This window comes from Tenrec ecaudatus, chromosome 5, assembly GCF_050624435.1.
Source record: "Tenrec ecaudatus isolate mTenEca1 chromosome 5, mTenEca1.hap1, whole genome shotgun sequence".
Lineage (NCBI taxonomy): Eukaryota > Metazoa > Chordata > Mammalia > Afrosoricida > Tenrecidae > Tenrec > Tenrec ecaudatus.
In genome coordinates, this window is record NC_134534.1 from 55,270,139 (window position 1) to 55,342,227 (window position 72,089).

A 72,089-nucleotide genomic window follows, 5' to 3' on the forward strand; every position below is an offset into this window, starting at 1 on the left:
TACCCATGCATGATGAATGATGGCAGTTTGATGGCACCGCCCTTGGTACTTACCTCCATCAACCTGGCTTTGACATCTGGGTATGAAAAGAGCCACTCTGAGGGCGACTCAGAGCTGCATCATAGCCTGTGGTCCCAGCCTGCCCTTGGTCCTGCCTGAGCAACTGCCCAGGGGCACTCTTCCACACACAGTTCTTTTGTTAGCAACAATCACAAAAATAGGTGTACACAATTTTGTTGTTGTTGAACCTTTCATCTTTAATCTTTCTGTGACCTTTAATCTTCATCTTTAATCTTTCAGAAATTTCCTCATGTGATTGTTCTCCTTCCTGCTATATTATGAACTCAAACACATGTTGCACTTCCTGTTTCAAGTATGGTTTACCTTTGCGTCTATTTAGCCTGTCTCTCTGAAAGACAATTTTATCATGGAAAGGCACAAAATATTTTGAATGGCAAGCCCTCCCTAGGTTTTCTGGACGGGTTTGATGTCACCTAACAACAGGTGTTCCATACAGATTTTTAAATAACGATTTGTAAAATGGTTATAAACACATATTTTTGATAACCCAACAGGGAGCATATGTATAGATATTTCTCAAGTATACAGCTTTTAATTGTAATGCAATAAGAATTAGAATGGAAGGGTTTAATAGTATTCTTCAAAATGCTTCATGGGCACATTGCCAAAATACTTAAGCAAATGGCTTTTTTGTATCCTTTTGTACTGAGTCAATATTAGTAATTTCATAAAAGCATCTTACACAGTCAAGAGAATCATGAGAGCATTTTTTAAAACCACGAACAGAGTGAGCTTATGTGGAATATTGATGTTTCATGTCAAACACAGCTGCAGTATTTCACCAGTGATTCCAAATCTGGCCTACAGAGTAGCCTCACTCTGTTTCCCATACCAACTCAATTATAATAAAATTAGTTATTAGGTACCTTGGTAGGATGCTACCCACAGGTGGGGTTCACACAAAACCATGTGGATGGGAGATGGAGTGAATGATGTTACTCATCTTCAGAGATATCTTTTGGAGAAGAAATCAAAACTGCCTTCCTATCTCAATGTTTTGCTGTGAACAATAATCTGCTTCCAAAGAGCTAGGTCATTGTTTCTTTCCAAGGGTCCCATTGCAAATGACTGTAGAACTAGAGCACACCATTTCTCTGTGATGGGATTAGGCATCTGTTGCAAACAGATGGGCTACCTTAAGTAACTCATAACAGGTAATAGCAAAACAGAACTGATATTCCCCAATTCTCAGGGTTGATTTAGTCAGATGCTCCTTGAATGAATATATTGCTTAATTCTGTGAAATTTTATTGCATTTTAGAGAGTCGTCATACTTTATAGGACTATTTAATGATTTTTAATGTTTTGGAGTATGTCAGCATTTGATTTCTAGAAGTTATCTTATTTCCTGTTTTCATTTGTGGTTACTTGTAATCATTAATTAACTCTAATTTTACAGTTTTATATTCATGAACCACTTACCTCTTTCTTTAGATTGTATAAGCTTATCTTTCCTTTGAGCCAAAGAAATTACACAAGTGAGACACTTTTGCTATATTTTCAGGAATTTTCTGGGCCTGACCTGAATAATTGTATAATTGCTTCTCTTTATAATTAAAATCTTAACACCATACTCTCCATTAAACAATACTAAATTGCTTGCCAAATTGAGTTCCAATAGGTATTTATAAATAGCCTCACTATGAACACAACAGGGATTTGAGAATTATGTTGTTTTTCTGTGTTAATAAATGTAGAACTGTGTTAATAAAAGCAGAAATATATGAATGGCCCTCTTTATGTACTCAGAAAAATATTTCCTAAACATTTTACAGTGTATGAATTTGTGGTGGGGGTTCAGATATGCACTTTTTTCTGCTTTCAACGTTTGGAGTAATTGGTAAAACATAGCATTGTGGCTATCAATAGATTTTCCCAATTACTTCCATATTAACCTGTTTTATTTTTACTAAATAGTCACCACATTTTAGAACTATGCAAACATCTTTAAATGAGGAAGCACAGTCACTGGGCAGCATTTTCTTTTGGTCCCAGAATCTAAATTTCTAACAATTCACATTTCATGAGGTAGAAGTACAAAAATATTCACAGTCATCTCACTTTATTAAAAATCAAGGTACTATTTTGTCCGCAAACCCATAGCTATTTAGTCAATTAACTTAAAATATGTATAGTTTTCATTTCATTTGATACAGTAAAAGCAACACTAAATCGATCTAAATATATTTTGCATTATAAAATCATAAATCATTGTGACATAACATAACTATGGAGAAACTTTCATATTTCATTGACTTTTGCAACCTAATACTTTGGACTTGGCTAACACCTAAATCACAGATTGTACTAGATTCATTTAGTAAAGGATTTGTAATAGGAAATGAAAGTCTGTGTTTTCAAATTAAATATATCAATAGGTTTATTAGATAGATAACATGATTTAAATGTCAGATATGAAAGGGGGCTGCTATTATAGTGTGTTTCACACTGGGATACTAGCTAAAGGCTGGGGAAAAAGATGAGACTCATGTACAGTCTCAGAAATCTTGTGAGTCAGTTCTATACTACCATGTAGGAATGCTCTGGCAATCTGTGGGTATTTAGATTTGACTATAAATAACATCTGAAGAATAGGTAAAAAGGTACCAAATAAAAATAAAAATTTATGATTTTAAAACATTAGGAATCCATGTAGCAAAGTCGATAACAAGAACAGCTGCAAATAGACAGTTGTTGGGATCTACCAGTTGGAAGGAAGATGTAACAATCCATTTCTAGAAACATACGCAACCTTGGAAAACCTATGGGACTGTGATAATCTATTTAAATTGGTTGCTATGAGTTGAAATAGACTTGATAGCAATGAGTTTGATTTTAGACTGATTTAATATGATTTTAGTCTGATTTAATATGGCATTTCTTATATGACAGTGCTCTATAAACTATGCCATGCATGAACTGAGTTTGCCTTCACAGTAATCCTGTGAGTTAGGTAGAAAAGAGAGAGAACATTGTGACTAGTTATGGATTATCCCTTTCCACCTTACCCAGTTTCAATTTTATTGAATATTTACCACATTTTATAACCATGTATAGAGCCATTATGACTCGTAACTGACAATTTCAGGGAGTTTGAGTTTTAAGAATTTTCAAGTGAGGAAAGAACAAAAAAGAACAGCCACTAGAGTACATTATATGTTGATACCTTTTATGGTCATCTCATTTTACAACTGAGAAATTAAAGATGGAAAGAGACATCTAGTCACTGTACCTAGAAGAACTAGTTGGTGTTTGAGTGTATCATATGTGTAAGAAGCAATGTGCTGAAGGAACAAATTCACACGATTCAAAAAGCATTAGCCAGAAACAAAGCTCCAGGAATTGAAGTATTGATTGAAATGTTCAATAAGCTGAAGAAGCACCAGACACACTTTTTCATCTTTGCCAGGAAATTTGGAAGACAACTACATGGCCAATTGACTTTAAGGGATCAATGTTTGTACCCAATTCCAAAGAAAGAAGACAAAACAAAATGCTCAAATATAGAACAATATCACTGTTTTAGTTTGGGTTGACTAGAGAAACAAACCCAGAGACACTAATATGTGTACAGGAAAGAGCTTTATATACAAGAGCAATTGAATATTGAGAAAATGTCCAGTCCAGTCCAGATCAAGTCCATAATTCTGATATTAGCCCATTATGTCCGATACCAATCTATAAATTCCACATGCAATGATGCTGAATGCAGGAAGATCATAGTCCAGTGGGTGGAAATTCTTGTGATACCGAGGCAGTAGAAGGATCTCAGCGCTGGTATTGGTCTCCATGTGGCTCCTCTAGTTCCAGGCTGCATCAGCCTAGCTCCAATAGGCTCGGCATCAGTAATGTCTCCCAGGGAGTGTATCTGTCCTGCCTCCAGTGAGCTATTTATCTCTACATTGCCCCCAAATGAGGTCATCAAGCAGTGACCTGAATGACAGGCTAAACTCCACCCTTTTACTCTCAATACTCTCAAATTGTCACCAGATAAGTAATTACCATAATCACTTATGTCGCATGCCAGTAAAAATTTCCTGAAGATCATCCAAGAATGATTCTCTCAGTACATTGACAGGGCCTGCCAGAGGTTCAGGCCAGACTTAGAAGAGAACATGAAAGAAGGGATATTATTGTTGAGGTCACTTGTATCTTGGCTGAAAGCACAGAATACCAGAACGATGTTTACTTTAGTTTCATTGACTATACAAAGGCATTCAACTGTGGGGATCCTAACAAATTATGGATAGTCTTCAGAAGAATTGGATTTCTAGAACAATTCATTATGCTCATGTGGAACCTACACATCATTCAACAATGGAATTTATACCTGGGTAAAGGCAGTTGTGGAAATAGAACAAGGGAGTGCTGTATTATTTAAAGTTAAAAATGGTGGGCTCAGGGTTTTATTCTCTCACCATATATTGCTTTTACTCATGTATAAGCTGAATTTTTCAGCACATTTTTATGCATTTTTGTGGTAAAATTAGGTGCCTTGGCTGATATGTAGGTCGGTTTATACTCAAGCATATATGGTAATCTGAGAAGCTGGATTATACAAAAATTATTATATAAGGAAGAAAGCAGCATGCGGGTTAGAGGAAGCCTTGTTGACAACTTGTAACGAGCAGATGACACAACTTTGCTTGCTGAAGGTGAGGAGGACACTTGCTGATGAAAATCAAGAACCACCAGAAGAAGAAAAATGTTTTGAAACAGATTGTGGTAGCAATTGTAACTGCTTGATGTTATTGACCTATGGAATGTTATGGTATCTCTAAGAGGTCCCAATACAATGATTAATTTAAAAAGTAAAACAAAACAAGCAAACAAGAATGAATCATTGCCTTCAGTATGGATTAAAACACAATGTAAAGGAAATCCTCACAACCTTCTGCTTGAAGCATTTAAGGACTTCATTTTGCTTGGATCCACTATCAGTGCTCAGTAAGCAGTGGTTAAGAGATCAAAGGATGCATTGAATTGTGTAAATCTGCTGCACAAGACCTCTTTGAAGTGTTGCAAAACCTGGCTATTACTTTGAGGACTAAGGAGCACCTGACATAAGTTATTATTTTCAATAGCCTCATATACGTATGAAATTTTGATATTGAATAAGGTATTCGAATGTGGAAGAAGAGTAGATGCACTTGAACTATTGTGCTGGCAAAGAATATTGAAAGTACCATAGACAGACTATAGAAAAAACAAATCTTTCTTGGAAGAAGTCCAGCCAGAAAGCTCATTAGACACAATATGGCAATACTTTGCCTCGCGTACTTTGGACAATTTGTCAGGAGAAACCAGTCCCTGAAAGTCATCATGCTCAGTAAAGTAGGGGGGCAGTAAAAAGAGAAAGGTCCTTGACAAGAGGAATTGACACCATTAACTTCCACAGTGGCCTCAAACATGAGAACACTTGTGATTCTGCTGTTAGTAGGGTCAGCATGTCCTGGAGGTGACTTCACGACACTTAACAAAAATAATAGTTGTTTGATTAGGCAGTTGTTTTCTAAATTTCTTGGTCTAGTTGAGTTGATGCCTCTACTGATGTATGTTTTGTTGCTGTTGAAATATTTTAATTAGTATTCTGTGGGTTTCTTTTGCCTTCTTTTTGACTATGCCTTAGAAGAGTTTGACTTTCTTCTTTCAGTACCATCAGCTCTTGGTCAGACACTACTTCCTGAAATGATTATGAATCCACCAATTATTTTTTGTTCAGTGACTGTATTCTTTCCACCTCCTTTTGATGCTTTCTGAATCATTCCATATTTTGCCTATACAATCCTTCAAACTTGCAACAAAAAGCTTGGATTTTGTCTTCATTTCATTCTGCATATGAATTGCCAAGTATATTCTTCCCATTTTATTTATCCCTCAAGTTTTTGGTCTATAAAGGTTCAAAGAAGAAGAGTGAATTGCTCAAAAATCTTTAAGCTGATCAATGGTATATCTTATCAACACCAAGTTTCAGTTGTAATTTTGAAATGTTAATAATTTGTGTATTAAAAAATAATTGATCATACTAAATCTTTATAAATTCTCATAAAATATGTTTGTGTTTGTTTTTATATATTTGCATATATATAGTTATCCTTACAGGTTTATCTATATCCATATATATTTCATTTTAAATTTGAGATTTTCAGCATGTGGAAAGTATCAATGTCTTTTCCTGTACAGGTTAGCTATTAAATTCATCTTCTGAAAAATAAAATGAACTATTTTATATATATATATAAATAAGATATTCCAGTTGCTAACAAATATATGAGCATGCTTACTACCAGTTTTCATCAGAAATATGAAAAATAGAGATTATATGATTCAGGCCAGCGTCACATGAGAGGAATATCCAATATACATTCCAATTAACGGAATACTGGGTGACTAGGAGTGAAACCACATGAAGATATAGCGTTAGCTTGACCCCTCAGAACCGCTCCCAGCAAGGTAGTACATAGAATCACTCATACAAATCCCCCAAGAGAGAGCCCAGGGCTCTTCGACTCAGGAAAATGGCACCAGGCTCCTCTAAAACAACATGTAAACAGCAACCAGTACTAACAGTTTCAGAAAAAGGCAGGAAAAACAGAAGACAATGCCGGAAGAAATCATGAACCTAATGAGGGCATAGAAGAAACCGATATTGACCTGCAACAAAAAGAAATTTTCAGAATGCTGCTTGTGGTCATAAAGGATATGAGGGAAGCAATTCATTGAAAAGATGAAATGATAGAGGAGTTAAAAGCAACACACCAAAGGAAAATACAAGAGTTAAGAGAGGAAATAAAATCCAGTGACAAATTGACAGACCTTGCCAATAGAGGAGACAGAGAATCACACCAGTGACCCAGAGGATAACAAAGCTGACCTCAGCAAAGAGGAAAAGCAACCAAATAAGACAATAGAATAAGCTGTAGAAAACGTGAGAGTCATGTTTGATGCTATGAAAAGAAATAATATTAGAATAATTGGACTACTGGAACAAGACACAACAAATTAGTCAACAGCGAAAATAGCAAGAAATTCTTAGAGGAAAACTTCCCCAGCTTAATAAATGAAAATCAGGCAACCATTCAATAGGCTGAAAGAACACCAGCAAGTCTGAATCCCAAGAAGAAGTCACCAAGACACGTAATTGTCAAATTATCCAACTATGAGGAAAAAGAGAAGATCATAAAAGCAGTCATGTATAAAGGTACCCAGATAAGAGTTTGTTCAGATCTATCAGTGGAAATGATGATGAAGAAGAGGGAATGGAGTAACATATTCCAAAAATTGAAGGAAAACAACACAAACCCAAGAATACTTTACCCAGCCAAATTATCTATTAAGATAGATGGAGAAGTAAGAGTCTTCCCAGACAGGGAAAACCTCAAAGATTACATAGAAAGAAACCCAGTCCTACAAAAGATCCTTGCCGATCTAGTATGGGCAGAAGATCAACAATCACCGAGGGCAAATAAGAGACCATCACATAGGACAACTCCACCCATAGGGCAACAAAGAGGAAACACTCCTCAGGATAGCATCAGCTCAATAGTGGAATGAAGGCAAACATAAACCACACACACAACATAAGCAAATAAGACAGGTAGATTGGAAAATATCCAATGCAAAAGGTACAAGATGACATCACAGAGTTCACAGATGGATATAATAACACTAAATATCAATGACCTGAAATCAGGTATTAAAAGGCAGAGTCTAACAGACTGGCTCAGGAAACATAACCCATCGATCTTCTGCCTCTAGGAGACTGATCTCAAACTTGCAGACACAAACAGGTTCAGAATTAATGGCTAGAGAAAAATATACCAAGCAAATGGTATGCAAATAATTCAGGGGTAGTGATCTTAATATCTACCAAATTGACCTCAAGATATATGCCATAACAAGAGACAAGGAGGGGCACTGTATAATGCTCAAGGGAACAATAGACAGAAAACCAGTGAGCATAATAAACATATATGCACCTAATGAGAGACCTGTGAAATTTGTAAATCAAACACTCCAAACGGTGAAAAAAGAGATCACAGGCTCAGCAATTATAGTTGATGACTTTAATACACCACTCTTTGAAACATACAGATAATTGGCAAAGATACTTAACAAGGAGGTTAAAGATCTAAATAGCACAATAAGACGACTTGCCTTGATAGATATTTCAGAACTTTTCACCCACATGCAAATAAAACTCACATTCTTTTCAAGCCCACATGGCACATATTCAAAAATAGACCACATGCTGGGATTCAAGTCGAACTTAAGTAAATTCAAGCACTTAAAGACTATACAGATCCCTCTCTGATCATTGTGCCGTAAAGCTGGAAATTAACAGAAGGACAGTGAAGAAAACAAAGTCAAACAATTGGAGGACGAACAATTTCCTATTGCAAAAGAAGTGGGTATTGACCCAGATCAGAAATATAATCAGGAGGTTTCTAGAATTCAATGAGAATGATAATATGACGTACCAAACCTGTGGAATACAGGAAAGGCATTTATCAAAGGAAGGCTGACAGTGAAAAATGCACACATTGTAAAAGAGACTCGTGGGTGATATGTTGGCACAAAACTTACACAAATTATAGCAGAGTCAACAGAACAGCACTACTAATAGCAAGAGGATAGATAGAATAAAAATCAGAGCCGAGATACTGGAGAGAGAAAACAAGAAAATTACGGAAAAAATTAATGCCGCTAAAAGTTAGTTCTTTGAAAGAATTAACAGAATTTATACACCACTGGCAAACCTGGCCAAAGAAAGGAAGGAACGAATGACATTTGCAAGGATGAGGGAAGAAAGATGGGGACATTAAAACAAACCCCAATGAAATCAAAACATAATCAGACAGTACTATGAAGGTCTATGCTTTAACGGATTCAGCAATTTGGAAGACATGGACAAATATTTGGAAACATAATCCCTCCCTAGGCTATCCTAAATGGATGTCAAGAACCTCAACAGACCCATAGCAATGGAAGAAATAGACAAGGTAATCAAGGGATTATCAACAAAAAATCCTCCAGACCAGATGGCTTCACAGGAGAATTCAAGCAAGCATTCAGGAAAGAACTGACACCAATCCTATACAGACTCTTTCAGAACATAGAAAAAGATGGAAAACTCCCAAACTCTTTCTATGAAGCTAGTATAACTCTGATACCTAAAGCAGACTAAGATATCACAAGAATTGAAAACTACAGACCAATATCCATAATGAGCATTGATGCAAAAATCCTTTAAAAAACTGGCCAATAGAATACAAAAGCATATTTAAAAAATAATTCACCATGACAAAGTGGGATTCATAGCAGGGATGTAGGGATGGTTCAATACATGAAAGACCATCAGCATTATTTGCCACATTGGCAGGAAAAATGATAAGAACCACATGATAATATCGATAAATGCGAAAAAGCATTCGACATCATCCAACATGCATTCCTGTGTAAGACACTGAAGAAGATAGGAATAGAAGGAACATTATTCAATATCTTACAAGCCATATATGAAAAACCAATAGCCAACGTGGTAGGAATGGAGATAAGACAAAAACAATTCTACTGAAAAAGGGGACCTGACAAGGATGTCCCTCGTCCCCACTTCTATTTAACATCATACTGGAGGTCCTAGCTAACATTATAAGACAAAGGAAAGATATTAAAGGAATCTATCTGGGGAAGGAAGAGGCAAAATTATCATTATTCACAGACAATATGATTCTATATATAAAAGATTCCTTAAACTCCACAAGCAGAGTGTTGGAAGCAATAGAGGAATATGGCAGAGTGGCAAGATACAAAATCAACAAACAAAAGTCTATTGGAGTGCTCTACACATCAGACAAGATCACAGAAGAGACGATTAAAAAGGTACTACCCTTTACAATAGCCAAGCACAAAATGAAATACCCAGGGATACACCTGACTAAAAAAATGAAAGATTTATATGAGAAAAACTATAAAACACTACTACAAGAAATATAGAGTGACCTCAACAAATGGAAGAATATCCCATGCTCATAGATTGGCAGACTCAATATAGTAAAGATGTCAGTTCTGCCCAAGGCACTATATAAGTTCAATGCTATCCTGATATGAATACCACCATCTTTCTTCAAAGAATTGGAAAAACAGATTACCAACTTCATTCTGAGGGGGAAGAAGCCCAGAATTAGCAGAGAACTCCTCAAGAAGGAGGACAAGTGGGAAGGCTTGCTCTATCTGACTTTAGCTCATGCTCTACGGCCACAGTACTCAAAGCAGTGTGGTACTGGTATAATGATAGATATTCAGACTAATGAAAAAGAGCTGAAGACCCAGAAATAAAAACATCCACACACAGACACTTATCTTTGATAATGGTCCAAAAATATTAAATGAGAAGCAGATGCCATTTTCAATAGATGGTGCTGGAAAAAATGAAGCAAGACCCTTACCTCATTCCATGCACAAGAATATCTCAACGTGGATCACAAATCTTGAGATAAAATCCCAAACAATTAGGGCCATTAATGAGGGGATTGGGAAAAACCTGAGAATCTTGGCACAGTGAATACATAGACTGTCAGGGATAGGGAAGGATACAAATACAGAGGAGTCACAAATAGAAGAGTGGAATACAGTGAAGATAAGACACCTGTGTACATCGAAAGAATTTACCAGAGAGTAATGGGAGTTCACAGACTGGGAAAACATCTTTAGCAATGACTCATCAGAGAAAGGCCTTATTTCTAAAATCTACAATACTTTGCAAGCTTACAAAAAGAGAAAAAATAATTGCCCATTGAGGAGGTGGGCAAAGGACCTGAACAGAAGTTTCAGAGTCTGAAATCTGAATGGCCAATAAACATATGAGAAAATGTTTCCGATCATTAGCCATAATAGAAATGCAAGTCAAAACCACTATGAGATACCACCTAACACCCTCAAAGATAGCTCAATTAAAAAAAATCAGAAAGCAACAAGTGTTGGAGGGGCTGTGGTGAGATAGGAACTCTCATCCACTGCTGGTGGACTTGTAGGTATGTACTGCCACTATGGAAATAGATTTGGTGATTTCTAAAACAGATGGAAATTGAGCTATCCCCTACTGGGCATATACCCAGAAGAAGCAAGAAACAAAACACGGCCAGACATGTGTCCTCCAATATTCATTGCAGCATAGTTCATAATTACAAGGAGTTGGAAACAACCCAAATTTCCATCAACAGATGAATGAATTAAAAAACTGTGGTACATAAATACAATGGAGTACTATGCATGGCTAAAAAGCATTCATGAACACATGCAGAATATCACTGCATGGGAAGAACTGTAGGAAATTATGCTAAGTAAAGTAAGCCAAGCACTAAGGAACAAGTATAACATGAGTCTGCTGATGTAAGTTTATAGATATAAAAACAAGAAAGAACAGAAAAGTAAATGCAAAGGGGGCACAGGGAAAAAGCTACTGTATACAAACTCTTCAGAGGTGAGGTCCAGGTAGTATGGCAGGGATCAAACCAAATCCAGGGCTACAGACTAAAAAGGGGTCCAGGAGGGAGGAAAAGGGAAAGTAAAAAAAAAGATGTGTAGCAGGGAAATAGGGCACTGATCCACCCAAAGGGAGGGTGTTTTTGTGTCTCCACAGCGAAAGAGGGACCAGACTTAAAGTCAGTGACAGATGAATGGAGCATGCCAGCAAGCAGTGGGGAGCCAGTGGAGGGGCCTGAGAACTTGGCCTCCATACTAGCTACTTGAATAATTGCCCCTCCCCCAGAAGAATTTTCTTTAGAGGATGGCACTGAAGCAGAAGTTAGGGGAGAGGGGCTTGTCTGATCAGAGCACATAGGAGCAAATGAAGGGGGAGGAAGAGAGAGTGGAGCACACCTTAGACCACCAGGCTTGGAGGATGATATTTCTGCTCTGAATAGCCAATGCACAGAGTGGACCATATGACTGATCCCACTAGGAGACATGCCGTCCCTTGCTGCCCCAGGGCCTTAAGGGGGACAACACTGAAGACTCAGGGTCAGGAGTGGCTCAGACTGACCCCGTGACACCGAGGGAAACCACTAAAGGAGGGTGGCAAAGCAACCGTGGAAGCAGAGTAGGGAGCCCCTGAAGGAATACAGAGGACAGACTCTGGGGCCAGAGCATGGCACCCTATCAGACCTGTCTTAAGAACTTGTCTAGAGATCAAAAATCAGACCTTGATCTATTTACAGGTTTATCTCTCTTAAAATTTTTTTCTATTAATTAATTTATTCTTCTATGGGTCACCGATTTTCTTTTTCATTGTCATTGTTGTGTTCTCATTCATCTCCTATTTTGCTATGGCTTGATTTTTGGTGCATACTATTATCTCTACAGATCTATCTAGATAAGAGAGGCTAGATGAATAGTCTGGAGGAGAAAACAACAGGACTAATGGTTCTGGGGGCACATGAGAGAGGGGGAGGCGGTGGTAAGGAGGTGATGCTGACCAACATAGGAACAGGGAAGCAACAAGTGATCCAAAATCAGTGGAAAGAAGGGTGTGAGCGACCTGGTAGGGATTTAGTAAGGGCAAGGTAACCGATAGATTATTGAAACCCAAATGAAGGCTGGGAATGATAGTGGGACAAGAGGAAAGTAAAAGGAAATAGAGGGAAGAACTAGGTGACAAAGGGTATTTATAGAACTCTAAACACTGACATGTACATATGTAAGTACATTTATATAGGAGGGTGGGGAAATAGATCTATGTGCATATATTTATAGGTTTAGTATTAAGGCAGCAGATGGACATTGGACCTCCACTCAAGAACTTTGAGTACAATGCAAGAACACATTGTTCTATTAAATTGGCATTCCATGGTGCACACCTTCCTGACATGATTGCTGAAGAAAAATGTGTGCATAAGCAAATGTAGTGAAGAAAGCTGTTGGTGTCCAGCTATCAAAAGATATAGCATCTGGGGTCTTAAAGGGTTGAAGATAAACAAACGGCCATGTAGTTGAGAAGCATCAGTCTACATGGAAGAAGCACACAAGCCTGTCGGACAACAAGGTATAGAAGGGACCAGTTATCAGATATCAAAGAACTAAAAGTCATATCAGTGGGTGCCCAACTTCCTGGTACGATCACTGAAGACAAATGTGTGCATAAACAAATGTGGTGAAGAAAGCTGATGGTGCCTGGCTATCAAACGATATCGTGTCTGGGGTCTTAAAAGCTTGAAGATAAACAAGTGGCCATCTATCTCAAAAGCAACAAAACCCACATGGAAGAAGCACACCAGCCTTTGTGACCAAGAGCTGTCGAAAGGATCAGGTATCAAGCATTAAAGGACAAAAATAATATTGTAATTGTGGGTGAGTGCAGAGCAAAGCCCATTGGTAGGAAACTGGACACCCCCTTATTGAAGGGTTGTGGGGAGGAGATGAGCCAGTCATGGTGCAGGGTAGCAACGATGAAATATATAACTTTCCTCTAGTTCTTAAATGCTTCCTCCTCCCCACTATCATGATCCCAATTCTACCTTACAAATCTGTCTAGAACAGAGGATGTACATTGGTACAGTTAGCAACTGGAAACACAGGGAATACAGGACAGATGGCCCCTTTGGGACCAGTGGTGAGAGTGGCAATGCCTGGAGGGTGGAGAGAATGTGGGATGGAAAGGGGGAACTGATTCCAAGAATCTACATATGGCCTCCTCCATGGGGGGTGGACAGCAGAGAAGAGGGTAGGGTGAAACATCAGACAGTGTAGCATATTTAAATAATAATATATGAATTATGAAGGGTTTATGAGGGAGTGGGGAGGGAGGGGGAAAATGAGCAGCTGATATTAAGGGCTCCAGTAGAAGGCAAATGTTTGGGAATGATGATGGCAACAAATGTACTTATGTACTTGACACAATGGATGTATGTATGGATTGTGATAAAAATTGTATTAGCCACCAATAAAATGATTTTTTAAAGGAAGATGAAAAATAAAAGTGCATTTAAAAATATTTCAAAATATTTGATTGGTTAAGATGAAAATATCTGTCAATACTAAACTATGACAATGATTTCAAACAACTAGTATGTTTATACATAGCTATTGGGAACATAAAATCTTAAAACCTGGAGGATTTTTGGTGATTTCTTAAAAAATAAAAATTGAACCCGTGTCTAACCATTCCAATTCTAGATATTTTTGCAAGAGAAATATATGGTGTCTGAGGAGCAGAAGACAGCTGTACCAAGAGCAGTATATAATTGGTTGGTGGAAAAATATGGTCTTGGTCCATCAATGCCCTGCATGCTGAATTAACATACATACCCAGTTTCCCCAAAAGTAAGACATCCCCCCAAAATAAGTTCTACCAACAGTTTTGCCTCTCACTGCAATATAAGGCATTCCCCCCGAAAATAAGACCTCCCCCAAAATAAGGACCTTCAAAGCTACTGTAACTCTGGACTCTGGACCATAGCCATGGGCACTGCTGTGCAGCTCACTGTTGGCCACAGTGCAGCCAGAGGAGACAGGAAGTGCCAGGTATCTTTTAATAAAACAAAACAATAAGCAATGAATGTGTACTGTATTCTTCTTCATGGAAAAATAAGACATCCTCTGAAAATAAGACCTAGCTCATCTTTGGGAGCAAAAATTAATATAAGACTGTCTTATTTTCAGGGAAACAGTATTATTCCAGCAACCCTGTGATGGTCTTCTCTTTTATTTTGCTTCTGCTCATTCATAACTCGGAGGTGTGTCACCATTGGGAGTCATCCTCTTCAAGCTGTGGTATTTTTCTGTTTTCCGGTAAATGAAGCCCAAGGACCTTTAGCTTATAGAGAAGCAAATATAACAAGGGTTTTTTGGGGGAGAAGGGGGAGATAAGAGGGAGATGATGTCAAGAAGTCCAGGAAGAGAAAGCGTTTTTGAAGACTCATTATGGAAGCAGCTGTACATTTCTGTTTGATATGATTGAACTATGGAATTATATAACATATGTATTAACTCCCAAGTTACAGCAAGTAATAATAATAAAAAAGGAAGCAAGCATAGATCCAGGAATGGGTTTGTGGCTTGAACTAAATCTTAGCTCCAACTTAAGAATAATTAGTTATTACATTATGTCCCACCTCCATACCCACCGTCAGGAAAGGAACACAGAACGAAGGGTGCTATAGAATTGAGATGGTGCCCATCTATCAGATAAAATAACACCTGGGGTCTGAAAGGCTTTTCTCCAAACAAACAGCCATCTAACTGAGAGGTCGACTAAATCAACATGGAAGAAGCACACCATCATCAGTCCCTTGAAGATTGGAATCGTATTATCTGAAGTCCAGAGGAGGGATCAGTATCAGAGTGTAAATTCTAAGATTGCAGGGTGCAGAAGGCGATGCATGATAGTGGGAATCCAAGGTTCATTTGTTGAACTCCTTAGAAGATAAGCGTCTGGAGAACTTCCCTTAAAATTGAAGGCAGTGAGGGAGGAAAGTGGTCACTCAACAGAGTGCTTGGGAGAGAAGAGTGTAGAAGATCAAAGGCATAAATGTAACCTGAACAGTTAACATTTTGTCAGTAGACCCCTGCTATGATGTGGACGGAACCTGGTCTGGTTTACAACATGTTCTGGTTTAGGTTTACAGTGTTTTCTTTGGTTTTCGATTGTTATATTAGAGTGTATCTCAGAGGCGTTCTGTCAATGAAGATCACTCTCTTGAAGCTGTGTTATATGCTTTTCTAAAGTCTGAGATATGAAACCTAGAACTGATGAACCTGAAGGGAAAGCAAGTAGAATAAGGGGTCCAGGGGAGGGAAATACAGGGGTGGAGGTGGGGTAAAAGGGAGACGATGTCAAGGAGTCCATGTAGAAAGAGAATGTTGGGAAATTGATTGTGGTAATAATTGTACAATCTACTTGTATTGATTGAAATTTGGAATAATATATATTAAATTCCATCTAATAATAGAATTAAAATATATACCACAAGAATATATATGTAGTAGTCTTATTCATACTAATCTAAAAATGACTAAAAAATCACCAGCAGGAAATTGGATAAACATATATTTGTATAATCATGCACTAATAATATAAAGAATTGGACATGCAATACGTAATAGCAGCTCAATATGATCTATAACTTGTCATTTTTAATGGAAGAAATCAAATACAAAATCATACATCCTATTGAATTCCACTTTTAATTACATGATGGGGAAGCACCCAGTTCATGTGGTGAACCATAAACTAGGTTGGATGTGAGTGGGAATCGACAAGGAAAGCAGCTTCAGGAAATTTCCCAGATAACAGGAATGCCCTATGCATGTTATTGTTAAGTGCTGGAGAGAACATCGAGCTTGGGAAACGGGAGGGTCAGTGCAAAAGGGAAAGATTATCTATTTCCACTCGCAGTTACCCACCTGACAGCAGACTTGACTCATTGAGCTTTCTTGGGAGTCCTAGGGATGCCATAGCTAAGTGTTCAACAAGGATCTTAAGAGTTGACAGTGAGAACTACACAGCATTTCCAGAGAAGACAGCTGTAACCATAAAGATCACAGCCTTCTCTGGAGCACCTAACAGAAATATACTTACAGAAGCAGGTGGAGAATCCACGTGAATGGATTTTGAGTCCCTAACCTTTTGGCGTTCCACCACCAAAGCATGGTGTAACTATTACACCACCAAGGCATGTCTCTGGTCATGTGGTTACGTCTTGGGTGTGATCTGCATGGCTGGCAATGTGAAACCACCAGCAATTATGCGGAAGAAAGACTTGGTGTCCTACTCCCATAACATTTACCCACAGGAGGATAGCAATAGGTCAGCACTGACTCAATGGCAGAGAATTTGGTTTGGGTAAGGGTGTATACAATTGTCAAAGTTCATTAAATAGAACAAGCTGGCTTTTATGCATTTTGTAAAATGGTACCACAGTTAAAAGATCAAATAGCAACGAAAGCCATTCTTCTAATATCTTTATTTATTTTACTCCTATATTTAAGCCAGAACCCACTGCTATCAACTTGATTATGACACATATCAACCCTGTAGAACAAAATTGAACTGTACCATAGAATTTCCGAGCCTACACAGCATTGAAGGGTAGACTTCAATCATTCTGTCATGAATGGCTGGTAAGTTTTAACCCTGACTTTTTCTTTAGCAGCAAAGTACTTCCATCCCGTGGGTTTAAACACTATCTAGGACATCCCTGACTAAGCCTACAGCTTAATTTATCCTCTCTATGAAGAGGTGAAGATCCGGTCTTATCTACTGAAAGGGAAGTAGACTTAAATATGGATAAATATCAAAGACTTCAGTCTTCAGTAATGGATTATACCGCAACATAAAGAAAATAAAACTCCTCAAAATTGAATCAATAGGCCATCTTATGATAAAGGGAGAAATGAATGAAGTTGCTAAGGGTCTTATTTTATTTTATTTTGAATCACAATCAATGCTCATGGAAGCTTCAATCAATAAATTGAGTGATATATTTCAATGAGCAAATTAACTGCACAAGTGTTAAATAGCAAAGGTGTCACTTTGAGGATTAAGGTGCATCTCACACAAACTATAGTGTTTCCAATTGCCTCCTATGCATGTGAAAATTGGACAATGGGTAAGGACGATGCTAAGAGTTCATGCATTTGAATTATGGTGTTGATGTTGATGAAAATTATTGAAACTTTCACAGGCTGCCAGAGGAACAACAAATCTGTCTGTGAGACAGTACACCCAGAATGCTCTTTAGATGGCAAAACTTAGTCCCATGTATTTGGGACATGTTACCAGATAGATAGCATGGAAAAGACATCGTACTTGGTAAACTCAAGGGTCAGTGCAAGAGAGGAAGACCCTCTATGGGATAGAATGACACAGTGACTGCAACAATGGGCTCCAACAATACAATAATCTTGAGAATGGCCTAGGGCAGGACAGTGTTTCATTCTGGATTGACACCATGCCTGCAACAATGGATTCAAATGTAACAAAATTGTGAGCATGGCCGTGACCGGTGGGATACTGTTCTGTTGCACTTAGAGTTGTTATCATTGAAATGGACCGAAGGACACGAGCAAGGACAACTGAAGAAAAAAAAAAGAAAATATTTTTTACTCCGTAATTTCAGAGGGATAATTTTGTAAGAACAGATAAAGTACAATGTTCCAAGGTGGTGCTCTGCATTTACCCTGCAAAGCATCATCTATTTGAAAAGTTTGAAAATTTTTCTCAATCACTTTGGAGATTTGAAGTCTAGATTTAATCCCTACTGAAGGCTGTTATCTTTGATCTTCATCAGAACGTGCTACAAATCCCCATCACTTTTAGCAAGGTGTGTCTTCTGTATATAGTAGATTGTTCATCGTTCACTCTCCTGTCAGCCTGATACCCCACTCTTCTTCATGTTCAACTTCTTAGATTCACTTCTTAGCATAAGGATTAAATACATACGATGAGAAAACACAACCCTCGCACTCGTGCACACACGCACACACACGCACACGTACACATCTCCTGATTTAAAACCTTTCAGTATCCCTTTCTTCTGTTTGGCCTTTGCACAGGTTCCACATCAACAAAATTAAATGGTCTTGGATTATTATTCTCAGCTATGTTAGTCATAATTTTTACGATCTTCACAGTTCGGTGTCTTCACATATTCAGGGAAACATGGGTCTCTTTTATTCTCTGTTCAGGATCCATCTGATATCAACAAGTCCTCACTCCTTGTTCTCTTTTGAATTTAATTTGAATCTCTTCCACTCCCTCAGCAAGTTTCAGATTATTTTCTGATAGGGACTTGAGTTTTTCTTTTTTTTAAATGACCTCTTGCTTTCTTAATGTATGATATTCTTGATGTACCATGTACTACTACAATAATTTTTAAATTATCTTTGACAATATTTTACCTCTGTGTGAGATTAAAGATATGGGTGAATAACTTCTGTATTCTGTTGATTCACTTTTTTTATTTTGAATGGGCACTGATGAGGTTCTCTTCCGGTTATTCGAGTAGCTGACTTCAAAATTTCTTAGCACAGATGTAAGAAACATTTTAGTTGATATTCCAGCAGTTGCTGGAGATTGTTTTGTTTTTTTTATCAAGGCATTCGGGAAGGCATGAACTTCTTTCAGTATTAAAAGTATTTGATTATATGCTACCTGAAGTGGTTGAACAGTCTCTCGCTCTCTCTCTCTGTCTGCTATAGTGACTCTGTGTGTTCTTTCCATGATCTTTCACTTCTCCTTGCATTGTTAGATACTTTGTATTAGAATCCTGCAATATTGCAACTGTAGACATAGAATTTTTCTTTGATACATTCAACTAATCAAATGCCAAGTGTTTTATTCTCTTTTGATTTTCTAACTTCAAATCATCGAACATGTTATTGCCTTGCTTTATTTTGTCTTCTAGAGCTATTACTTGAAGTTTCCTGAGCAGCTCCTGTGCTGTATCATTGCTTCTCTGTTGAGGTATTCCATGTTCAGGAACAAGTTTCAGAGTCTCTTCTGACATACGGTTGGGTCCTTTCTTTCTTTTAAAGATCTCTTGCTTACTTAATGGATGATATTATCGATGTCATCCAACAGATGCATTGGTCGTCTATCATAAGTGCTTAATGTACCACAATGATTCTTGATACGGTATCTAAATGTAAGTGGGATATACTCCATGTTTTAATGTGGGTCTAGTAGGTCTGTTTTAATTTTTTTTGCAATTTCATAATGACCCTGGAATTGATCAATTGATAGTATATTCTCAGATTTGATTTTGTTCTCAATTAATGCACTGATCTTCTACCTTTTCACTTTCCACAAAAGTAGGCAATTGCTTTAAATTATTGGAAAAATATGTGCTTACAATTAAGAAATCATTGGTCTTGCAAAATTCTATCATGTGATCTGTATGTAATTTCCTTCAGCAAGCAAATATTTCCTAGTTAACTTTTTTCTTGGTTTCCAACTTCTGCTTTCTAGTCTTGACTAATGATCAATGAATCTTTATTACATGTTTGATTAATTTTATATTGAATATATTGGTAAAATTCATTAATATCTTCAGATTTTTTCTTAGGTGTTAGTGTGTATTGTATTAATTCATTTCTTATAGGGGTATGAATAGTATCCTGTCACTGACAGGATTGAACTTCGGAATAGATCTTAAAACTGATATTTTGGGCAATTGATTTTATGTCATTATGATTCAATTTGTCATTTGAGCATATTAGACCATATGATTATATGAATCAAAATGATCATTCCCAGCCAATATCAGTGCACTAATGCCTATAATATGGATCTTGATAGGTTCCATTTAATTTTTGACCATTTCCAATTTTCCTAGATTCATTCTTCATGTATCCCACTTTCCAGCTATTAATATATATTTACCAATATTTCTTTTCATTTTGAGTAACCCACATCGGCAAATGAAGCTTTACCTTATCCTCATCATTAAGGCTGAGTCTGAGATGCCATCTTTCTACTGCCTTCCAACTTGAGTGCGCCTCTTCCAGGCCTGCGTCGTATAATGCTGTTTCACTGTCACTCCCAGTGTTTCACATGCTCAGTGCCACTTAATCTATTCCAGCACATGGACACCCTCTAGAACAAAGTCGATCTGTTGCTCTGAATTTTTTGAGGCCGTAAATCTTATGGGAGCTGAAAATCTCATCTTTCTCCCAGGAAACAGCTAGTGGGTTCAAACTCCTGACCTTGCACTTAGCTTTCTAATGTATCATACCCCACTATGCCGCCAGGCTTCTTGATGGAAAGGTATCTTTGGAATGAATGCACTACGATAGACTAAGAAGGAGGACCTGAGGATCTTCTTAAGAAAAAATTGACTTATGAATGATGACCTTACTCGCATTGGGAATGTTGGTAGCATCGCTTCTAGATCATAGCAACATGCAAAACCTCCACAGTATGGTAAACTGACAGAAGAGTGACAGGTCTGTTCAAATAATCTTAAAGCAATATACATACACACACACACACACATATATATATATATATATATTTGAAAAAAACTATGGAAAAATTACATAAAGAGATCATGGAATTTTTCCATAAACTTTTAAAGGGCCCTTTGTTTATATTGACTCTTAATTGAGCATTTTAAGTATAACTGGAAAAAAACTAAAACCAGAGCTTAACTTATTTCTTGAAAAGTCTACAGAGACAAAAGGAATTTATACATTTTTTTCCCTGGCTGGTACATTATTTGCCAGGCAGGCAAGAACATCTGCACCCCTAGAAAGAGCTCCCTAATGTGACCAGCGTGGCACGTTACATCTTAAATAACCATCATGCCTGCTGTTGGAAACCCTCCAAACGTGGCCAGTGGGGAACATTAGACCTTAAATAACAACCATGCCTCTCCATTTAGAGAATAAATCAGCATTTAAAAGAAACCTGTCCATGCAAGTGTACTGTGATTAACATTAAGTGAAATTAAGTGTAATGTTATTGGATAGATGTGTGTGAGTGTGTGGCAGTTTATACAAAGTAGCAATTTCTGTGAAACCTGGTTAGATGTACTTTCTTGAGACATCATGCATACAAGAAATGTTCTAGCCACTAGTTAGACTAAGACTTTTAATTATACAGTACTTGCTGATTTTCACTGGAAATATTTGGCAGGTATTGAATAAGACTCATTTGCATATAATTGTAGATTGTTGCTTCATGTGAACTGAATCATAGACTTCAGTATCCAAATCTGTGCCCGCGTGTTGTACCTGAAGTGCTCTTAGCAAGACTTTCCATCTAAATGGACCCTTTCTTCTGAGGGGCTCAAACTCACTATTGTGCAAGCAGCATTATTTTCCCTGATAAGGAATTAAATGAATAAATGCGGAGCAGAGTTAAATAATCTCACATCAATAGGGGTATAATTATAAGCCCTTCCCATCAGCCAATCTAAACGCTACATTTCTTATGTGCTGGGGGTTGCATATGCGTTGATACAGCTCATAAAAATTTGTAATACTAAGCCTGAGCAGGTACAAGAGCCTCCAGGGAGGGTTCTGCTCAAGTCTCCATCTAATTGCTATGTATCCAGGAATCTCTGAGGTGTCATGGACTTGACTCATCTAAAACACTGTGAAGGTGAACTCTGCTTCTGGGAAAAGAAGAATAAGTAGGAGGTAGGAGTCGGGAACCATTGGAGGCTCCATATTTTCCCATGCGTTAATATTGTACAATTGATGTTTGCTTGAGGAAAATGTTACTGTATCCATCATAAAACTCAAGAAATTAAAACTCAGCACTTTTACAGAGAGCACATGTGCCTGCCATAAGAAGAGGATGATTTAAAGCCACCATAGTTCATTTTGATCTGTGCCTGGCATGTGTAATGTAGGAAATGCATGTAGACAGAATACCCCAGAAGTCATCTGGAATGACTAAGGCATACGGAGATGAACTGAGCACCAGGGATTTGGCATTTCATTAAGAAACTCCAGCTAGTAGCAGAGGAATGCATCAAATGTAAGAAAATTACCTTAACTAACTTGCCATATTTGCTATAAAATGCCTCATTATACTAGTTTTAGTTCTCAGGGACCTGATCACCCTCTCCCTTATTATATTATAGCGTGCTTCCTCTCCCATGTATACGATGCTGCTACACCACCCCATACAGATGTGGGACCATGTGAAATGCATAACTAGTCAAGGAATTTTTCTAAAAAGAGGATATACAATGAGCAGCTCTACATTTTGGAGCCTAATACTGTAGCAAATAATTGTGAAGCAAGTCAAGATACATGCCTCGTCATAAGGTGGCTATACGTAGTGCCAAGTGTTTTGAAGAGAGAAAGATCAATGTGTACATTTATTTAAAACCTATTTTAATAGTAACTTGATGCACATTATGCATTTCCTCTTCTAACTATTTTGACAATTAGAATGTAAAACCCCTGTATTTAGAGCAGCGGTGCTCAACCTTTCTAATGCCATGACTTTTTAGTAGAGTTCCTCATGCTGTGGTGACCCCCAAACCATAAAATTATGTTTGTTGCTACTTTATAACTGTAATTTTGCTACTCTTATGAATCAGGCGACCCCTATGAAAGGGTCCTTTGATCCCCAAAAGGGTCTTGACCCACAGGTTGAGAACCGCTGATTTAGCCGAACATTCATTTTCTGCACTATTTTACTACATAGATCAAAGTTAATACCAATGGAAAAATGTAAGTCTTTAAGTGATGTGATTATACCTGGTTCTCTATACCTACATAAATTTATTTATGTGGTATTTAAATTACACACTTGTGTCTATCTATATGTATTGTTTTTGTTATTAGGTTCTATCAAGTCTGCCCCAAGTCAAAGCACCCTGACCTATAAAAGATGAATCAAAGACTGGTCCTATGTCATCCTCACAAACATAATTGTCTGATCTGAATGTTGTAACCACTGTGTCAATCCATCTCATTGAATATCTTCTTTTGTTCCCTGACCAAATTTACCTAGCACAAAGTCTATTTTAGTCAGGATACTCTAGAGAAATAAAACCAGGACACTTATGATTAGATAGATAGACAGATAGACAGACAGATAGACAGATAGGTAGATAGATAGATAGATAGATAGATAGATAGATAGATAGATAGATAGATAGATAGATAGATAGATATCTACAGCAGGAAGGAATATAAAATCAAATTAGTCCACACAACAGTACCGAGAGCTGTTCAATTCACTTCTAGGGAACAGTTAAAATACTGGAAATTCTTCAACTCAGGAGGGCTGCTGTATCCAAAGTCAAGGAAGCAGATAGCTGAGTCTTCCCTTGGGCAATGCAGAGTCCACCCACAGGCAGCAAACCACAGGGTGGGTCACTAACAATCAGCAGCTCAAGAGTTTATCAACACGGTCCAGTTGAGATATCAAACTCAAGCAATGCAAGAAGACAGGATCCACCAGCCTCAAGCTTAAGGAATGTACACACCAGCAATGTGGCGAAGCAGATCTCAAATGAACCTCAATACCTACCGACAAGATCCATGGGTTGGCTTGTCCCACAGGATGTATAGTTCAGAAGTTGAAGCAGAGAACTAACTAAAGCAACAATGAACTGGTCAGATCACCAGAGAGCAAGAGAGAGAGGGGTGGGTCTTGCTAAACCAGTTATCTCTTTGCCCTCCAATCAAACCGTGACCTGATTAATCTCACAAGTTCTTATTGGCCAGGGGGGCACAACAAATCTACCCATCACAATGTCATTTGCCAGGATATTTTCCATCATGATAACATGCACAAAGCATGTAAAATAAGGTCTTGCCATCCTCATTTCTGAGAGCATTCTGGTTGTACTTCTTCCAATATATGTTTGTTTATTTTTCAGGGAGTCTATAGCACAGTTTGAGGCATTCTGTGGCATAGTGAGTTATGCATTGACCTATTAACTACCAGGTCTATAGTTTGAGCTCACTAGTGCTCTGCTGGAAAAGGATAAATCTATCTACTCCTGTAAAGAGTAGAAACCAAAAAAACCTCATTCTACTCTGTCCTACAGTGTTTCTATGACTGGGTATCAACTCAATGGTTGTGAATGCATTATGGGCAGTTAATATTTGTGACCAGCCCTATAATTTAAATGCATCATTTTTTCTAGTATTTTGCATTCATTTTTCCGCTTTTACATGCATATGAGGCAATTAAGAACACCATGTCTTTGGTTATGCTCACTCTCAGATACAGATCACTGTGCCTCTCTATTGAGACACTTCTAGGTGAAGTCAAACCTCTAAACTTTTGTTTAGTAGCTGAACAGGTTGTATCAGCTAGGGACTCATTGAACTTTACAAGATAGTTAGGTAAGATAATAAAATTAGATAAAAAACAAAAACTGTCCACTTATCTGATGGCTACATCTGACCTCCTTTGACTCCATAAAGGGAAAGGAGAAGCAAACTCAACATCCATCCATGGGAATGTGTTAGTCGGGGTAGACCAGAGAAACAAATTCATAGGCACCCATATGTGTATAAGAAAGAGCTTTATATACAAGAACAATTGAATATTGAGAAAACATCCCAGCTCAGTTCAGATCAAGTCCAAAAGTTTGATATTAATCTGTCTGATATGTCTGATAACAATCTATAAATTCCACTTCAGACTCACAAAACACATTCAATGATGCTGAATGCAGAAAGATCACAGGCCAGTGGGTAGAAATTCTTGTGGATCCAGTGGTGGTGGAAACATCTCAACATTGGCAGGGGTCATCCCGTGGCTCCTCCAACTCCAGCGATCTAGCGTAACTCCATGTGTCTTGTCAGCAAGCATGCCTCACAGGGAGTGAGCGTGTGTCCCACCTCCAATGAGCTATTTTTCTCCTTAGTGCCTCCAAATGAGGTTATCAAGCTGTGCCCTGATTAACAGGCTAAACTCCACCCCATTCACTCTTAAGTCTCAAATTGACAACAGATTATGTAACTAACATGGGGATTTTCCAGGAGGCTAATGTCACACATGCCCCTACTCTGACATCAACCTTCCCTTTCAAGGTACTCTCTGATTCTTTGTGGATTTGATGAATAACTAAAGAAATGCTTTAAAATATAGAATAATTCTTCCACAGTACGCAAAGGTAAGTAAAAAGTAGTGTTACAAAAACATATTTTAGAAATGCAGTGCTGCTGAGTTGATTGTAATTCTCCATGCCCCTGTCGGTCAGAGTAGAACTTCTTCATAGAGTTTCAGAGATTGGAAATCTCCGACAGGAGCAGCCAGCCTCATCTTTCTCTTGAAAGCAGTTGGTGGGTTTATGTTAGCACCAATTTTTTCTTAGCACATCACCTAACCTACTATGTCACCAGGGTTCCCTTGCCTTTTTACCAATAAAGTCATTATTTATGTGATTTTTATTTCCAAATAGAAATCCTCTGGTTCAGGATATATCCAGTTCATAATTATAACTTTCAGAGGGTCTACAACTGTGCCTTATATATAATAGATGCTCAATAAATACCAATAAATGGATAATTGAATAAATATATAGTGCTGGCAGATTACAATTAAAAGCAACCCCTCAGAGTTTGCCCAACTCATCCCTGCCTTTCTTCATAGGAATTATTTTGTAAATTGTTAATCATTTTAGTCACTTCTCACTTTCTTGTGCTTCAGTTATAGGGTCTCAGAGTTCCTTTACAAGTCCTAACAGCCAATTAAAAAAAAAATCACTTAGTAAATTCCATTAAATTAGAGGCAACTTTCTTAAACAAACATATCAAAACGTGTAGCTATCATTTCTTTACATAACCTATATCTCGGCCTGCCCTCTCCTGAAGGCAGTGTCGCCATCTGGTTTATCGTCCACAGAGAATCCTGTGCTTTCAAGGCACAGCATGTCAAAAGCAAACAGTCGGGCATTCTTTGCTTTTACATTGTAATCAAGCATTTCACTGGGGGCCCTTCCAGCTCTCCGGACAACCCACACATCCATTGGATCACCCACATTTGTGCAGATGTCGCCATCCAGGCGGGGCATTCTAAGGTACTCAGATCTTGTTCCTCTGTAATGCTTTTTCATTTGGGGATCAAAGACAGGTCTAACGGGACAAGATAAGAGGTATACAATGGATGGGGTAAGTTTTTCCAATGGAATTTAATTTCTTACCTGTAAGAAAGAAAAGCATATCATCATCATGATATATAATTTTCTAAAGAATAAAAATTTTTGGAAACATGGAAATGAAGTACTTATAATGTAGACACTCCTTCAAAGGCATATATTGAAAAATAAGCTCAAAAATAAATATCTATTACATCATCTCTAATATGCGAATAATCATTTTATAAACAAACCGTGAAATAAAGCATGTACAGACCTGAATGTGAAACTGGAAATCAATATCAGGAAATAAATTTCACCATTAGAGTCCCTTGGAAACCATTCATATAAAAAATAAAGCAGTGCAAAGAAGATAAAGAAAGTAATGACTAAATGACTATGTTTCTTTTCCTCCTTAAGTCAAATAACTCAGACAAAGCATATGATGCTGTGAGTCGGCTGATCTCACCCTAGACTTAACTGCCTGTGTGTTAGGGTGCATTATCCAGATAAGTGAAACCAATGCTGCTTGTATGCATTTATATAGAGATAGAGATTTATATTGAAAATGTCTTAGACAGCAGTAGCAGTAGATAAGTCCAGTCTGGTTCAAGTCAGGCTTCTCCTGACTTGTGGAAATTCATGATTAGAAAGCAGGATGACAAAGCCAATGCAGGCCGACAGATGCAAAGGTAAATGAAGCAGAAGCCCATTGAAAGAGCCCATTACTGGTGGTCAGCTGAAGGCTCGTGCCATGGGAGGGGAATCCATCAGATGTTGAAGAACCTTTTGCAAGATCCAGTTTGAGCAAAATGGGAAGCAAGAATGAGGCTTCCACTGCACTTGGTCTCTGTCTTATACTAAAAGCTATACCCCATAGAGAAGTCATCAGGCTCTGATCTGATTGATAGGTTGGGCTCCTCGCTAACCTCAACCAGGAGTGTCTAGCTGACATAGTCATTCAGCACCACGTTACCCTGAGCACTCCTGACAAGTGAGCAATGTCGCCATGGGGGAAAAATCCCTCAGTACAATGTTATTAACCTTTTCTTTGCAATGCAGCTTTTAATTTTCTTAAAGTTCTTAAAATATTTCCAAATATTTCTTGTTTTTTGTTCTATGTCATTTGAGAAAATCTATTAAGACGAGCCCTTGGCAAGCAGCCATCAAAACTATTTGAACTGATCCCTCTGCTTTGAATTGAGCTGATTCAGCAGTCTCTCTGAAGTCACTATTTTGATTGGACTTTTTAAAAATTTCCCCTAAAAGAACCATAAAGAGACTAACACACATTTATTACTGAGAAATATTGTCTGCAACCATCCACTGGTCATGGAGACATGTTTAAATACATTTGGTATAGAATAAACTCCTGCATTAATTGACTATTTTGCAAATTAAAAAATGTCATATTACCAAGTACTGTCAATGATTTCTGTCAATTTCTCTGTAATGTCCACCACCACCTTTATAAATAAGTAGAGCTGTTTTTGTTTTTATTCAGGTTATTGACTGAAGTAAATGCTGTTTCTTCAGACTCTGTGTATCAACAATTTTGCTTTTCCATAACATCATCAAATTGGTCAAAAACATCCTTTCATTTAGCACCAGCAACTACCCCTCATCTGCTGGTGTCGATTCACCACAACACATAACAGTGCCACTGGGATAATGAGCCTCTAGTATGTTATCATTTTCTCCCCAATAAGCTCTTAAACTTAGACTTAATGCCTTTTCTGCATTTTTTGAAACATGACATATATTTTTGAAGTACAAATTTTCTTCCATTAGATAAACATTTTCCTTTAGGAAGTCTCTGACAGCCACTTAAATGTCATACATTGCAATACAAGACATGAATTCAAGGGGAAATAGAATGATGTGTACATGTTGATGACGTGAGGTTGGCGGATTTGTAGGAAGCCACATCAAACGCTGGCCTGCAGCTCAAAGAGGCTGCGAGAGCCACAGGAGCTCAGAGGGGTGGTGGTGGCTGTGGTGGCTTTGTGATCAAGGTCATGCCACAAACTATCTGTGAAGCAGCATTTGATGAGAGGAGGGTAAGCAACTAAAGCCCAGAGGGCAGGCAGGTTTGAACTGATCAGGTATTAATGAAGCATTGCTATTTTTATACTTATACTTTTAAAATCTCTCTACCAGTATTAAAGGTGGATCTTTTTGTCTTAGTATGCCTTTGTCTGTGTACTGTGGTTCATCAATATCTACATTGCCTTTTACATGCTAATTTAGGAAAATTCGCCCCTCTCCTCAGTGTCTGAGTTGCGTGCATTCTGATGTCCAGGCCCAGCTCTGACATAGAGCTTAGCATTGTCATTCTCCAGTATGGTCTCCTAAACAGCAGGAGAATTTGTTTGAAATGTAAATTTAAGGCATAATCTACCCATGGACTTCACAATTAAATCCTTGTCTCAGGGTGGAATTCTAGGGGCGTGTGTTTTAACAAACCCTTCAGATAAGCTAAAAGTACACTGAAGCATGAGAAGCACCACTCCTCTCGAAGGTAGGCCTTTAGTCCTTTTCAGGCGTACTTATTTCAGGTGAGTAGCAAGCATAGGAGAAACACTTGTCCCAGAGATACGGAAGCTGAAGGAAAAGCAAGGCATGGTTTTGATTGTCTTTGTTGTGGTATCAACCCCTTTTAATAAAATGAATCCAATCAAGGACATAGGTTCTTGGCAATGAAATAAGCATCTTATAATCCTTCAGAAAGATTAGAGGAAATATTTCCAGGGGCCAATACTGAAAGACAAGTAGAAAAACACTACTCACTCACTACCATCAAGGTGATTCCAACTCACAGAGAGCAGTGTAGAACTGCCCCTGTAGCACAGGAGAAAATCACGTCTTTCTCCAACCGTCAGGCTGGTGGACTCGACTTGCCGACCTTGCAGTCAGGATCCTAACTTGTGAACCACCGTGCCACCAGGGTTCTTAGAAAAATATCATCCTTCACAAATTAACCAGAGTATAGATATGTGCCTTTCACTTAAAACTCCTCCAAAGTAGGCATTACAGATTTTAAAGTATCTGGCATTATAAAAAGAGGTGATGCATTTTTATCTGCATATGTTTTATAATAATTATATTCATTAGTTTTTGCATTCTGACTTTACTTTGTAAGCCGTTTTATGAATCAGCAGCTCCAAAGCCTTTACTGTGTATTGGAGACACAATTATGGATTGCCCTAGTGTTCTTTCTGAAAGATTATTCTTTCATAAGAAATAATTATGATTTTTCAGTAACTGTTGTGTTAATCCAGCTTCATTTGCCTTAAAATTTTATAATTAGTGTCAAATTGTGGGAAAAAATCTATAAACACAGCTTTGATGTGGAGAAAGAAAAAAGAAATATTCTCATTAGAAATTCTGTGAACTGGGGCTGGTTAGCTTTTGTGTTTGTTACATTTTTTAAAATAGCGCAGATTCAGAATACTTAAATGCTCATTGAAGAAGCTGGTAAGAAGTACGAAGTACAAAAAAAACCCAGTTATTATTGAGAGATTATCTAAGTAAATCATGGGTTTTTAAATGTAGGTGGAATTATCTTATCGGTCTTCTATTTTGTTGTTGTGAGCTATTATGGAGTAGGGTAACAGAACAAAATATTGCCACGGAGTATCAATCAGAGCTACAATATAAGGAGCAGGGAGGCTTTGAAATGGATATGAAATTTAAAAATTTATTTTGAGATTAAATATTTAGATCACGCTCAGATAGACTTTTTCAAACCTGGAAGTAAATGCTAATGAGATAGGGCAAACGTGTTATCAGATCAAACACCATACCTACATAACTCCTGCAACTGGTTCCATACAAAACTTTTTCATTTTAAAAAGTGCATGTGGGATGAAAGATTCAAAAATAACTTTCCTTTTCGTAGCACTGAAGTATTCTACAATTCTGAAGATAATCAGTGAAGAACGGAAAATGTAGAAAGCAGAAAATGAATGCAATTTATTTCAAATATATAGTTAGTAGCTGTATTTTTAATTCATTCAAAAAGGTTTTGAATATTCATCCAAGGAAGAGAGAACAATTAATCTCATTGATATGTAAAACAAATATAAAATGAAAGCAGCAAAGCATTTCCTGTTGAGTGGAATTCAACTCTTGCAATCCCAGGTGTTTCAAGGAAGGGCTGTGCACTGGGGTTTTCAATGGCTGTAATTTTCCTAAAGCAGATTGCCAGGCCTTTTTACTGAGGCACCGTTGGGTAGATTCAAATGGTCAGCCTCTCAGTTACTAGTCAAACACTCAGTAGTCTGTGAAACCAAGGGACCCCTATAAAAACACACACATTCTTGTGGAATCGATGTCCATTCATAATCATGCCCTACGATACAGCTTTCTATTTTCTGGTTTCCATGGCCATCGTCTTTTCAGGAGCAGACAACCATATCTTTCTCCCACAGGATGACTAGTAGGTTCAAACCAGCAAGCTTTTGGTTGGTGGCTGTATGCTGAACCATGACACCACTAGGGATCCCCCCAAACAAATGTTACTGGGTTTTATTTCATCTATGTACTGCCATGACAAGTTCAGAGATTATGTGGCTGATATGGTATAATGGAGACAGAGAAGGATTTCCAATATTTCTACATGTGAAATTTAAGAATGCACAAGACCAGTTATACAGAAAGGAAGTTTAGACCCAGTAAACCCATTTTAAAATATCGTACCCAGTAGCAAATTGCATGTGATGGCAGAGAGAGAAACCAAGGAACTAGTATATGCTGAGAATTACCAGGGTGGAATAGAACAATGAAAATCAAGGCTCGATGGACAAGAACTGTATGTGCAGGAGGATGTTTCCATCAGATGCCTCAGAGGAAGAAGGGGTGCCCGTGCACATGCTACTGCGGCTTTTGCGCACTCGCATTGATAAATATCTTTGCTGTTGTTAGGCACCATTGTGTCTGTTCCAGCTCACAGGGACCCTATGCACAACAGAATGAAAGCCCCAGTTCCCAATTCCATCTGGTTAAGCCTTCCTCTTTTATTTATTTATTTTTTGACTACCCTTCCACTTTACCAAGCATGATTCTCTTCACCAGGGATGATTCCCTCCTGTTGATACATCCAAAGTAAGGGAGAGAAAATCTCTCCATTCTCGCCTCTAAAGAGCATTCTGGCTTATACATCTTCCAAGATAGGTTCGTTTGTTTTATGGTGGTCCAAGGTACTTCCAGTATCTTCACCAGTACCATAATTCAAATGTATTGATTCTTCTTTGGTCTTCCTCATTCAGTGTCCACTTTGAACATGCATTTCAAACTCATCAGTCATTTTTGTGGGGAAAAGATGAGGATGTCTGTTCCTGTAAAGTCTGGACATTTTTTATCGGGCTACTACTATTCAGACCCATCTAGGTGGCAATGGGTTTGGTTTCCTGGTGTTTAGTTTAATCTTCATTTTATAATATCTAAGGTCTCTTCTTACTAATTCTCTTTCCAAGAGAAGTTGCATATAACAGTTCCATCTTTCTGCTTCTGAAGGCTGCTGAAGAAACCAAAATAAAAATCGTAGATGACATTCTTGATATTCCACAGCCATTCGGAATGGATGTGGCATATCTGTATTCTGTATTGTCTGTTTCATGTATTTTTGTCCTTTTTTTGTTTAGCTTACTATATTTTACTTTTGTTTTGGGAAGTCAGAAGAAAACATGAGCCTAAATGGTTCCAGTATAGATGAAGTAACCTGGAAGCCCAGGCCAGCAATGATCGCATGTCAGTCAGAAGCTGGTGCTTGCACATGAATACTTGAGGTAAAAATTAAGCACTATAACTGTGCTTTTAATGTTAGGTACAACCTAGTTGAGGGCACCTCTAGTTTTACTTAAAAGAGAAGTACTGAAGGGAGAATCTTGCATGCCCTGAAAAATGTCTGATTACTCAGAGCTTTTGATAACCTTGTAAATAATATATAGGCACCATGCACAACGATTTGAGATCTACTTTCCATACATCTCCACCACAGATAATATTATGTGACCTATTTCCTGCTAGACCTATATTCTGAATTACAGTATATAAGGTGACCAGTTTTGAATTATTGAAGTAGTCTAATATGAAAAGACTTGTCTATAGAAGAAAAGATGTTTAGATGACATTCTAAACATCAAAATACTTCAGTTATTATTAATAGTTGAACCTCAGAAATATTGGGCTCTTCAAGTATTATATGGTGTCTTCAACATTTCATATGAAACATAGTGTACAATTTAAAGTTTGTTTGCTTTTTCCCTCTACTGTACATTTTAAAGTACTACCTGTGTATGGCTAAAGGCTTGGGTACTATGGTAGTTTTACTTTATGTCAACTTGCTTCTGTGTGAAAGTGTTGGGGTGAAGTCCAACCTGTCAATCATGTCACGTACTTATGATGCCTCCTTGCAGTTATAGCCTTTTCATAAGAGGGACACTTGGAACTTTTCTCTCTTCTTGCCCTTGGCCTTCCTCTTCACTGGAACTCTGTGTCTGCCTCAAGGGGCAGTCTAATGGGTGCTGCTGACCTAGAGAGCTATCCATGCTCTGCTGTGTTTCCATCAACCTTGGATTCATGCAACCCTATGCCCACCTTCCTGCTTACCCTTTCTGTGCCATCAGTCTGCAGCTATGTGAGTTTGAAGAGGACCCAAATCAGACCCCAGAACTTCAGTTGAACTTGGTTTTGATTCCTTCTTTATATAAATTATTTCTTGATATAATGTTATGTTTTAAACATACATGGATTTCACTCATTTTGCTTCTCTAGACAACCCAGCCTAACTCAGCAGTTTAAATCCAGCCAGAAATATCTTGGAAGAAAGACTTGGCCACCTAATTATGATTGGTCACAGTCATTGAGAATCCCATAGAGCACAATTCTTCTTAAAACATAAGAGATCATTATGAATCAAAATTGAATGTGGAACAACTGGTTCAAACTGGCACTGGTTAAACTAACAAATATTCTAAGATCTTGGTTTACTTCATGATATTTTATGTATGATAGTCATGTCCCCAATTGTCTACACCTAGACTATGCCATGACATATTTGCTTGTTCTTATTCCTTCTGTATTCTTACATGTGTCAATTATTTTAAAGCCAATTTTGCATGGTAGCAAATAAAATACTTACAGTAGACATTATTACAATTGAATAAAGTAAAAAATTAATTGTTAATGATTGAAATAATGCATTGGAAAACATAAGGTAATATGTAAATTAATAAGGCTTAATAACATTATTAGATAATCTTGCCATATTAAATTAAACCCAAGAACAAAATATGTTGTTCTTTATCCAACATAATGTTAAGGTAGTGTCATATAACATTATAGAAAAATATTTATAGTGGGCTTATGCAAATAAAATTTTCTATTATTGCATATGGGTGTTTATAAACAGAAATAAATTTTATGATCATATAATATATATAGTTACCTGTGGCATTTTATCAGCACAAGTTTTTCATTCATCTCAGTTGACAAATATAAAATGTACTGCTAGATAGTTGCGCTGTTATAAATAAGAGCTTGTTTTAAAATAAAAATAAAATATTGATGTCTAAGACAATCATTATTATATTATATATGCAAGTTTGACAAATTATCAGTAATGTCTGATTTATGAAAACTTTTTTGTGCTTTCTTTATGTATTGACGCCATTGCTTAATCATTTGTGTCAGCGTAAATGGAATAGGTAAAACCATAAAGTGATATCAAAACTTCACTTAAAATATTAACAGACTCTGAGAGATCAGATGTCTTTTCATGTTGAATTATTTATTCCTTACCACATAATATTCAAATTCAGCTTAAATTTTTCCTTTGAGTCTAGCTCTTTTTTTCTTATCCATATCACCTCTTTGATAATGAAAAAAAGTACAAAAATACTTGACAAAATTTTGATTAAATTGCACCAAATTTTTGCATTTGATTTAACAATAAAGTTAGTTTTTAAAATATTGTTAATGATTTACTTATTATGGAGACATAGTATACTTACCAGTATAAGTACTCCAGCTTTCATGCATATGAAGCCATTGGAAATGCTTGGCTTGGGTCATGTGCACCTTACATTATTTGAGGATTGGCATATAAAACTGAACTCAACCCCATGGCAATAAAGTAGAGTTCAACTCACAGTGACCCTATATACCAATGTAGAACTCCTTCTATTGAGTTTCTCAGGCTATATTATTTATGAAAGCCGACTGATACATCTTCCATCCTTGAAAAATCTGGTAGAGATTGATGGCATGATGGCAACTGAGTAACACATCAGATGTACTCTGCAGAAATCAGTTCAGGAGAGTCACTGAAAGGGAAATTCCACACTGTTGGGTCACAGGAGGAGAATCATAAATATAAGTAGGAACAGATCCACTAGGTTTTGAGGAACTGCAGGCTTTGGGCTTACCAGTGTAGAAGCCCACTAAGGCTTAACGTTAGCCCTGGCACAGTCATGACCAGATCCAGGATCCTTTGACAGGCCCAAGGGCTTTATCATAAAATAGTCACAGATTGCTGCCACCTTGGGGAAGGTTTTAAACCCCTCTAACCCCACAGTCAGGCAATGGGTTCAGCTCTATTGTTACTTTTGTTTCTAGCTCTTTTCTCTTTCCCCCACAGTGTCAGTAGATTCGGATTTTTTCCCTCTCTTTCCTCACAAACCACTGCCAACCTCCATGCCACTTCCCTTTGGCTAGGGCAAATACACCTACCCTCCACCCAGCTTGGGGAGCCCCACCTTCTGCGAAGTAACTGAAGCTGGGGAAATTCAGCCCATCTTCCACTTCAGGAGAACTCATGTCTGTCCTTCAAAGCCCTCTAAGCAGCTGGGTGAAGTCCTGCCTGCCCTTTGTGGTGTTCCACTTGGCTGGGAAAATGTCTCCCCACTTTACAGGGTGTTCCATGTGGCTGGGGGAGCCCTTCATGTCCTCTATGGTCCCACATGGCTGAGGGAACTTCTTCTCTCCTGCCATAGTGCCTCACATGGCCCAAGACAACTCTGAGAACACTCTCCAGTGATCCACATTGCTGAAGGAACCTCTGCCCAACCTGCGTGGCAATCTAGTTAGCTAGTATAATTCTTCCCAAAACTCTGTGGTGTTCTGAACTAAATTGGGCACACTTACTGGGCCTCTGTGGCACTCCATTTGCAGCAGGCACATCCAAGCACCCTCTGAAGGGCCCGGAGCCACCATGGGCCACACCATCATGGCTTCCTATGAGATCATCCAGTGCATCACCATCCTCCCAGGTCCACAATAACCCGACCAGCACCCCCTGAGAGGACCATCCACCTTGCCCTCCAAATAACAGAATACTGGGTGGCTATGGAAAGAGTGAAACCACAGGTGGATAAGCGGTAACCCAAACTTCAAACTTCAGTGCAATTAGCTGCAGGCAGTTTGAAGAAGCATTCCTATGAGTCTCCCAAAGAGAGAGTCCAGTGCGCTTTGACTTTCTAAAGAATGGAGCTCGGCTTCTCTAAAACAACACAATACAAACAACAATCAGCCCCAAAAACCTCAATGAAAAAAAACAAAGCAGGAGAAACAAAAGGCAATTTTGGAAGAAGTCCAGAAACTAATGACGTACTTAAAAGAAGCAGGTATTGATGTGCCACAGAAAGAAATATTCAGAATGTTGCTTGGAGTCATACAGAATTTGAGGGAAACAATACAGAAAAATGATGAAATTATAGAGGAGATAAAGGCCACACACCAAAGGGAAATACAAGACCTAAGAGATGAAATAACAAAATCCAGTAGGAAATTAACAAACTTTGCCAACAGACTTGAGGAGGCAGAGAATTGCACCACTGACCCAGAGAATAATCAGGTAGACTTGAACAAATGGGAAAGGCAATCAAATAAGATAATCAGAGAAGCTGAAGAAAACCTGAGGTCCATGTCTGATGCTATGAAGAGGAACATTACAATAGTTTGTCCATCTGAACAAGATACAATGGATAAGTCAATGGCAAAAATAATAAAATAGGATTCCTTGAGGAAAACTTCCCTACGTTAACGAATGAAAACCAGGCAATCATTCGGGAGGCCAAAAGAACACCAGCTAGACTGAACCCCAAAAAGACGTCACCAAGGTATGTAACAGTTATACTTTCCAATTTTGAGGAATAGGAAAAAAACACATGAGAGTTGCTGGAGAAAAAAGTAGCAGTCACTATAAAGGTATCCAAATAAGAATATGCTCAGAACTATCAGAAAACACTATGAAGAAGAGTAGAGAGTGGTCTAGTAACATATTCCAAAAGTTGAAGGGAAATAGCGCAAACCCAAGAATACTCTATCCAGCCAAATTATCTATCAAGATAGATGGTGAAGTAAGAGTCTTCTCAGACAAACTCAAAGAATACGTTGAAAGAAACACAGTCCTACAAAAGATCCTTGCTGACCCAGTATGGGCAGAAGAACAGCATTTATGAAGCACAAATAAGAGATCGCCACATAGAACAAACCCACCCAGAGGACACCAGAGAAAACATCCCCCAAGATAGCATTGGCTCAAGGATGGAAAGAAAGCAAGAATGAAGCGCACACACACACACACACACACACACACACACACACACTCCACACACACACACACACACACACACACACACACACTCCACAATGAATAAAAAGTGAAGAAGGAAAACACCCAACACAAAAGGCAAAAGATGACACCAAGAGTCTACAGATGAATGTAACAACCCTGAACATCAATGGATTGAACCCAGACACTAAAAGGTAGAGGCTAGAAGATTGATTTAGAAAACACAGCCAATCTGCTGCCTACAGAAGAAGCATTCCAAGATTACTGACAAAAATAGGCTGAAAAATCAAAGGTTGGAGGAAAATATACCAAACAAATGGCACTTCAAAAAAAGCAGGAGCTGCAGTCTTAATCTCAGACAAAATTGATTTCAAGGTGGAAACCATAATAAGCGATAAGGAGGGGCATTATATAATGCTCAAGGAAAAAGTATACCAAGAATCAGTGAGCATAATAAATATACACGTACCCAACGAGAGACCCATAAAAGTTGTCTATCAAATACTCTAAAAGATGAAAAAAGGAATAACAGGCTCAACAATTACAGTAGGTAACTTTAATACACCAATGTCCCAGAAAGATAAATCACAGGAAAGAAGCTTAACAAGGAGGTTACAGATCTAAGCAGCACAATTGGATGACTTGACTTGATAGATATTTTCAGAGCTCTCCAACCAAATGTAAAAAATTCACATTCTTTTCGAGTACACATGGCACACACTCAAAAATAGACCACATTCTTGGACACAAATCAGATCTGTTTAAATTCATACACTTTGAGTTCATACAGACTTCTCTCTCCAACCACTTTGCCATAATACTAGAAATCAACACAAGGACAATTAAGAAAACATGGGCAAACAATTGGAAGATTAATAATTTCTATTGCAAAGGGGGTGGGTACTGGCCCAGATAAGAGATGAAATTAGGAAGTTTCTAGAAACCAATGAAAATGAGAATTCGACAAACTAAAACCTTTGGGAAACAGTAAAGGCAGTTGTCATAGGAAAAATCATAAAGGGACCACAGGGGGAAAGCTACTGTATACAAATATTCCTGGGGTGAGGTCCACGTATTTTGGCAAGGCCAGACTCTATCCTGTGACACATATGGCAGCCAACTAAAAAGGAAGAGAAAAAAAAAAAAGACATGGGTAGCAGGGGAACAGGGAATTGTGATAGGTTTTAATTTATTTAAAAAACAAGTAAAATAAAACAGTCATCCATGTACCCATCATAAGTATCCCCTGCATATCATTATCTGTTAGACTCTGCAGAATACTAAAATTTTATAAATTAATTAAGTTTTCTACTATAAATCCACTCCCACAGAGTTGGTTCTTATAAGAAACCTATATATCGTGACATCATTGCTGATGTCAGATGAATCTTGGCTCAAAGCAGAGAATACCAAAATGTGTATTTACTTCTGTTTTACTAATTGTGCAAAGGAGTTCAACTGTGTGGATCTTAACAAACTATTGATAGCCTTTAGAGGAGTGGACTTTCCAGAACTCATCATTGTGCTCAAGTGAAACCTGGACACGGACCAAGAGACAATCATTAAAAAAGAACAAGGTAATACTTACTGACTTAAATCAGGAAAGATGTGCTTCAGGGTTGTATCAGTCTGTATGCTGAGCAAACAATGAGAAGGAAGATGATATGAGGACTAGAGCTGGATCAGAATTGAAGGAAGGCTTCTTTAAAAGAAGACCCAACCTTGCTTGCTTCAAGTGAAAAGGACCATAAGTACTTATTAATGAAGATCAAGGTTTGCAGCCTTGCATACATATTCAATGTAAAGAAAACTCAAATGCTCCTACCTGGGTCAATAGACTACACAATGATAAAAGAAAATCAAATTGAAGTTAGCGAGATTTTCATCTTTGAAACTAGATCATGTGTCAGGACACAATTGAAGTCAATTTCAATTTTACATTTCCTGCTTTTATAACTACTTAGATCAGTGTTTAGATCTGATAGGTAAGGACACTGGAAGGTTATTAAGGCTGTGACTCTCTTTTTAAAAAATTAAATGTATTCATTGTGAAATTATTTTCTACTTTTGTTTGTGAGTACAAAACATAAAAGAAAAAACAGACTACACATAGTCACACATCCCATTGCATCAGAAGAGTGACAGTATCTCAATTAACTCTCCTATGGGGGGCTCTTTTTCCTTCTTTTTTCCCAGTGAACCACCTTTTTCCTTACCTCCCTCTCCACCCCCTTTAATGCTCTCTGACTCTCATGCTCTTTATCCTCTAAAATTATTTTCTGTTACTATGAAAATATTTTTTCTTATTTTATGTCCTTTTTAATAAGGGTGCCACGAAATTTTTATCTTTATGAAATTGACTGACTTTACTGAGCATAATGTTTTCCAGTTCCGCCCATGTCATGAAGTATTTAAGAGTCTCATCACTGTTTTTTAAGTATGCATAATATTTCATGGTGTGCATATCTATCATAATTTATTTATCCATTCCCTCACAGATCAAGTTCTTGGTTGTTTCCATCTTTTACTGTTCTAGAAATTGCTGAGATAAACATGGATGTGTATATCTGCACACACACACACACATATTCTCAATTTGCTCATTCATTATTTCTTTGGGGTACATACTGAAAGGAGAGATTTCACAATCGCATGGTATTCATATACACATTTGTTTAAAGAAGAGACATACTGTTTTCAATAGTGTCTGTATAATGATGCAATCCCACCAGCACTGTATGAGAGTTCCAATCTCTTCATATCCTTGTCGGTATTTATTATTATAATAATTGTAATTTTGCTAAAAGTGTTAGTGTGAATTAGTATCTCATTGTTGTTTTAATAAATGTTTTATAATGAATGATCTTGAGCATTTCTTCATATAATTATTGGCTACCTGGATGTCACATTTAGTCAAATGGCTATCCATTCCTGTTCCCATTTTTTAATTGGGTTATTTCTGTTTTTATTAGAAAAGTGTTATTTTCTATAGATTGTTTAAAACTAACCTTTTTTTCTGCAATATCACTGCTAAATATTTCCCCCCATCTATGTGGTGTGATAGGTCTTTAAATCAGGCAATGAGAGGCAGTTTATTTTGTCAGTTTTAGTAACGTTTCATCTATCCTGGATTTCTTTCATATTTTGTATGAAGTTGGCATGGGATTAAATTTTGTCATTTTAGGTTTCAATATAATTTTTCTTAGTTTTTTTCATTTGAAGAATTGGGCTGAGACTTGCATCAGAATTGAAAAGGATTTCTTCTTACTTAGATACACAATCAGCACTTATAGAAGCAATAGTCTAGAGATCAAATTAGATATGAATTTGGTGACTGCTGCACAAGACCTCTTTGGAGTATTGAAGAGTGACTATGCCATACTGAGGACAAAGGAGTGTCTGACCTAAGCAATTATATTTTCAATCTCCTCATATGAATCTGGATACTGGACATTGAATAGGGAAGACCAGAAGTATTGATGAATTTCAATTATGATGCTGACAAAGAATATTGAAATAACATGGACAACCAAAGGACAAACAAATATGGCTTGAAAATATTACAGCCAGAATGCTCCCAAGAAAATAGTGGGACTTCCTGTCAAATACTTTGAACATGTCATAAGGAGAAACCAGTCCCTAGAAAAGTATATCATTCTTGGCAATGTGGAAGGGCATTGGAAAAGAGAGTTACCATAGTGCTATAAGAGTAGGTTCAAATACAACGATTGTGAGCAATTAATATAGTTGATATTTTTATGTTACAGAAAATTAAACTAATTCCTTTCAATTTTAAAACCAACTAGTACTCTTTTTTCAATTACTGTATTTATATTCCCATTTAATAGCTTTATTTCATATGATTAAAATTTATATTGTCCAAAGTCACATATTATTATGATCTTCTTCCACTGTTTGTTATTATTTCTCCAAATAATTTCATTTTTTACATAATAAAATAAATATTAGTCTGACATCATATCCACATAATATCATAAGTGCTTATAGGCCATGCATATTTATAAATAGCCACAATAATCTTTAAAATGTGAAATCATCTATGACATTATTTACATTCATTATGCTTATTTAGTGAATAAGATATTAGAAATTATCTTTGCTTTTTTGTTGCAAATAGTTTTACCAATGAATCCTACTTCCCAGCACCCCTACTTTGCACTTAAATTATCATTATTTTTTAATTTAATTGCTTATACAATTTAATTTTCACATTTAAATGTTGAGCCTTATCTTCAATTTTCCCTTGGAAAATATTACACCTGTTTTTTATTTGATCAGCTGTGAATCAGTGCATTTTTTGCCCAGTACTATCCATGATACTAGTTATAATGGTTTTTCTTATTATTGTTTTGTTTTTTCACATGGTAATTGTAAAACCAAATTAATAAATACATCTCTAACATTTTAATTTATATAGCATTGGTGATAATGAGGAAATCTCTACATATTTTAATACATTATATTCCATTTGTTTATTTTTAATAGAGCCACAGCCTACTCTAATAGAGCTAGTTACACTAGGAGCTAGGAAACATTCCTAAATGATTTCAATTGTCTGAAAACACTTTGAGGTAGTTGCTATTATCATCTCAATTTTACTTATTAGAAAACTGCCCTTCAATTTTGCCCCTGGCTTTCACACAAATTGCTTTTCTGTGACACCTTCCCCCTTTGTCAAAATTTTTTCTTTTCCCCGTCTTGTTAGATATTTATGCACACAAGTAAGTTATCACTTACTTTGAAGTTTTCCCTGATCATTCTTCTGTTTATATAAAATTATTATTCATTTATACGAGTCTTTCCTAGGACATATTAAATGCATCAGATAACTTTCAATTTCTAGTAGTGTAGTTCCTAGTAATTACCTGGAGGTTTGCTATCAGCGAGGTGAACAGTTCAAAACCACCACCAGCTCTATTAAATAGTTAAACTCTCAGAAACCCACAGGGGTAACTATGAGTCAGCGTTGACTCGATGGCAGTGAGTTTTTAGGGTTGTTAGTTTTTTAAGAGTTTTGAGGGTTTCTTAAATACTTTGCACAAATTTCAAGGGGAGACCAGTACCTGGAGAAGGACATTATGCTTGGTATAGTGGAGGTACAGCGAAGAAGAGGAAATTCCTCAAGAAGATGCATTGACAGTGTGGCTGCAAGAATGGGCTCAAAGACAAGAACAATTGTGAGAATGGAGCAGAATGGGAGGCGCTTTGTGCTGTTGTACAGAGCGATGTGATAGTTGGAACCTACTCAAGGGCACCTAACAACAACAACAATCAAGGAGCCTTGGTGGTGCTTTTTGGTAAGCTTTTGAGTGCGGACTACAAGGTTTGGGGATCAAATCCACCAGCAGCCTCCATTCAGGAGAAAGAGGAGTTCTGAAAAGATTTCCAGCCTCAGAAACCTTGCTATAAGTTGGAATTCACTTGATTCTCTGAAAGTCCTTATTCATCGTATTTTGGCCACTAAATTTAATGAATGAACTCTTATAGCAAAACAATTCCCAATTTCTCTGCTCTTCACCAAGAGAATCCAAACAAAACACCACACCAAGTCCTGTCTATTAAGCCAATTTCAGCTCACTGTGGCCCCGAGTTCAGGTAGAAATGCTCTTGTGAGTTAATTCTTTACTGGAAAGTCTTATCTTTCACCCCCTGAGCTGCAGGTGGTTTTGAACTGCTGACCTTTCAGTGAGTAGCTCAATTGATACCACTTCACCACCAGGGCTGTTGTCCCCCCAAAGAAGGCATGACCTATTTGCATAGAATGTCCTGAGGGGTAGATAAACTTTTTTTTATGGTGTTAGCGTGTTTACTTTAATCTTAAAGAGGGAAAGGTCACCAATTGATGCAATTGGCAATATGGGAAGAAGTGTAATAGAACAGCAGACTGCAATGACAGACAGAAAGCTGACAAGAAAGATTTCTCTAAGTTGAACTCATTCTTTTATAATCTGAATTTTAGTTATTTTCTGAGTGTACAACACAAGTGTCCTCTATGACAGACGTGTGTCTATTTTCATCTATTTTGTATTATAATCACTAGTGCTCCCCCAATAGCATAGATAATTGAAAACTGACATGCATATTTAAAGACTTTTCTTAAAGCACTCTGAAATCTAATGATGAGATTAAACTATCTGGAAAGTGTACTTATCTAGTAAGTTGTTAAAAATCCTACAATGACCTTCCTTTCCAGCCTTTCTGTCATGAAACAAAATCTAGCATATTTCAAGGTTGTCTAGTTACCAGAGGGGTGCTAATTCACAAGAGAACAAACTTTAAATTTATGGAGAATTGGAGTTCTTTTGTTTTGCTAAATGGAGTGCATCATTAATTCCAATGAACCTTAGAAATAAATGAAGCTGAATCAAGATTGAATAATGGAGAAACCTAGAGAGTATGGCTTCCATCCTGAATAATTAATCAATGAAAGGGGTGAAAGGTGCCAGATTTGAGCACAACATGGAATGAAATAAATGTTTTTGATTGATTTTAATTTGGTTGCATTGTGTATGTTTATGTTAATTTTACTGATTTGAAGTTAAAAAATCATTCCCCAAATAACAATAAAATCTCTCTTCAGTGGTTCTATATGTGTGTGTGGTAATATTTTTCCAAAGAATATTCAAGACAATTATTGCCAACAATTAAAAAAAGCTTACAAGTGTCTTAAGTAGTAACCATCATCATCCAGACACGTTTGAGAATAAGAAATAAAGTGAGATCGTTTTCCCCAATGCTCTAATTTCTAGCATACATTTTTGTAAGGGGCCATGGCATCAGTTCTGACTCACAGTGACACTAAGTACAAGGGAAGAAAGGACGCTCAGTCCTGCACCCTCCACACAACTGTTCTTATGTTTGAGCCCATTGTTGCGGCCACTGTCAACCCATCTCATTGAGGGCTTTCTCTTTCTTGCTACCCCTCCATTTTGCCAAGCATGATATCCTTTTTCGGGGGCTGATTTCTCCCAATAACAGGTCCTCAAAGTGTAGATTAAACAGATGAATTACGGAAGTAAAATTAAATAGAATGTTTCTATTAAAAAAATCAGAGAAACTAGTAAGGTTATCTGAAAACCTGCACTTGTAATGAGAAGTCATGGGAACAAAATGTCTGTATTCTGTATTGGTTATAATAAATCCAGAAACTGAGTGTTGTGTCTTGAATGATATTATTTCATTAAAATCAGATTCATAATCTAAATTCTTCTCTTCTGCATGAAAAATTAGGGATGGAGAGAGCCAGCTGATGGCAGCCAGTTGATGGCAGCCTGATGTCATTTTGAGTCCTACTTTCCAAACATTTTGTTTGTGGCCATGTAGAGATCTTTGCACTATTTAAAACCTAAGGCAATGACTCTCAGTAATAAATAGCTTCATCAAAAAATTTCCATTTATGAAAAGAGAATGATTTTTAACTCCAAAAGATATAGATCTGAATCACTGCTATTTATCTTGCTAGGAATGAGCATATGTGTTCATTAGTTTATTGAGCTATTGAAGCTCAGAGTATTGAAGTCCACTCTTTCGCAATGTAAAGTTCCGTGGATTTTAGTATATCTGTCGGTGTAAAGCCAGAAAGACTAACTTTCAAGTATTTCCCTTTAAATAACAATCCTGTTTGAAAAATCTCTTATTTATTTAAGCATTTTTCCCTCTTATTCTTTGGTAGTTCTTTTTCTGCTTCTCAATATTTTTCATTTCATAATAGAAGATTTATATGTTTCTTTCCCCTCACCCTTCCACCAGATTATAAATGAATTGACACCTAAATTTGTTTTTTTTCTGACCATTAGACATCACTGCTGAGCACAGTGGATGCCTAAAATATTTGTTTAGTAAAATAGTTTCAGGCTCAACAAATGCTTTTATTTAAAAATTGAACATTGGACTAAGAGACCTAAGGTTCCTCCATATTTCCTTGATATTTTCCGCTGAAATTCTAATATTCTCTCGGTGGCTACAGAGTTCTTTATTTCCTTAAACACCAAGAAATCTATGCACTTGCCCCTGTGGTGACGCTCCTCTACCTTGATCATTATATAATTGTATGTATGCTTTCTTATAAATTGTTTATATCTTTTAATGTTTACTGGTACATCATGTTCCCTCTTTTGCACTTCTGTAAGTTCATCATATATACATTGCCACAGTGTTTTAGATTTTCAACAGATGGCCTGTTTTACGTTTGTCTTCCATTACTTTCCATCTGGAAAGCTTCCAATACTTTCCCTTCTTTCACTCATTTTCCTAAAAGTTTTATTTTATTGGGGGCTCTTGTAGCTCTTATCATCATCCATTTCTTTCTACTTGAGCCCCTGGCATCAGCTCACTGCCCCCCCGCCCGCCCCCCACCCCCCCACTCGGTCACATATCCTCCCTTCCGCATGTCCCTTGATTATTTATAAATATTTTTTCTTCAGTCTTGCACCAACTGTTGTTTCATTTCACACACTTTTCTGCTGTCTGTCCCCCTGGGATGGGGGCCATACATTGTTCATTGTGATTAGTTCTCCCTTACTCCCTACTCTTCCCTTACCCTCCTAGTATCACTGCTCCCTTATTGGTCCTGAGGGGTTTATCTGTTCTGCATTCCCTGTGCATGTTTCACATAACTTTCAGCATATTTTCTTAAACTAGAAAATAAATAATTCTGCTTTATGTGGTTGAACTATGGAATGATATGATCTGTGTATTAACTCCCAATTAATACATTAAGCATAAATAAATAATAAGAAATGGACAATCAGTTTTCATTTCTGTAATATGTATTGTCTTCATATTAAAATTTACACTATTTTAAATGGTATTTTCAGGCCACATTTATTTCCAAACCAAATGATCACTTTTATCTCTCACTGAATTAGCTCAAATACTTTCTTTTCTTTTTAAATCATTTTATTGGTGACTCATACAACTCTTATCACAATCCATACATCCATCCATTGTGCCAAGCACATTTGTACATTTGTTGTCATCATCATTCTCAAAACATTTGCTTTCTGTTTGAGCCCTTGGTATCAGTTCCTCATTGATTCCTTCCCTCCCCATGCCCCCTCCCTCATGAACCCTTGATAATTTATAAATTATTATTTTGTCTTGTCTTACACTGTCCCATGTCTCCCTTCACTCACTTTTCTGTTGTCTATCCCCTAGGGAGGAGGTTATATGTAGATCCTTATAATCAGTTGCCCCTTTCTACCTCACCTTTCCGCCACCCTCCCGGTATCACTACTCTCAGCACTGTCCTGAAGGGATCATCTGTCCTGGATTCTCTGTGCTTCCAGTTCCTATCTGTACCACTGTGCATCCTTTGGTCTAGCCAGATTTGCAAGGTAGAATTGGGATCATGATTGGTGGGGGTGGGGGTGGGGTAGCATTTAGGAACTAGGGGATCAAATACTTTCTTAAATATTTAGTTTATAAAACATTCTTTGATATGTCCACTAATGCAACTAATCTAGGAAAAACTTCCCCTTTCCATCATGTCTTTTGACACAGATTTATAAATGTAAAATATAGCATATTGATCACTACTGTATATAATCTGGGTGTTTAATTGCATGTATTATTGTATTTTAAGTTACAGTGTCTTTATCCTTCCCCAGATACACATTACTGTACTTGCTATAATGGGGGATAGAGAGAGCGATGGTGGAATATTTCTTATTTGGAAATGCTCTGGAATAGTATGACTCTGTCCTATAGGATCACTGTCTTCGGAAGGTGAGGCTGTGTGTGTATCGATTTAGACCTTTGATAGTTATTATGATGCAGTCATTTCCTCGGATGAGAGCTAATATAATGTAATCCGTTCCATGAGGAGATCGGCTACGAGCAACCAATCAGCCAATCTTCAGTCAAAAGGACATTTTCTCAGTGGGTATGGCCTAATCCCAGTATATTTGAATTTTCTGGCAAAGCTTTTCTGCTTTTTACTGATTCTGGATACAGCATCTGATTCCTCATCATCTGTCCTCCTATCCTTTGAACTTTAGCCGCTTGTCTGCAAGGTTGCCTACCTACCGTTTTATTTGTTAGTAATTTTTGCTTGCTAGTCAGCAGACTGTCATCATACAAGCTTATTTTACATTCATACATCTTGAAAGTCAGCCACCTGATCATCTTGGATTTCTCTGCCCCTAAAATATGGGCCAGGAGAGAAACCTCTGGCCTATCATGTGATCAATGGATTTAGAAGTTTGCCAGACCCTAAAACTCTCACGCACTGTTCCTCCAGTAATTTCCCCAGGTTTGGAACACACCTATGTGAGCCAGTCACATCTGTCTCCTCTTCCTTCTTATTGCTTTCTGGAAGGTATACATTTATGACAGTAATGCACTGTCTTACCACAATAAATAATTATACAGTAGAAAGTTTGAATATGGGTATTTTAAAACTGGTGCATAAGATAACACATATACTTTATTTCCCAGGACCACTGAAACATAGAGACAGAAACAATGGAAGGGTGAGGATTCATGTACCATATATATTTGAGTTTTAGCTAACCTGAATATCAACTGAGGCACCTAATTTTACCATAAAACTGCATTAAAATGTGCTGAAAAACTCAGCTTATGCATAAGTATATATGGTATTTGAAAAACTAAGAGATCTTTTACTTATCTTATTTCATGAATTGTGGAAAGTTTAAAGTAAAGAAGAACTTTCCCCATCACCTTACTTACTTTTGATGAGTAGTCTGGGTATTAGTAGAAAGTTTATTTTCATATTGATATTTCTGGGTAAATCACTTAATTAGTTCAGTTTTCAGCTCTATTGCTTGAAGAATGTCAACAATGAAAATTCTTGCAGTGAGTTCAATGAGACTCCCATCACCTCTTCATGAAATGCCTGGACCTTAATCAAAAGGAATGGTAAATCACATGTAGAATGAATTAAACATGAACAGAGAAAATATGCAGTGACCTCAAAGTTCAAGTCTTCAATCCTTTGAATTAAAGATCATAGTTCTCTAACAATTCCAATGACTCAGAATTCAATCATGTCATGATGTAGTCAGTAGGGGGATCCAGAGTATATACATATGTATATGAAAATTCATATATTTCTCTTATTCTTCATGTATTTATAGAATATATAATTTTTTTTGTTCTATTCCTTAATGAAAAGGTACGCAAATTTACTTTTCACTGTCTCTTGATGTTGGAGAGTTAGATAAATATATACATATTTATATGTCATACTATATATAGATTTGTATATATATAAGAAGCCTCAAAAGATTTTTGAAAAATGGAATGAAAAGATAAATGATTTTTTCCCAAGAACGTATTAAATGAGTAGCTAAGCATGCTAAATAGATGAGGGAGGTCATGTATCTTCATTATTCTGAGGAGCATGTTTTTCATTTTGTCATTTTATAGTCCACTGTACCAATTGAAGCTCCCTCAAACACATATTTAATATTTGTGTGTCTCCTACAAAAGCTAACACTAGACAAAATAGCAGACCTTTGTTGACATGGCTTTAGAGCAACACTAACTCAAAAACAATTTCCTTTTTGTTGAAGAGGCAGCAGAGTTCTAAGAGGTTTGGCTCAACACAACACTATTGTTGTAAAGGGGGAAATCTGATATCGCTGCCTCTCAAAGGCTTACACTTTCTCTAATGCCATTCTTCTTCCTTTTTCAACATTTTACTGTGCTTCAGGTAACAATTTACATAGCAAGTTAGTTCATGCGCAAATTGTTTAACTCCTTGTTTGCTGTTCCTGGTATGTGTCAGCGCTCTCCCTCTTTCTTCCCTGTGGTCCCTCTTTCCATTCTTCCATTTCCCTGTCTCCTCTTCTCCATGCCTTTGGTCTCCTGTAGCTATTATAGTGAGGAGCAGTTTTTCACTTTGTTATTTTATAGTCCTATCATTTACTTGACTAGAAGATGATTCAAATAGTTTTTTTAAAACAGTGCTCCACATATGCTTTGTTACATATATATGTGTATGTGTGCAGTGTTTCTAAATATGTGTGTAAAAATATCCACCACCATCCCTAGACCTTTATGTGTATTCTTGCACGACATCTCTCTCCTATTTAGGCCACTTATCTATTCATGAATTACTGTTCGTTCTTACTGTTGTTTCAGGAAGGTCTATATTATTGCATCGAAACTATTCAAGCTATGCATATTGCCCTTTATCTTAAGCTCGTCTCAGGGTGTCTCTTTTCTTTGGCCATGTTCTGTGGAATTCCCCCTCTGCTCCCTGGTAACCATCTAAGACTGTTTCTTTCTGGATACAAACCCACTAATGATGTCATACTAGGGGTCTCATACAGTCTTTGGCCTTCTGTCTTTGACAGAATAATGTCCTCTAGCATAATGTCCTCTAGGCTCATTCATGTGACATATTTCATAGATTCAATTTATTCTTTATTATTTCAAGCTATTCCATTGCATGTGTGTGTCACAGTTTGTTTGCTTATTTATCTGTTAATGAAAATTTAGGTTGCTGTCATCTCTTTTTTTTCCTTCTATCATGAATAGTGCTGGGAAGGACATTGATGTGCACAGGTCTATTCGTTAACATTTTCATTTCTGTAGGATAATGCAGTTCTCGCTGGCCAAATGTGACAGACACAGCTTTCATTTCTATATTACTTTTATGAAGGAAGCATATTGTGAGAATTAGAATATTAAAATAATCCATATAAAAGCTTTCAATGTCACTTCTTAGTGGTATCTATTCCATAAAAAATTAATTGTTATGCTTATTACCAAATTGGATCTTACTAGAACAGTACATTTCTATGGAGCCCAATACTAACTGATTTTCATGGCCCTACCATTTCTTGGGGACTAAATGATTATTTTCTAATTGATCATACGTTTTCTTTTTAAGCCAACTTGACAGATGACATAATAGGCAGTCTGGGCTTTTAAATTCATAAGAACAGCCTCTCCTAGGAGAACCAAAATACAGAAGAAATGATCACAGACTGACATTGATCACAGAGCACTGTCAAACTCGAGAATGCGTAAAGCAAGGCTTTTCTGAGGAAGTTCAGAAGTTGAAGCAGATAACCTCTATAGGTTTCACTCTTCTACTTGAAATTACTTCAATATTTCAAAAAGGAAAAAAAATCTGTTAGAAGAGTATTTCTTTGACACTATAGAAAATTTCACTTTGCTCAGCAGCAGCATATATTTATTTTGGCTGAAAATTAGCCTTACATAGTTTATTTTGCCTTAGCTTAGTCTGGGCTTTTATGCTCTATTTTTTATACATAACAACAAGATCTCTTAATCATATGGAAATTTCAGAAAAAATCACTATGTCAAATAAAAAATCCTGTTTTCTTGGTTTAAAAAGCAATTTTAGCATAATGTACTTCCAATGTACATTAGTTATAGGATATTTTATTTTTGATTGAATTTAGCTTGGTAAACACCCAACAGAGTTAAAAATGTAAAAAAATGTACTTATACAAAGAAAGAATATATTAAAAAATGAACTCTTCACATTTATATTTAACTATTGTAATGAAAATTATAGCTTTGGTTCTTATTATTCTATATCTCTTGATTACCAATGTTTCATGATTCATTTTGAGCCATTTAAATATGTATATTATAAATTAAAATATGTATTTTGTGTTAGGAAAGTGCACATTAAAATATATTAATTAACAAAAAGTATTGTATTTGTATATTATAACTGTAAATTTATTATGAAATAATAAAAAGAAGCATGGTTAAATGTTTAACATTTTGACATTCCAAAGGATGGCTGTTATATTTTATTCCCTGTGGATTAAATGTTACACCACACATATGTACTTTGAAAAAATGTTGTCATCAATTCCAAGCATTTACTGTATAAGAATGATTTTTATCATTAAATTTAAAACACCCATCCTCCACTTCAGCAATGTCATTTAAGGTTAAAGCTGGTGTCCTGTTTAATGCTATTCACATCTTCTCCGTTGATATCAGTTGCTGGCTTACTCCAATTAATAATTTGGAGTAAATTCCAGGTACCTCTATCCACAATATACCAAGAGTAACCATAATAAAAATGGAACACCTCCTTGCAATTACAAGAGATATGATATTTTTAGCTTTTAATTCCTCTGTTTGACTCAATGTATTGTATGTGTTTCTTTAAATCAAATACATTTTGGAACCAAATCTATTTTATATATTACTTTTGGCTAATATTATCTTTTAATTTCCTTGAATCTTTTATATTTTCGTGTAAATTGGTTGGAAACCTAACATGTAGAATTTCCCACATTTGCTAATTTGCTAATTTCATTCTCCAAGCAATGTAACATGTACCTCTGTTCACTACATTTTCTGTGTACTGGTAGGTTGTTTATTCTAGAGTCGAGATAACTACATGAGCTCTGTTTTCAAGAGTATTTCATTTCATTTACCATCAAAATGTAATGTCTTTTCATGATATTAACAAGACCTGGCAGTACTTCGAATTAGCCCACTATAGACAAGACAGCATTTCAAACTCACCAACTGCTCATCTGAAGAACGATGAGTGAGGTTAGCTGATGCTGTGTAGAGACTTCCAGTCTCAGAAAACCATATATAAATAGGATCACTATGAGCCAGAGTCCACTTCAGGGCAAGCGGCTTGGCTTGGGGATATTTGGAATATTGGGAATGGCATGTTCCTTGCTGTGATTTCTATCCATTCATAGAAAAAACATCTATCGCTGTTCTCCTAATGGTTTGTACATCACTTAGGGGCATTTCTCAGTGAAAGTCTGCAAAATTGGATATTCTGGTCTCAGCATGTCTTGTCACCTATTTAGGAGATCCTGGTGGTGAAGGAGGCTAAGCATTGGCCTGAAAACGCTGACGGCCATGAGTCAAACTTCTCGGTCATTCTGTGAGAACAAGTCTGTCCCTCTAAAGATTCCGTCTCAAAACCCTATGACACTGCCCCTCTCTGCCTGGTACAGTCTCTGTGAGCCAGAAGCAACCCCACGGCAGGGACCATATGTTTCTTCATCTCTCAACTGCTATTCATCTTTAAATAACAACTTTACTCAGCAATTTGACTAACATATTGTAAAACACTTAAGCCAAAGGGAGTAATGCAAAAATAAATGTATACATCCATGTGTTTCTGAGGCATAATCTTTTTGGAAGTGGCCGGCAGTTTCATACTGCTGTTCTTGGGCTTGCTAGCTACACAGTTAGCTTCCATGCCAACAGGGAATCTTTGGGGGTCCCAAATGTGGGAAATACCTTTGCAGCTGTTAGTTTTATGAATTGATTCATTCACACATTTTCCCTAGTTATTCCTTATATTGAATGACACTACCTTTGCCCCCTGCAGAATGGCATCATGGTTATATTTTGGCCTGCTAACTGCAAGGTCAGAAATTGAACCCATCAGAAGATAAATGGAGCTTTCCACTCTCCTCACATAATTAGAGCCTAGGACACTCCCACTGGCAGTTCTCCCCTGTCCTATAAGGTGGTTATGAGTTGGCATCGATTGGATGGCAAGGCATTTGGTTTAATTTTGTCCACTGAAAATCTTTTCAACTGCTCATGGAACCAGTTAGTCATGAGCCCAACAGTCCTTAATGGGTAGGATAGAACCACATGAAATGTGCACATACTGCTCCAAGGTGTGATTGAAACATACTGGCATGAAGCAGGAACCAATAGAGAGGTCTGAGGGGCTAGCCCCAATTCCAACTACGTCGACAGCCACGCCTCTCTCCAGAAGAATTTACTTCAGAGGACAGCACTGAAGATATAGCTCAGGGAGAGGGACATGTCTGAGCAGAGCACACAGGAGCAAATGAAGGGGGAGGAAGAGAGAGTGGAGCACATTCTGACCCACCAAGTCTGGAAGACAATATCCCTGCTCAGACCAGCCAATGCACAGAGAGGCCTATAGGGCTGGCCCCACTATGAGACATGACATTCCTCATTGACCCATATCCCTACAGGGGACAACACTGGAGACACAGTGTGAAAACTGCACCCGATCTGACCCCTCCACACCGAGGCAAAACAGAGCAACAAGGGAAGCAGAGCAAGGAAATCCCAAGGGAATATCAAGCATAGACTTTGGGCCAGGGCATTGCATTTCATCACACTCAACTGGAAAACATTCCTAAAGGTCAACAAACAGACCTTGAACTATTTACAGACTTTCCTTTTTTTGTCCTTGGCTTGTTGTTTTGTTTACTTTTGTTGCTTTGTTTTGCTCTGACTTGTTTTTTTGTGCATATTATTATCTGTGCAGGTCTATCTAAATAAAATAGGTGGGATAAAAAATCTGGAGGAGAAAACAATGGACTGATGGTTCCAGGTCAGGTATGGGAGCAGGGGAGGCAGAGGAAAGGAAGTGAGTATTAATAAACCCAGAGACAAGGGAACAACAAGTGATCCAAAATCAGTGGTGAGGAAGGCTGTAGGAGGCCTGGTGGGCTTGATTAAGGGCAATATAACCAAGAGGAATTACTGAAACCCAAATGAAGACTGAGCATGACAGTGGGACGAGAGGAAAGTAAAAGGAAATGTATAGAGGTCTAAATACAGGCGTGTACATATGTAAATATATTTATATATGATGATGGGAAAATAGATTTATGTGCATATATTTATTGGTTTAGGATTAAGGTAGCAGATGAATATTGGGCCTCCACTCAAGTACTCCCTCATTGCAAGAACACTTTGTTCTATTAAACTGGCATTCCATGATACTCACCTTCCCAACATGATCAGTGAAGACAAAGCGGGTGCTTAAGCAAATGTGGTGAAGAAAGCTGATGGTGCCTGGCTATCAAAAGATATAACATCTGGGGTCTTAAAGGCTTGCAGGTAAACAAGTGGCCATCTGGTTCAGAAACAACAAAGCCCACAAGGAAGAAGAATACCAGCCTGTGTGATCACGAGGTGTCCATGGGATCAGGTATCAGGCATCAAAGAACAAAAATCATATTGTGAAGAAGGGAGAGTGCGGAGTGGGGACTCAAAGCCTAACTGTAGGCAACTGGACATCCCCTTACAGAAGGGCTGCAGGGAGGAGACGAGTCAGTCAGGGTGCAGTGTAGCAACAATGAAACATACAACTTTCCTCTAGTGCTTTAGTGCTTCCTTCCCTCCCCCTACTATTATGATTCCTATTCTACCTTACAAATCTGGCTAGACCAGAGGATGTACACTGGTACAGATAGGAACTGGAAACACAGGGAATCCAGGACAGATAAATCCTTCAGGAACAGTGTTGAGAGTGGTGATACCAGAAGGGTGGAAGGAAGGTGGGATAGAAAGGGGGAACCAATCACAAGGATCTACATATAATCTCTTCCCTAGAGGGGACCACAGAAAAGTGGGTGAGGGGAGATGTCAGACAGTGTGAGACATGAAAAAATATTAATAATTCATAAATTATCAAGGGTTCATGAGGGAGGTGAGTTGGGAGGGAGGAGACAAAATGAGGAACTAACACCAAGAGCTCAAGTAGAAAGCAAATGTTTTGAGAATGAGGATGGCAACAAATGTATAAATGTGCTTGTTATAAGAGTTGTATGAGCCCCCAATAAAATGATTAGTAAAAGAGAAATGAACACATACTGACTTTCCTTATTTTAAAAGAGAGTTTCATTAAAGTGTTTGTAAGTATCAAATTTTATAGAAGATAGATACTGGTATTTTATAGAAGATAGATTTTATAGAAGATAGATACTGGTATTTTAAAATTCATCTAATTTATTTCAATGTTTTAAAAATTCTTTTTCTTGAGGTTGAAATTATGCACAGCAGAACAGACAATAATTCAACAGTTTGTGTATATACAATTCAGTGATGCTGACTGAGATCTGCAAGTTATCCCACCACTCTCAGTGAGTTTGGCTTGGGTTTGAGATAACATAAGCTTGTTCATTCGTTCGTTCATTCATTCATTCATTCATTCATTCTATGCCATCAGGTCAATGCCGACTCACAGCGACCCTAGAGGACAGGAGAGAACTGCTTCTGTGTGTTTCATAGACTAATTCTTTATGAGAGTAGAAAGCCACGTTTTCCTCCCAAATATCAACTCACAGTCATTTACATTTCCCATAGATTCTTTCCAGTTTTTGTTGTAAATTTAATGTCATAGTGATTAGTGCATTGTGCATAGAGCTTCTAATTCATAGGTTACAGTTCAAAACCTCCAGTTGCTCAGTGGGAGAGAGATGATGCTTCTTACTCTGGCAAAGATTAACCTGCAGATTCAGATACCCACTGGGGAAGTTCTCCTCTCCTGGAGGTACACTATGAATTCAATGTCCTATAGATAAGGTTATAAAGGGCACAATGATAAAGCTAAAAATTCTTTACATAATAACCTATGGTACAGACTTCAAGGGATATTTATCGTTATTATCTCAGAACTATAGTTTCGGGGATTGGTCCAGCTTCTGTAGCTCCAGAGAAGTTGGAATATTTGATTATTTTATAAAATTATTATTTTATTACATAAAAAGGATGAAAATTTGATGCCACCAATTTTCTGTCAGATATATATATATATATATATATATATGTATATATTCCCCCCCACCCCCATCTCGCAACTGCCATAGAGTCAACCTGACTCAGAGTGATCTGATAGGGCAGGGTAGACATGCTGCATGGGCTTCTGAGACTGGGTGGTGTAGAAAGCCCAATCTTTCTCCTGAGAGAGATTATATACCTATACGTGTCTGTCTCTGTAATCAACATTACTATCTCTAACACTACTATCTATCTATCTATCTATCTATCTATCTATCTATCTATCTATCTATCTATCTATCCAGTCACTGATTTTGCTTCTCTAGAGAACCCACCCCACCACAGGCAAAGTCCATGTGTACAGATAATCTGTATATGTTTTTTCTTCTTGTGGAAGTCTAGGTGGACTAGAGAAACAAATCCAGTGACACTCGCCTCTATATAAAAAAGAGCTTTTTAACAAGAAAGGAATTATGTATCCAGAAAGCATTCCAGCCAAGACCAGCTCAAGTGCATAACCCTGAAAGTAGCCCATGTCTCTCTTCAGATTTATGTAACTATAGGCAGTGATGCAGAATGTGGAAAATCCCAGGCCAGTGGGTCACATGGGTCCAAGGTCATTGGAAACATGGCAGGACACAGGCAGCTCTCTCAGTCCTTGGCAGAGTTCCAGCATGCAAGCCTTGAAGGGGCAGCGAGAGCAGGAGGTTCCCAGTTTTCCCTCGTTATAAGAAGGCCACGCCCTCAAGAAGGCATCTCTGATCTGACAGGATATGATCCACTTCTAGACTTTCCTACATCTTCAAGTTGACATCAATCAACTAGCTACATTTCTCAAGCCATTCATTCAGAAATGATTTTTATATAGCTGATGTATAAATTACATATCAATGTGCACATATAAATTTTATAAAGTTTAGGTATTATTAATGGTATTTTAAAATTCTGTTAGGTCTATTGATAAATAACTTTCAAATGTGCCTTTTTACAAAACTGCCCTGGTCAGCTCAAGGAGCCCTGGTGGCATATTTAGTCCTGCATTAAGCTGCTGAATTCAAGGCCTGCAGTTCAAAACCACCAGCTGCTCCATGGAGAAAGGTGGAGCTTTCTACTCCCATAATGACTTATGGTCTGAAGCCTAGAGGGGTGACGTTCCCCTGTCCTGTACTGTCGCTGTGAGTAGTAATCTTCTCGGTGGCGGTAAGTGGCCTGTTAGTGATATCCAATCAAATAAATTGATTGTGTATTCTTGACCCAGCTTTAACCTCCACATTCCAGAGGCAGGCCTTTTAAGCTAAATTACCCACTGGATGAATGGGGATTTAAAACTTTTCCATGAAATCTATTCCATAGTCTACAGTCCCATACAATATCCAGACTCATATAAATTGCAATTCATTGTTGTTGGGTCCCTTTACGTCAGTTGCCACCCTAGCGGCCCTCTGCACAGCAGAAACACTGCCTGGTCCTGAACGTACTCACTCTTGTTCCTATACGCGAGCCCATTGCTGCAGCTACTGTGTCAGTTCCTCTCATTGAGGGCCTTCCTCTTTTTTGCTGCCCTCTGCTTTACCAAGCATGATGTTCTTCTCCAAGGGGTGGTCTCTCCTGATTCATAGTGACTGTATGCACTCAAACTTTTCCCACCAATTCATAGCTCCTGATGGACTTATACTTTTTTTTCCCCTTTTAGAAATAAACTTCCTAAAGAGAGCTTCATCTCTGTTTTCCAAAAACTTAATATATGTTTGACATTCCGAATGCATTAACTATTTCTCAAAGGAATTAAGCAACTGATACTGAAGGATTTAAGACAGAGGTCTGTAAGAGATTAAAATTTAATATGCATTGCCACAATAAAGCTGGGAATACGTGAGCGAGTCCTAGATATGCCAGCAGTAATTATCCAGTGTGTTGGGTTCAGAAAACAGTTTGTAGGAAGGAAGCAGAGTTGCAGGGATACAAAATACCCGGATCGCTGTTTTCCGGCACTTTAGTTTTGCTTTGGGGAACATTCTGTTGGTCTTTTTTTTTTTCTCTCCCTCTTCAGCTTAGTTCAGTTTGAATGTTTGTCATTGGCAATGAAAGACTCTTGAATAATACATAGAGTTTCAATTTCAGAAAGTCCTTCAGGTATTGTTAAAGTATATTTTAGAAAGTATAGCATGGTAATGATCACGCCTAGTCAAGGACGTTGGATTTGAAAATGTAGAGCAAACATCATCATTCTATAACACCTCTTTCGATATTCACACACACACACACACACACACACACACACACACGCACACACACCTTGCAGGACAAGGTAAAACTTCCCTTGTAGGATTCCAAAATTAAAACTCTCTATGGGAGTAGAAAACCCTGTTCTTCTGTGGAGCTGCTGGTGGTTTCGAACTGCTAAATGTGTGGTTAGTAGCCCAACACGCAATCATGAAAAAAAACAGCATTTTTAATTTTCACAAAATAAAATTATATCAATTAATTAGAATCAACATGTAACTAAACAAATATGTTTTATTATACAATATATCACTTACACAAAAGAATAAAATGACATATATATTAATTCAAATAATAATCAATGCTCATATACCTACAATATAAGAAATATATTTCTTAATAATTTGAAGCATTCTCTGTAACTCTCAGTAAATATCATTTCTAATTTATATCACTGAACTTTAATACACATGACAGTGATATTTTATGGTATGTGTCGACATGACTGGGTTACGATTCTCTCTGATTTAGCAATATGTAATGATGTAATCATCTCTTAGGATGTGGTGTCATGTGATCAGCCTGATCTAACTTAAGGGAATTCAGGTAATCCAATGTCAAGAGAATTCGTTCAGAGGTGTGGTCTATATTTAATATATATAAACATCTTGCAAATATTTCTAAATTTTGTTTGATCTGCATTCCCTGCACTCGGTTCTCATCACCTGACCTCTGGCTCTAAGAATTAGACCTTCTTTTTTGCCTACTAATTTTGTGATTCCCTAGCCTCTGTAGCCTGTGACTGGGCAGCAGCCTATGATTCCAATGGCCAAACTTGGCTTCCTCTGATTGCACAGATGCTGAGCCAGCTGTCTGCTGTTTGACCTGCTAATCTTGGATTGTAATCCCCACAGCTACTTGAGTCAAGAGAAGCCTCCAGTCTGACAACTGAACCTCAGACTTAAAATTTGTCAGCCTCTACAACTGCATGGGTAATTGCTTTAGTATGAATTTATATATTACATATGTGTGTGTATACACATATGACTGTGACCTTAGATGTTTGGTTAGTCACTACCTTTTCTCTCTTTTAGAATTTTGCCACGCCTGTCTCTCAATTATACAAATATTTAAAGCTCTCTTCTGCTATTAGAAAGGTCAAAGTTTCGAGGCCACCCAGAGGTGACTTACAAAAGACTTATTGAACTACGTTTGAAAAATCAGTCATTAAAACAATATGTTCTGGCACACAGCAGTCACCACGCATCAAAAAGAACTTAAAACAATTGGCAACAAGAAGCACACATACACATTTATGAAATCGAGAGAGTTGATATATGTCTGCAAATGTGTTTATATGTACGCATATAAAGGGCTTCAAACGCTCATAGAAAAAACTCCATTATCTTTTCATTCTATTTTCTACAAAATTTTAAAACTGCTTTGCTTAGCTACATATTTAAAAGTATCATTGTTATTTCTACTCCAAGCAGACTATGCAATACGGATCGAGACCGCTCCTTAGGCCTGTTGTGACTGTCATCTCAATGGCAGCAGACACTCGTTCCCTAGATGTTCTTTAGTAGTGTTCATCGCTGAGTTCTACTGAAATCTTTAGATTTGCAGGTGAGTGCAAGCTAAGAACACAAAACCCCCAACCCCCTGCTCTCAAGTCTATCCTAACTAATAGGGACCCTGCATCGAGTTACCAGGCCGTGAATAATTACAGGCGCAGGCAACCTATTTATAACTTCTCTATAGATGGAATCATGAAGTACCCTTCTTTTATTATTTATCATTATCTAAGTTTGATTAATGTGTGGAGCTATAGCTTATTAGACTTTCACCATGGTACTCCCTAAATAGAAAATTATTTAATATATGTCTGACTATTAAAAAAGATTTCTGGACACCTTAAGGATGCTTGATATTAAAAACAATTCTGCTATGAATACTTGGATATCTAGTCACAATTAAATGTTTCAGCTGTGTTTACTTAGGAGTACAGTTTCTACAGCATAGGGTGTGCACAGCTTCAATGTAGTTAGGTAGAGCCAAGTTATTTTCCAAAGTGATTTCTATCAGTTTAACTCTCTGCCTGTGGAGTGTAAAAATGCCCGTTGTTCCAGTCCTCTCCCTAACACTTCTATTGTATTTTAATTTTGCTAGTCTGGTGGGACAGGAATATTTTTTCAGAGTGATTTTAACTTGATTTTCCCTGAATACTAACAACAATGATTCAAATGCCTGTTCTTGTATTTTCCAGAGTTTTACAGAGACTATTTTTTCTTTATATAATGTGAATACTAATACTTTATGATTATATATTTTGAAAATATAGTTCCAAAGATAGTTCTTGATATTTTAGTCTACATAAGGTATCATTTAACTAACCTGAGTTCATAAGTTTTATTTATCAAGACTGTTTGCTGCTACTATTGTTTTACATAAAAGGTTATATAGATTTTTTTAAAGTTTTGTAAATATTATTTTTATTTTCTACATTTCTTTTTCGGCTTTTCGTTAATAGAGTGAACATGTGAAGAACAAATCAGTTTTCAAATGTATTTTCCCTTACATCATTGATTGCAATTCCTACAATGTACAAAACCTACTCATGTGTTTTCCATTTCTACTCCCCCTTTTCCATAACACTTTCAACCACATGAATTTTGCCCTTGGGTAAATGCTGCCCTTTTGCTCTTACTAGATTTATTATTCACAGATGAGTGTTGTTGTTCCCCTTATGTTGTTGTTCCCCTTATGCTATTGTTTGCCTGAAAATTGAGCCATGGGGATATAAGTTCAGACCTGGTCTGAAGGGCCAAAGGCGATAATTTCTGGAGACCACCAGTCTCTAACTGACCAGTAAACCTAATCTTTTTTCTACGATTTTGAGTTTTGTTCCACATATTTCTTCCTCTCTATTCAAGACCTGTAATGTGATCTTTTTCAGAGCAATTGATATTGGTAGTCAGACATCTTCTAGCTTTTGTCTAAGGAAGCTGAAGTTTATGTGGTCTATCAGTTTGTTGAACAAATTGTTTCCATAATTTTTGGTTTAATTTGCTCTCCTTTTAAACCTTAAATGACTACTCACAAGGTTTTTAAGTCCCAGCTGCTGTTCACCAAAGTAAGATAGAGAGCATATGTTCATTCACGTGGCCTTAGTGACCTTTGAGTTATGATCCTAAATCCGAGCTCTCAACCTGATGAACATGAAGGGGACCATGCTAAGTGAGCTAAGTCAATCACAAAAAACCCAGCATTAATGAAGTCACTAATATAAAAAAATCAAGAACAAGTTTTGTACAAAAAGGAAAACCAATTCATGTCCCGGGGAGAGATGGTCTATTTTCGTCTCCGCCAGGTTTTGCTTTAGCTGCTGATATTGAGCTTCTCCATGGTCTCTAGTCACAAAAATAGTCTATTTAACTTCTGTGTATTCCACTTGGACAAGTTCACATGTACAGTGGCCCTTTGTACTGTTGGTTAAAGGTATTTACAATGAAGAAGGCTTTGACCTTGCTAATTCTATCATGTTATCTCTAGCTGTTCTTCTGTCACAATGACCATGTTTCACACCTACTGTTACTTCTTTTTTCTCACCAAATTTTGCATTTCAATCACCAAAAATGATCAATGCCTTTTGATTTCAGCCTGGAGACATTTGTAAAATGCTTCAATTTCTTCATCACTCACTTTTGTGGTTGGTGCATAAATTTGAATAATAATTTTATGGACTGGTTTCCTTGTATGCAGATAAATAGTATCAATAGATGGTATCCTAACACAACTTGACTATAGGAAGGAGAATTTGGCATCAGGAATGGAGGAAGCCTTAGACACAATCTATGCTATGCAGATGATGCCATCTTGCTTGCTGAAAGGGAAACCGAGAAACACTTGCTGATGAAGATCAGTGCTTTTAGCCTTTCATATGAACTCCCATTCATTGCACAGAAAACAGAAATCCTCACGATTAGACCGATGGCTAACATCATGATTAACGGAGAAAAGACTGAAGTTGTCAAAAATTCCATCTTGCTTGAATCCATAATCAGTGCTCAAGGGAGCAGAGGTCAAAAGGGCACAAACCTTGCTTTGGGTGAATCTGCTGCCACATCCTCTTTAAAGTGTTGTACAGCAAAGATGTCCCTTTGAGGAAAAAGATGCCCCTGACCCAAGCCAGGGCATCTTCATTTGCCTCCTATGCATGTGAAAATTGGACACCATTGGAATCAGGAAGACTGAAGACAAAGCAATCTATTTGAATTACAGTGCTGGTGAAGAACACTGAAAGTACTGTAGACTGCCTAAAGTTCCAACCAACCCGTCTTGGCAGCCGTTTAGCTGGAATGCTCCTTTGAGGCAAGGATGGCCACACTCCATCTCACAGTTTTGAACACGTTCTCAGGAGACACCTGTGCCTGGAGCAGAGCATCGTGCGTGAACACAGGAAGGCCTGGGAGAGAGGGTTTGACTTTGTGGCTGCAATAATGGGTTGAACATTAAAAACAATTGTGAGGACAGTGCTGAACCCGGTTCTGTTTCGTACTGTGGTACAGAGAGCTGAGATGAGTCAGAACCAATTCTATAAAACCCAGGAACGCCAACGGTGGAGGGAAACATCGTGAACTGCAAGGTAGATATACATACTGACTCAAGGAAGGCAATAAATAACGCGAGGGAGAAATGTAGAAAGCGAAGTTAGAGGAAGAACCTAGGGGTTGGACAGGGGTTAGAGTCCATGGTGGTAGACAGGATTATAATTGCTTTACATATTCATGGAATTAATCTATCTGAAATTAATTTTATACAGCCCGTTGAGGTAGAATAACTGATTGTTTTTAGTAGGATAAGCCATTCACCTAGTATATTTTATCCAATGGTGATTTTGTTTTTTGCTGATGGGTTTCTTTGAAACTCCCCATGTTACAGAGTGGAACTGCTCCATAGGGTTTTTCTATGTGATACTTTTTCAAACATCAATGAATATCTAAAATTTTATTTATTCCTTCTGATATCTCTTATACCCGAGTGAGCACGGTCATAATTATTATAAGTGTCTATTAGTCTTAGTATTCACCGGAAAATCACAGTCTTCTGGTGGGATGTTTGCGCTTTCATATACACCTACTACAACAACTTCTCTCACTCCGCAGTCACCCCAAAAAACTGTGTCCAGATGTTGATTGCAATTGTATTAACTTCCAAATATATTTATTGGGAATTGGTATGCTTAAAAGTGCAAGGTAATCCTATTCATGGGCATATGTCACTATATTTTAATGCCTTTTATTAACTATTTATTTTTGCTAAATGGTTTTCACAGTCTAGTTTGAAATGTTCCTATGTGTCTTTTATTAGTTGACATTATGTACTTAATTTTTAATCAATTGTTAATTGTTTCAAGCTCTTTGTGGTATATAAAATAATGACTGTATTCAGTGTGCTCCAAACTTCATGGTTCCAAACTGGTTCATCGATTTATTATTAGGAGTAGAATCATCAGGCAAGTGGATCCCTAAAAAGTGCATTCTGAGGCTACTTTGTATGAAGGAGGGGTCCTGGTATTATGGGGTGGGCTGCTAATGGCCAGGTCACAAACCCAAAACCCTCCATTGGAGAAAGATTTGGTTTTCTACTCATACAGATTTGCAGTTGTAAACCCACAGGGGCAGTTCTACCCTGTCTTCTGTAGGATTGCTGGTGTCAGAATTGATTCGATAGCAGTGAGCTTTTTCAGTTTTCTGCCAAGAGACTATGGGATCACACTGCATAGTATGAGTTATGAGCAATAAGCAGACACGTGGCGCATAACTCCCAAGTAAACTCTTAGAGGGAAGAGCTAGTCTTTCTCGGCTACTTTTTGTTTTTAACCCTACTTCCAGGACTTCAGACACAATGATTTGGCGCCTGTGCCATTAAACATTGAGTAATCCCAGAGTGGACGCTTTCCACGGAGGTTGATATAGAGGGGAAAGTTGGGTAGCGTATACAACTCTGGAAACACTGAAGTTGTCATAACTCCACATCATAAAAGAAGGCTCCAGATTTCTTTTGCATGTGAGAATAAATTTTTGTCTGCATAACTCATTGTTTTTAAAGTTTCTGTTGTCACCAAGCAAAATTATCTCACATCAATGGATTCGAATTGTAATATCTATCAGCACATATAAGCTTTTAAATGTGAATAAATTCAGGAAACATGGAGCATATATTTTGTTGCTTTCTTTTCCTACTAAGTTACAAAAATCATTACCAAATAGGAAAAAATGGTAGACATCTATTCTACTAAGGATAAAAAAAGCTGTATGAAATTGTCTTAATTCATACAAAGTACCATTAAATGTACTTAAGCTTATTCTTGGGAAATGGGAGTGTGATGGCTTGTTTTCTTTAGAGTTTTAGTGAAGAGTAAAAAGATGCCTTCTGTTCTATAGCAATGCTCATATTAACCTTAAAATGCCAAAAATCTAGTTGAAATATTTTCTTTTTCATTGAATGAACATATATCTGTTATCAACTAGCTGCAATGGAACTTGTCAAGAAACACTTGCCATTTTGAAGCTGTACAATATGAAGCATCATTATAAAATGAAGCATTCAAGTTTTGATGATCTGTTTCCTCTCTATTGACAACTACGAAACGCTAAAGGCATACAGCTGCTACATTCCCATGATGCATGTACTTTTTACCTTTATGGAAATTAGGCAAAGCATTCCCTTTAGTTTGCTTACCTTCTGAAGACAGACACAGAGTGATGCTCTTGGGACCTTATTTTGATTTTTTTACCCCATACAGAATCTATTATCTCTACCACTCCAGGCTGAGGAAAGAAAAATAATGGATGATTCAGGAGGGTTAAACATTGCCAGCTGATACTTTTACTAGCTGCAGATGGAGCAGTTTCTTTTTAAAAGCAAAGTTCAAGTCTTCAGGAAAACAACAATTAGAAAAGCTAATGAGTCTCTTTCTATTTAAGCAAGTGCAGTTCAGCTGTACGGAAGCTCAGCTACTGTGTATGCTACGAGGCAACTGCGTTTAATTAAGTGTTAGTTTCACAAGTGGCCAGCTGAATAGACTCAATTTTCCAGCATTAGATTTGTTTATATAGGCATTTTAGCAAGCATGCTTCTTTGCACCTACTAACTTTCCAATTACATGTTCCAAAGTCACTACTTTCCTAGGTCATTTCTCCGTGTTACGTATTCATTCAAGAAATAGGTCTAATAGGCTATGTTGTCTAATAGTTCCAACTCTGTGACCCAATACAGCAACAATAAAAACACACCCCAAAGCAGTCACGTCCCGCACCATGGTCACACGTATTCTTACGTTTGCTGCAGCCACGGTGTCAGGTCATCCTGCGGAAGGTCTTTCTCTTTTTGTTGGCCCCCTACTTTACCCAGCATGATGTCGTTGTCCAGGGTTTAGACTCTGGATAACAGGTACAAAGGACCTGAGAGGCAAGCTCGCCCTCCTTGATTCTGAGGAACATTCTAGCTGTGTGTCCTCAAAGAGAGATTTGTTTTTGCTCCTGGCAGTTTATGGCTCATTCAGGATTCTCCACCAACACCGTAATTCAAATGGCTTACGACGTTAGGGCGCAGAACTCAGATTTATCATAGCGTGCACAGCAATGCGAATTTTAAAATCAGGACGACCTTTGAGAATCAAGCTATTCAAAATACACACGAATAGGGAAGGTCAAGGTTTTCATAGTGTCATCAGAGTATGCCTCATTCATTTATAATATTTATAATGAGTCATAGAAAATTAATTTATCCAGGAAAATATGTGGAGAAGTTGTGGGCATGTGAGAAAACAGTCAAGTGAGAGAGAATAAATCCCTGATGTTCTCGGAGTAAGTGGTAAGCGCACTGGTGTCCAGAGGATCTGAAATAGGAACAGCATGGCAGACGTACGGGAGAGGAGCAGTGGAGAGTACTGAGCTGAAAGAACCAGGAGAGCCTGCATCATAAAATACCTCGAAGAAACTGCATTTTATTAAACATGTTCATTAAACATTTTATTAAAAACACAATGGGAAATCCAGAAGGGTTTAAAAGAAGATGTGATTAATTCATCTGCTTCTCTCCCCTTTTCCTCCCTTCTCCCTCCTTCCCATTCTTTCATCCTTCATAGATTCCTTCCTTCCCTTTACTTATCTGAGAGAGAGTGAAATTATTATTTTATTCTGGAATTTTGGCCAGACAGTGTGCAATATCTCATAAGTAGGTAACATCTTTTAGAAAATATTGTATTTTTTGTTTACTATATATGCATAATTTGTGATTTTAACCTTTTGTCATTTGGTATCAGGATTCTGGTTAGGAGTATGACAGTGACCTGCTGGCATGGCATACTATGACAGCTTTCTGATCAGGCTTCCTTATTAAGAGTGCAGCGTACCACAGTTGTCCCATGATAGTCACGGTATTTCATGATGGGTGGAGCATGGATGAAGACAGAAACAAAGTCATCCTATATTTTTTAATGTACTTTTTTTCTTAATTCATTGATTCCTTAGATGCAGTAATCTACTTTAACTATTGTACAGAGTTCTGAAACCATTAAATCTACAATTTCCGCTTATTTATTTATTTTATTAAGATGGACAATCTAGAGTCAGTAGTTGTTCATGTTGCCTTCTTGTTTCACCTCATCCTGGTGCTAGTAACTATTGAAGTCTATGAATGGAGCAAAGGTGTGTTAGCCAAAAGGTGGGTGGTTAGAACCCTCTCAGAGATACCTGGGAAGATGGGCTTAGGGGTATGTTTCCAGAAGGTCACAGTCTAGAACCCCCTAAGGGGATGCTCTCCACTGCATGCTCACAGTTACAACCACGACTGGTGTTGCTGCCGTTAGGTTCTTGTCTTTGTCTCAGAAAGATATACTCTGGTTAGACATGAAGGGAATGCTGGAGAATTTTGTTAGAAGTCCTTAGGAGGGAGTAGTATTATAGCGGATCCAGCTGAAAGATCAGCTTCCTCATGCTTACATGCAGGTCATACCTTTTGTATATATATTTTTATTGGGGGCTCGTACAACTGTTATCACAATCCATCCATCCATCCATTGTGTCAAGCACATGTGTACATTTGTTACCATCATCATTCTCAAAACATTTACTTTCTACTTGAGCCTTTGGCATCAGTTCCTCATTCTTTTCCCTTCCCTCCCCCTTGACCCTCTCTCATAAACCCTTGATAATTTATAAATTATTATTTTTTCATATCTTACACTGTCCAACATCTAGGTTGTTAAAAGATTATCCTGGGAAAGATTCTCAAAACTCATGCATTGTTCCCACTGGAGGACATCAGGTGCAAGGGGTTCTGGGGAATAGAGTCCTGAGGATGAGGTATAGTCCAGGGACAGGCCCAGGATCTGCTTAAAGATTTCATTGACAGAGAAAGCCTGATTCTTCTGGGGGTTCTCGAAGTTTTGTCCTATCTCATAATACAAAAAAACAAAAACAATTCTTGCCTCTGTCTCTGGTTTAGGTCTCAATTTTTGCTCCCCAAGCTGGTCTCATTTGTATTCTACCGAATTTGAAGAAAATATATTTAAAAAAAGAACTCTTGTTTTAAAATGATTTTTCCTAAACCAATCACCTTTTGTGTACACTTAAATGCAATGGTCTTTGAAGAGGGTTTGAATATGCTGAGTCTTCTACATGAGTGAGTATTTGTCCCTTTTTAAAAGATAACGACAACATGACAACGAAATACTCTTAAGTGTAGAAGAATTAGGTACCAAGAAGAAATAAAACATTCACTCTTCAGAGCATTTTCCTGTAGTTCCCTTCAAAAAAAGAAAGCTCCATCCCTGGTACTGAGCTGAAATGTGTACCAAATGCGACAATGCTCTGCAAAGTCATTTCAAGCTTGGTAAGAGAGTGAATTATTAATCTGAAATAATGCATTAGCTTTAGGCTGGAAGAGGGAAAAATTAATCTTCAACCCATCTTGTAGTAGGATATCAGTAAAGGTAATTAAAACACAATAGAATTATTAAAAATAATGCAATTCTACACTAGACATACACATTCACAAACTAGATCCAGTGGAAAAAGAATTGGAAAAATTATATTGAAATTTCTTGTTTCAAACAATGAAACGTTCTCATGAACCAACGCATAATATTTGCATCAGCACCCCAAAAGCTGTCTTGAAAATGAGCGGACTCACTGAAGAGTAACATCAGAAAGAAAGAAAGAAAGAAAGAAAGAAAGAAAGAAAGAAAGAAAGAAAGAAAGAAAAAGACAGCTAGAACAACCACTTTTATTTGTTTTAATTAAAGCCAAACTCATTAGAACTATGAATCAAATTGTCTTTGCTAGTCTTGGAGGAATGATGTAAATAGTTCTCATCAGCTTTCTGAATTCCAGAGTAAGGCTTCGAAGGGAAAGGCAAACAATTCCAAAATAAAACTCTTCACCGAGAATTTAGCACATTCACCACTGTTAGAAGGGTGGTCCATATCAATCTATAGGATGCTAAAAGATATCTTCTAATGAAAAAATTACATGCTCTCTGGAAAGAAAATTAAACCACTTAATGACATGAAACAGATATAAGCATTATCAAACCAAAAAATGACCAACTATCACTGTGTTAATACAAAGTGAGGTAGGGAATAAAGCTTTTAATTCATTTGAATTTTAGCTTCTTTTATTTTTTTACGCATTTCAATTTAATTTAACTTTAAAGAATATCACTTTTATTCCATTGTGCTTTGTTGACTCCGTAGTCCATCTATAAGAGCTTTTAGAATAGACCAACAATTTGGGTTTTAATATAAAAGGCTATAATTTCAAAGATAGAATAAGGAAGGAAAATGAAAGCTATAGAAATGAAATATATTGAACCAAAGTTTAGTCTATGGTTAGTTGTCAGTTACAATTTATGACAAACCCATATGTGCAGAGTAAAATGTTGGCGGCCTTTGAGGAGCATGCAATGATGCCTATCTTCCATGTCACCCATAGATATGTTTCAACTGCAAACTTTTGAGGGAGTAGTTTAATACTTAAACATTTCGAGGATCCAGGGACTTCTTCCTAAGTCATACGCTGACCTATATTTCCCCATTCCTCCAACATTTTCTTCATCTTAAAGTTCATTGTACATCTTAGATCACTTCCGTTGTTTGCTCTGTCTAGTGTCCATTGATGCATCTTCAGTATATATTGATATTAAAAATTCAGCATTCAACTACAGAAATGATTTTTCTCACAAAAAATCTGTGTTTGTTTGATCCATTTCTTTTTTCTCTCTATTTACTAATTAATAGTTAAAGCAATTTTCCATTAAGCAAAAATTTCCTGCGTTTTTTTTTTCTTTTAAATAGCAGTTGACAGTCTTTTTTGTCTTAGTAACATAAGCTGTGTTTGTAAATTCATTAGGGAACTTCCAGTCTTTTTGAAATGATATTCACTACCAGATTAGTCTCCTTTTGTTTCTTAATTTCTTCATTATTGTTATTCATGTCAGCCATCTTAATGAGCTAAGAGTGATATCAACCCCCACAATGCTTTTCCTAAATATTGTTTATCTTGTTTAATATGTCATTTGAACTTTAATTAATATGATTGTATCTGTAAAAATTAACCAACATCAGGTAGGCCTTATGATATATAAAAAAGTACTTCTAGTAGTTACTTTAAAATAATATTTAATTCAGGAAAGTCTCATCATTTTAATAATATATTAATAAATTGTATTACATATTTAAAATCTTGACCTTATCCATTTCTCCTTAATTTTTTTAATTGACTTTATTCTTAAGTATCTTACAAGTTTTCTACTGCACTTCCTAATTTTTTGCCTCATAATGACCTTATAGAATATAATAAAACTGACCCTATGGATTTCTAAATTTTAACAATTTTGTTTGTTTTAAGATAATTTATTGGGGGTTCTTACAGCTTTTATAACAATCAATACATCAGTTGTATCAAGCATATTTGCACATATGTTTCCAGCATCATTTTGTTTCTTTTTTAAAAATCATTTTACTGGGGCTCATACAACTCTTATCACAATCATACATACATCAATTGTCTAAAGCACATTTGTATATTTATTTCCCTCATCATTCTCAACACATTTGCTCTCCACTTAAGCCCTGGGTATCAGCTCCTCATTTTCCCCCTCCCTCCCCACTCTTCCCTCCCTCATGAACCCTTGATAATTTCTAAATTATTATTTTGTCATATCTTACACTGTCTGATATCTCTCTTTACCCACTTTTCTGTTGTCTGTCACCTCAGCGAGGTGGTTATATTTAGATACTTGTAATCAGTTCCCCCTTTCCACTCCACCCTCCACCTCTCACCAATGGTCCTGAAGGGATCATCCGCCCTGGATTCCCTGTGTTTCCAGTTCCTAACTGTACCAGTGGACATCCTCTGGTCTAACAACATTTATAAGGTAAGGTAGAATTGGGATCATGATAGTGGAACAGGGAGGGAGGAAGCATTTAGGAACTAGAGGAAAGTTGTATGTTCCATCGTTTCTACACTGCACCCTGTCTGGCTCATCTCCTTCCCACAACCCTTCTGTAAGGGGATGTCCAGTTGCCTACAGATGGGCTTTGGGTCTGCAAACTGCACACTCCCTCATTTAAAATGATATGATTTTTTGTTCTGATGATGCCTGAAACCTGATCCCTTCGACACCTCGTGTTCGCACAGGCTGGTGTGCTTCTTCTGCACAGGCTGGTGTGGGCTTTGTTGCTTCTGAGCTAGATGGCCGCTTGTTTATCTTCAAGCCTTTAAGACCCCAGATGCTATATCTTTTGATAGCCCGCCACCATCAGCTTTCAACTGTAACTCTTTATGAGAGTAGAAGATCTCATCTTTTTTCTGCAGAACTTCTTGTGGTTTCAAACCGCTGACCTTGCTATTCACAGTGCAATGCATAAGCAAATGCAATCATGAGGCTTTCTACTCCAATAAAGTTTTAGTCTCAGTAACCCACGGGGACAGTTCTACTCTGTCCTGTTGGGTCAATATGAGTTGAAATTAACTGGATTGTAGTGCAGATGAGTATATCTCATAATTGCCTTTCCCCAGTGAGTTCATGAACAAAAACCGATCATGGCAGAATGCAGGCTATGTGTGAGCTCATCCATTCACCAAGACTAACACTGAGTCTGAGATATGCAACTACTCCTTGGTGAGAGCAACAAACAATCTTGTTGTAGGTTGATTACATAGGATCACGCCCATCATGAAAAGGAAGGCACTTTCTTTTTACTGAAATAGACACTTTACTCCTGATATGGATTTGTCTTCTTCCAGAATGTCTTATCCATCAGCATGGTATCCCTCACAGCAGGGAAAACATTGGGGTCATATTCTCTACGAGAGAGATATATTCTAAACTCAAGAACTTGAACCAGACTAGAATCATGAATTTTGTTCATTTCTACAACTGTGTGGGCCACTTTCTTGATATAAAGGTTGTGGGTATGTGTATGTGTGTGTGACTAGTTTTACTTCTCTTGGAAACCTAATTTAATACATTACTATTAAATAAATAAAATTAGATACTCACATTTTATGCTCAGTGATATATAAAATCAAAATAGTTACAAAGTGTCAAACATACAAAAGCTATATTCTGGTGTTAAAATTTAATTTGACCAGTAAACAAATACAAAGGAAAATAATAGGTATAATCTATCTCTGGTGAAGGAGAAGATAGTAACCTGCAGGAGGGAGGAGAGACATCAAAAGGAGAGGGTAGCTCCAGCTGCAGTTTTGATGAGTAGTTCACACTGTTACATACAAAATTGATGATCTGAAATGCAGCCCCCTGTACTAATTCTCAATAAAAGTGTTTTTTATTAAAAGTAGTAATGTGATCTATTAGACTCCAATACAGAGTAAATTCCTACCTATCAACCTTGTATGATAGAGCAGAAAGCTCTATAAACTTTGTCACTGCCATCAAGTTGATGCTAACTCATAGCTTACCTTACAGGAGTGGGCAGAACTGTCCCTATGGCTTATAGTCCATTCTGAGACTGTAACTCTTTATGGGATAGAAAGCCTGGTCTTTCTCCCCAGAATAGCTCAAAGCTATGAACTCTTGACCTTGCAGTTAGCAGCCCAACTTGTAACCATGTC